Here is a 72,089-nt window from a genome sequence, read left to right as displayed (position 1 = left end):
CCAGGAATTTTACAGACTCCGGCCCTGGGAATCCTGGCAAGGTGGGAGAGCCATTCCTATACTCCCCTAGGAAGGGGGCTGTATCCAGGGAGCCAAGCAGCATCATTTCTGTGGGACCTACTTGCAGAACACCTCACAAGTTAAGACCCACTGGCTTGAATTCCAGCCAGCTGGAGACTGCCTGAGATGGACAAGTTCCCAGGGGAGGTGCAGCCATCATTTCTGCAGTTAGGTCGACCTAGCCATTCTAGCCAGCTGGGGAGTCCAGGTGGTCTGGACGAGGAGGAATCCCCCACAATGCAGCACAGCTGTTATGCCAGATCGCAGCCAGACTGCTTTTTTAAGTGGGACCCCAATCCATCTTTTCTCACTGGGAGGGGCCTACCTGTGGGAATTTCAGCAACTCCAGCCAGGGATATATGGAAAGAACTCTGATCTTTACCTGGGATGAAGCCCCAAAGGGGAGCGGCAGCCTCCATTTCTGCAGTTTAGTCAGCTCAGAAGTTCTAGCCTCCTGGCTCCAGGGAGGCCAGGTGGTCCTGTCAAGGATGAGTTACCCACAGTACAGAACAGCTGTGCCAAATCGTGATCAGAGTGCTTCTTTAAGGGGGATCCCAATCCATCCCTCCTCAGTGGGAGGGCCCTCCCTGTGAGAATTTCAGCAACTCCAGCCAGGGTTATACAGACAGAACTCTGATCTCTTCCTGGGATGGAGCCACTGGAGGAAAAGGCAGCCGATGTCTCTCTGGCCTTTCCAGCGTGCTGGCTCTGGAGAGCTCAGGTGGTCTGGATGGGGAAGGGTTAACTTCAGTGTAGCACATCTGCTCTAGCAAAAAGCAGCCAAACTGCTTCTTTAAGCAGGCTCCTGATCCCGTCCCTTCTGACTGGGTAACACCTCCCAACAGGGGTCTCCAGACACCTACAAGAGTGTCCAGGCTGGCAATAAGTCAATAGCCACCCTGGGATGGAGTTCCCAGAGGAAGAAGCAGGCTGGCATCTTTGCTGTTTCACAGCCTTTATTGGTAATACCTCCAGGTAAGGGAAAAACCAAGGTGTAAGGAACATGGCTGCGCTGCAGTCAGGCAGGATAGGCCGAGGTAAACATCCTGCATGACTCAGGGAGTTTGTAGCACAGGTGCACAATTCTGTGTATATTGTAAACACAGCTATGTAGCCATAACATGGGAAGGCTAGCACTTGGCTCTTCACCACTATTGTCTGTAAAAGGTATAATTGCCCTGCTGACACTTTACGGGTGTGCTTGTGCCCAGGGAAAGAGAGAGAGAGAGAGAGCCAGAGCTGTCTGTCTTTGCAGATGGAAAAGGGACATAGCTTGGCTTGCTTGCATCCAGAGGGAAACAGTTGAGCTGCTGACCCTGAAGGGAGACCCAGAGAGTAATGGTAAAGTGTTCAATTCAACAAGAAAATCTAACTATCCTAAATATATATGCACCCAATATAGAAGCACCCATATTCATAAAGTAAGTTCTTTGAGACCTACAAAGAGACTTAGACTCACATACAATAATAGTTGGAGACTTTAAAACCCCACTGTCATTATTAGACAGATCATTGAGACGGAAAATTAATGAAGATATTCAGGACCTGAATGCAGCTCTGGATCATGCAAAGCTGAGAGATATCTACAGAACTCTCCACCCCAAAACAACAGAATATACATTCTTCTTATCACCACATGGCACTTACTCTAAAACTGATAATCAGAATTAGAACACTCTTCAGCAAATGCAAAGGAGTTGAAATAATAAGAAACCATCTCTCAGACCACAGTCCATTCAAATTAGAACTCAAGACTAAGAAATTCACTCAAAACCACACCACTACATGGAAATTGAGCAACTTGCTCCTGAATGACTCCTGGGTAAATAACAAAATGAAGGCAGAAATCAAGAAGTTCTTTGAAACCAATGAGAAAAGAGACAACATACCAGAATCTCTGGGATACAGCTAAAGCAGTGTTAAGAGGGAAATTTATAGTACTAAATGCCTACATCAGAAAGCTGGAAGGATCTCAAATCGACACCCTAACATCACAATTAAAAGAACTAGAGAAGCAAGAGCAAACAAACCACAAAGCTAGCAGAAGACAAGAAATAACTGAGATCAGAGCAGAACTGAAGCAGATAGAGACACAAACACCCTTCGAAAAAAATCAACAAATCCAGGAGCTGGTTTTTTGAAAAAATTAATAAAATAGATAGACTGCTAGCTAGACTAATAAAGAAAAAAGAGAGAAGAATCAAATACGCACAATCAGAAATGCTAAGAGGGATATCACCACTGATTCCACAGATGTACAAACAACCATCAGAGAATACTAAACACGTCTATGCATGTAAACTGGAACATCTAGAAGAAATGGATGAATTCCTGGACACTTACACCTCCCAAGACTGATCCAGGGAGAAACTGAATCCCCAAATAGACCAATAATGAGTTCTGAAATTGAGGCAGTAATAAATAGCCTACAAATGAAAAAAAAAAAAAAAAAGACCAGGACCGGGCAGATTTATAGCTGAATTCTACCAGAGATACAAAGAATAACTGGTATCATTTCTACTGAAACTATTCCAAAAACAGATGAGTAAATATAGCAGGGCTGATTTCACAAATAAAACACATTTCTGCTTAGGGAGGCAGAGAGCAAAAGAGCATTTTTCCAATTCTTATAATGGAAAACAAAGCCAGACAACTTGCAAATTCATGACTTTTCTTGAATCTGCCAGAGAACTGTCACAGGGTAACTACCTGTCCCAAAATATAAGAAGGGAGAGACCACTTTAGGGAGAGACAAATGATCAATGACTTGCCTGGTGTAGACACGAGTAGACGATGGTAAGAAGAGACACATTGGGGTGATTAGAGAATTGGCAGAGGCTGGATATGCAGTGGTGAAGGCAGTAGGAACCAGAGAAATTGGGTGTATCCACAATCTCTTCAGGCTTTGTCTCCATAAACCCTCCTGAGCACTTGCAGAAGAGGCTGGAGAGAGTCCTAGGAAAGTGCCCTTAAAAGTGAAGTTATGAGAAAAGCAGCTGCTGGAAGAGGGCTACAGAATCCCATCTGGTCCCCTCTCATTAATTTCTCCTCTGAAACAAAAGCATCAATCTGTATGGTAAAGGGCAACAAACAGTTGTTTATTGTAAACTGGAAAAACCCATTATAGTGGGGGGAGGAGAATGGTGGTGGGAGGACTGCATTCCTGGGGCATGATAAGGTATAAGGAATATGCTGGGCTCATAACTACAGCCAAGGAGAAGTATCCCTGAGAAGCTTAGTCTGCTGAGAGTTCCTAGAAGCAATGACATCCAGTAGCAATGAGCCCACCTAGTCCTCAGATCCTGGTTTCTAAATACTAATCTTCAATAAAAGAAACAATGGTTAGTTTCCTAGAGAAGTGGTCCATTCCAGTGCTAGAATAGGAAAAATACAGGATGACCCTGGAGTATCTTGGGGTGATATAAAGCAAAGAAGTAAAAAAAAAAAAAAAAAAAGAACAATGGTTAGGTTTATGTCTAAATGGCACAAGAGCCCAAAGAGTTCCCATTGGCCAAATCTCCAATAATTTGAGCAACAAAATAATGTCAATATTGGATTATAACCCAAAGAATAAAATAAATATCCTTATATTAACAAATAGCTGAATAAATATAACAATGGGGGAGAAGGGACATAATTTCCTTATAGAAGAAATCCAAATAATAAATATTAAAGGAATGAAGGGAGTAGAAAAATTACCATTAGAATGAGTAAAAATCAAATTAAAAATTGCCATAGTTGAGATCCACTAATGGGTGCTAAAAATCAGTAGATGAAAGTTTGAGGGAAATAGAACATTTGTAGGGTCGCAAAGTGTCTTCCTCTGAAGATACAATACTTACAAAGGGAAAAGTAGTGACTTTACAGTGGAGAAATCTGGGGACACCACCTTAACCAAAGAAGCTCCAGTGATATCTATCAACGTCATGTAATCCCCAAAAGGATGCATTGAAGGGGCTCATCTTCTCTATGATGTTCTTCCAAACAGCGCATTGCCTCAATCTAATCATTACACATTTCTTAACATCTCTAACCATATAAAATGTATCTCTAAGCATATGGCAAGCTATTTGAAGATAAGGATGTCACGTGTTTATTTTTCTTCATTTTTAGTCCTTCTAAAAAGAAGATAAGGGGTAAAATCAAGGTCTTGAAAGGGAAGAACAAATGCTAGCCATAGACGCTCACATAGTATGCTACTGAATATCATATGTAGCTTTAAGCTTCCTTGTTCTCAAGACAAAAAGAGAATCATAAGAAATAAATACCAAATGTTATGAGAGGGGACATTTATCATACTTATATATTTTTTGGCACCACTCAAAAAATGTATTTTTAAGAGGAGAAAATTCACCTATAATCTCATTCCTAGTACATTGTTTATATTTCAATGTTCATTCTAGTCTTTTTTGAATATATTTTTTATACATGTGATCACAATGTAGATGTCATTTTGTATCGATTTAAAAATGACACTTGGGGGAGGAGGAGCCAAGATGGCCGAATAGGAACAGCTCCGGTCTACAGCTCCCAGCGTGAGCGACGCAGAAGACGGGTGATTTCTGCATTTCCATCTGAGGTACCGGGTTCATCTCACTAGGGAGTGCCAGACAGTGGGCGCAGGCCAGTGTGTGTGCGCACCGTGCGCGAGCCGAAGCAGGGCGAGGCATTGCCTCACCTGGGAAGCGCAAGGGGTCAGGGAGTTCCCTTTCCGAGTCAAAGAAAGGGGTGACGGACGCACCTGGAAAATCGGGTCACTCCCACCCGAATATTGCGCTTTTCAGACCGGCTTAAGAAACGGCGCACCACGAGACGATATCCCACACCTGGCTCAGAGGGTCCTACGCCCACGGAATCTCGCTGATTGCTAGCACAGCAGTCTGAGATCAAACTGCAAGGCGGCAACGAGGCTGGGGGAGGGGGGCCCGCCATTGCCCAGGCTTGCTTACGTAAACAAAGCAGCCGGGAAGCTCGAACTGGGTGGAGCCCACCACAGCTCAAGGAGGCCTGCCTGCCTCTGTAGGCTCCACCTCTGGGGGCAGGGCACAGACAAACAAAAAGACAGCAGTAACCTCTGCAGACTTAAGTGTCCCTGTCTGACAGCTTTGAAGAGAGCAGTGGTTCTCCCAGCACGCAGCTGGAGATCTGAGAACGGGCAGACTGCCTCCTCAAGTGGGTCCCTGACCCCTGAACCCCGAGCAGCCTAACTGGGAGGCACCCCCCAGCAGGGGCACACTGACACCTCACACGGCAGGGTATTCCAACAGACCTGCAGCTGAGGGTCCTGTCTGTTAGAAGGAAAACTAACAACCAGAAAGGACATCTACACCGAAAACCCATCTGTACATCACCATCATCAAAGACCAAAAGTAGATAAAACCACAAAGATGGGGAAAAAACAGAACAGAAAAACTGGAAACTCTAAAACACAGAGCGCCTCTCCTCCTCCAAAGGAACGCAGTTCCTCGCCAGCAACAGAACAAAGCTGGATGGAGAATGATTTTGATGAGCTGAGAGAAGAAGGCTTCAGACGATCAAATTACTCTGAGCTACGGGAGGACATTAAACCAAAGGCAAAGAAGTTGAAAACTTTGAAAAAAATTTAGAAGAATGTATAACTAGAATAACCAATACAGAGAAGTGCTTAAAGGAGCTGATGGAGCTGAAAACCAAGGCTCGAGAACTACGTGAAGAATGCAGAAGCCTCAGGAGCCGATGCGATCAACTGGAAGAAAGGGTATCAGCAATGGAAGATGAAATGAATGAAATGAAGCGAGAAGGGAAGTTTAGAGAAAAAAGAATAAAAAGAAATGAGCAAAGCCTCCAAGAAATATGGGACTATGTGAAAAGACCAAATCTACGTCTGATTGGTGTACCTGAAAGTGATGTGGAGAATGGAACCAAGTTGGAAAACACTCTGCAGGATATTATCCAGGAGAACTTCCCCAATCTAGCAAGGCAGGCCAACGTTCAGATTCAGGAAATACAGAGAACGCCACAAAGATACTCCTCGAGAAGAGCAACTCCAAGACACATAATTGTCAGATTCACCAAAGTTGAAATGAAGGAAAAAATGTTAAGGGCAGCCAGAGAGAAAGGTCGGCTTACCCACAAAGGGAAGCCCATCAGACTAACAGCGGATCTCTCGGCAGAAACCCTACAAGCCAGAAGAGAGTGGGGGCCAATATTCAACATTCTTAAAGAAAAGAATTTTCAACCCAGAATTTCATATCCAGCCAAACTAAGCTTCATAAGTGAAGGAGAAATAAAATACTTTATAGACAAGCAAATGCTGAGAGATTTTGTCACCACCAGGCCTGCCCTAAAAGAGCTCCTGAAGGAAGCGCTAAACATGGAAAGGAACAACCGGTACCAGCCGCTGCAAAATCATGCCAAAATGTAAAGACCATCGAGACTAGGAAGAAACTGCATCAACTAATGAGCAAAATCACCAGCTAACATCATAATGACAGGATCAAATTCACACATAACAATATTAACTTTAAATATAAATGGACTAAATTCTGCAATTAAAAGACACAGACTGGCAAGTTGGATAAAGAGTCAAGACCCATCAGTGTGCTGTATTCAGGAAACCCATCTCACGTGCAGAGACACACATAGGCTCAAAATAAAAGGATGGAGGAAGATCTACCAAGCAAATGGAAAACAAAAAAAGGCAGCGGTTGCAATCCTAGTCTCTGATAAAACAGACTTTAAACCAACAAAGATCAAAAGAGACAAAGAAGGCCATTACATAATGGTAAAGAGATCAATTCAACAAGAGGAGCTAACTATCCTAAATATTTATGCACCCAATACAGGAGAACCCAGATTCATAAAGCAAGTCCTGAGTGACCTACAAAGAGACTTAGACTCCCACACATTAATAATGGGAGACTTTAACACCCCACTGTCAACATTAGACAGATCAACGAGACAGAAAGTCAACAAGGATACCCAGGAATTGAACTCAGCTCTGCACCAAGCAGACCTAATAGACATCTACAGAACTCTCCACCCCAAATCAACAGAATATACATTTTTTTCAGCACCACACCACACCTATTCCAAAATTGACCACATAGTTGGAAGTAAAGCTCTCCTCAGCAAATGTAAAAGAACAGAAATTATAACAAACTATCTCTCAGACCACAGTGCAATCAAACTAGAACTCAGGATTAAGAATCTCACTCAAAGCCGCTCAACTACATGGAAACTGAACAACCTGCTCCTGAATGACTACTGGGTATATAACGAAATGAAGGCAGAAATAAAGATGTTCTTTGAAACCAACGAGAACAAAGACACCACATACCAGAATCTCTGGGACGCATTCAAAGCAGTGTGTAGAGGGAAATTTATAGCACTAAATGCCTACAAGAGAAAGCAGGAAAGATCCAAAATTGACACCCTAACATCACAATTAAAAGAACTAGAAAAGCAAGAGCAAACACATTCAAAAGCTAGCAGAAGGCAAGAAATAACTAAAATCAGAGCAGAACTGAAGGAAATAGAGACACAAAAAACCCTTCAAAAAATCAATGAATCCAGGAGCTGGTTTTTTGAAAGGATCAACAAAATTGATAGACTGCTAGCAAGACTAATAAAGAAAAAAAGAGAGAAGAATCAAATAGACACAATAAAAAATGATAAAGGGGATATCACCACCGATCCCACAGAAATACAAACTACCATCAGAGAATACTACAAACACCTCTACGCAAATAAACTAGAAAATCTAGAAGAAATGGATACATTCCTCGACACATACACTCTCCCAAGACTAAACCAGGAAGAAGTTGAATCTCTGAATAGACCAATAACAGGCTCTGAAATTGTGGCAATAATCAATAGTTTACCAACCAAAAAGAGTCCAGGACCAGATGGATTCACAGCCGAATTCTACCAGAGGTACAAGGAGGAACTGGTACCATTCCTTCTGAAACTATTCCAATCAATAGAAAAAGAGGGAATCTTCCCTAACTCATTTTATGAGGCCAGCATCATTCTGATACCAAAGCCGGGCAGAGACACAACCAAAAAAGAGAATTTTAGACCAATATCCTTGATGAACATTGATGCAAAAATCCTCAATAAAATACTGGGAAACCGAATCCAGCAGCACATCAAAAAGCTTATCCACCATGATCAAGTGGGCTTCATCCCTGGGATGCAAGGCTGGTTCAATATACGCAAATCAATAAATGTAATCCAGCATATAAACTGAGCCAAAGACAAAAACCACATGATTATCTCAATAGATGCAGAAAAAGCCTTTGACAAAATTCAACAACCCTTCATGCTAAAAACTCTCAATAAATTAGGTATTGATGGGACGTATTTCAAAATAATAAGAGCTATCTATGACAAACCCACAGCCAATATCATACTGAATGGGCAAAAACTGGAAGCATTCCCTTTGAAAACTGGCACAAGACAGGGATGCCCTCTCTCACCGCTCCTATTCAACATAGTGTTGGAAGTTCTGGCCAGGGCAATCAGGCAGGAGAAGGAAATAAAGGGTATTCAATTAGGAAAAGAGGAAGTCAAATTGTCCCTGTTTGCAGACGACATGATTGTTTATCTAGAAAACCCCATCGTCTCAGCCCAAAATCTCCTTAAGCTGATAAGCAACTTCAGCAAAGTCTCAGGATACAAAATCAATGTACAAAAATCAGAAGCATTCTTATACACCAACAACAGACAAACAGAGAGCCAAATCATGAGTGAACTCCCACTCACAATTGCTTCAAAGAGAATAAAATACCTAGGAATCCAACTTACAAGGGATGTGAAGGACCTCTTCAAGGAGAACTACAAACCACTGCTCAAGGAAATAAAAGAGGACACAAACAAATGGAAGAACATTCCATGCTCATGGGTAGGAAGAATCAGTATCGTGAAAATGGCCATACTGCCCAAGGTAATTTACAGATTCAATGCCATCCCCATCAAGCTACCAATGACTTTCTTCACAGAATTGGAAAAAACTACTTTAAAGTTCATATGGAACCAAAAAAGAGCCCGCATCGCCAAGTCAATCCTAAGCCAAAAGAACAAAGCTGGAGGCATCACACTACCTGACTTCAAACTATACTACAAGGCTACAGTAACCAAAACAGCATGGTACTGGTACCAAAACAGAGATATAGATCAATGGAACAGAACAGAGCCCTCAGAAATAATGCCGCATATCTACAACTATCTGATCTTTGACAAACCTGAGAAAAACAAGCAATGGGGAAAGGATTCCCTATTTAACAAATGGTGCTGGGAAAACTGGCTAGCCATATGTAGAAAGCTGAAACTGGATCCCTTCCTTACACCTTATACAAAAATCAATTCAAGATGGATTAAAGATTTAAACGTTAGACCTAAAACCATAAAAACCCTAGAAGAAAACCTAGGCATTACCATTCAGGACATAGGCGTGGGCAAGGACTTCATGTCCAAAACACCAAAAGCAATGGCAACAAAAGCCAAAATTGACAAATGGGATCTCATTAAACTAAAGAGCTTCTGCACAGCAAAAGAAACTACCATCAGAGTGAACAGGCAACCTACAACATGGGAGAAAATTTTCGCAACCTACTCATCTGACAAAGGGCTAATATCCAGAATCTACAATGAACTCAAACAAATTTACAAGAAAAAAACAAACAACCGCATCAAAAAGTGGGCGAAGGACATGAACAGACACTTCTCAAAAGAAGACATTTATGCAGCCAAAAAACACATGAAGAAATGCTCATCATCACTGGCCATCAGAGAAATGCAAATCAAAACCACTATGAGATATCATCTCACACCAGTTAGAATGGCAATCATTAAAAAGTCAGGAAACAACAGGTGCTGGAGAGGATGTGGAGAAATAGGAACACTTTTACACTGTTGGTGGGACTGTAAACTAGTTCAACCATTGTGGAAGTCAGTGTGGCGATTCCTCAGGGATCTAGAACTAGAAATACCATTTGACCCAGCCATCCCATTACTGGGTATATACCCAAAGGACTATAAATCATGCTGCTATAAAGACACATGCACACGTATGTTTATTGCGGCACTATTCACAATAGCAAAGACTTGGAACCAACCCAAATGTCCAACAATGATAGACTGGATTAAGAAAATGTGGCACATATACACCATGGAATACTATGCAGCCATAAAAAATGATGAGTTCATGTCCTTTGTAGGGACATGGATGAAATCGGAAACCATCATTCTCAGTAAACTATCGCAAGAACAAAAAACCAAACACCGCATATTCTCACTCATAGGTGGGAATTGAACAATGAGATCACATGGACACAGGAAGGGGAATATCACACTCTGGGGACTGTGGTGGGGTCGGGGGAGGGGGGAGGGATAGCATTGGGAGATATACCTAATGCTAGATGACACGTTAGTGGGTGCAGCGCACCAGCATGGCACATGTATACATATGTAACTAACCTGCACAATGTGCACATGTTCCCTAAAACTTAGAGTATAATAATAAAAAAAAAAAACATTAAAAAAAAAAGACACTTGTGTTATAAACATTTTCCAGCTTTTAAATAGTCTTCAAAATTATTACTTTAATACCTGTGTAATACTCTGTCATGTGGAAATACCATAACTTACTTATGCATTGTCCTGTTGGTAGACATTTAGGCACTTCATGTGTCTAGGTACTAAGATGTTTTTTATGTGAGGACTACAAAAGGGGACATAGAATGATAAAAAATAAAATGTCACTGACAGCACTTTTATAAAATGCAGAAGAAAATTTCATGTGAACATTTCTCATTAACATTCTCTCTACGAGGTAAGGTGAGTGCAGGGTCTAAAATATAATCCAGAGATGTGAAAGGCTCACCTAGTGTAGAACTGATTTCTAGCTGTTGTCTATCTTTTAATGTCTTTTATTGTTCAGTATCAAACCTTAAACCTACTGACCTACATAGCTGAGCTACGTAACTGAAGCCCAGTAAATACATGTTGATGCAAACATACTTCCATCTCTGTACTTGCCTTTGCTTTGGAGGAAAATCAACCTCAAAACCATGTTATTGCTCAGCTTTGATGTTAGAGGCATGCGATGGTAAGAAACAAAGTACTTACATACAACAAAGGGAATACTGGAATACCTGTGGTGTTAGAAAGAGAGCAAAAACATAAAGAGAGAAAAAACGTAAAGAAAGAAAGTAAGCAACTCTCAGCAGCTACAAACCACAACAAATAAAAATATATTTAGTAGTGGATCAAGTAATATTCTTCAAGAAACCAAGCTTTTTCACTTCTCCCAAAACTAAAAGAAAAATCAGCAAGATTTTCAATGTTTTCAAGTTGATTTGTAGGTAATTTAAAATTATTTTGTTGTTGGGCCATGAGAAACTCACTCAGGACTAACAACAACAAAAATTCTTCATAAAGGAATCAAGCTGTCTAAAGGACTAGGTGTCTACTGATTTATGTAAACCTACATTTTTGAACACACTGAAACTGAGTTCATCAAAGAGTTGTCAGTATTCACTAGATATGTTTCTTTTTTAATATCTTACTTTTTATTCTTAATTATGTTATTCATAATTAGAGTGATGATTTGTAAAGAATAGTGAAAACATTTTCATTTTTTGTAAATATTTTCACTTATAAATTCTTTAGTCATGAAATTATATTTTTCCATTTTTTGAAGTTTTTGTTTTCTAATTCCTAGAATTCAGCTTCGACTTAATTCAAAATTTACGCTTCCTTACTATTGTAAATTCCAAGATGATATGATAACATCTTGGATGTTCTGTATTTCAATGTAGTTTATTATAGTAAACTAAAAAGTTTCTGCACAGTAAGGGAAACAACCAACAGAGTGAACAGACAACCTGTAAAATGGGAGATAATATTTGAAAGCTATTCATTTAACAAGGCACTGATATCCAGAATGTACAGGGAACTTAACAGTAACAATAACAATAAAAATAATAATAACAATAATCCCATTCAAAAGTGGACAAAGGATCTGAATAGACATTTATTAAAATAAGACATACACATGGTTAACAGGTTTATGAAAAAATACTTAACATCACTAATTATTAGGGAAATGCAAATCAAAACCACAATGAGATGCTATTTTACCTCAGTTAAAATGGCTATTATAAAAAAGACAAAAAATGCTGGCAAGGATGTGGGGTAAAATGAACTCTCACACACTGTTGATGGAAATGTAAATTTGTACTACCATTATGGAAAACAGTATAGAAATTTCTCAAAAAACCAAAAGTGGAACTACCATATGATCCAGCAATCCTATTTCTGGGTATTTGTCCAAAGGAAAGGAGATCATTATATCAAAGGGATGCTTGTATCCCCATGTTTACTGAAGCACTATTCAGAATAGCCAAGATATGGAGTCAAACTAAGTGTCAATCAGTGGATGAATGGATAAAGAATTTATGGTACATATATGCAATAGAATACTATTCAGCCTTGAAAAGAATGAAATTCTGTTATTTGCAGCAATGTGGATGGAACTGAAGGTCATTATATTAAGTGAAATAAGCTAGGCACAGAAAGACAAGTATCTCATGTTTCCCACTCATTTGTGGGAGCTAAAAATGTTTATCTTGTAGAGGTAGAAAGTAGAATTATAGCTCCCAGGGGCTGGGAAGGATGTGGGGACTGGAGACATGAAGACAGGTTGGTGAATGGGTACAAACATATAGTTACATAGAAGGAATAATTTCTAGTGTTTGATAGCACAGTAGGGTGACTATGGTTAACAACAATATGTTATGTATTTCAAAATAGCTAGAAGAGAAGATTTGAAACATTCTTAACACAATAAATGTTCGAGGTGATAGATATCCTGAATATCCTGATTTGATGATTACACATTGTACATATGTATCAGAGTATCACATGTATACCATAAATATGTACAAATATTATGTATCAATACAAATTTTTTAAAATGGAAGACATATTCTACTAATCTGCAGTAACCAGGAATTGGAGAAACTAGACATTTTACTAATAGTATGCCCTAAATTGTTTAGAAAGCCCCAAATTCATGAACTAGGAAATGTTTATCCAGGCTCCTGGCTTTCTCCCAAATCACATGTGTATCATAAATCATGCATAACCTGTGCATATTCTTACAGTCTAAGAAAGCTCACTTACCAACTAAGTGACTTGCTCCCGACAGTTCTGCCATACAAGATTCAAATTAATGCCTTAGAAACATGATAAATTATTACTTGTCATAGATCTTTCCAGTGGGTTTTGAACTGTCAAAATCATAAATGTGAAAAAGGTGTGATCATCATAGTAATAATGTGTTTTGTGGAGCACTGTGTTTTTTGAGTTCCAGGGTTCCTCTGAAGTATTTCTAAGGCCATTGTGAGAGTAGAGTTCTCCATCCCTGATTGAATCCAGGTAGATCGGCCTTTATTTGGGGTATGTGTTTAGCTTTTACAAAATATGTCATTTAAATAAAGTACTCTGCTATTAAGAAATAATTTAAAAACCAATAATGTGGAAGCATATAGGCTTTGGTGTGAGAAAAACCTGTCATACCCTGGTTGGAAAACTTGGCTCTTGTGTAACTATAGACTGGTTACTTTACCTCTCTAAATCTTCTTTTCTTAAAATGAGAGAAAGAGATTGTAATAGAACTGTTTTTATAGACTTGTTGTGAGAAACTATGAGATAATTAATAAAAGTTGTTTAACCTAGCATCTGGTACATAGTAAATAAATAATAAATATTAACTAATGTAACGATTATTCATTTAATGTTGAAAGTAACCGAATTGATTTGATGATTAGTTGAATCAGTGTATTTGTAGATTTTATTTTGAGTCAGCAATGAATGTACTTTATCTCATTCAACCTTCACAACAATGTGCTGAAGTCAGTGTATTCTTTTTTTAATTATTATTATTATACTTTAAGTTTTAGCGTACATGTGCACAATGTGCAGGTTTGTTACATATGTATACATGTGCCGTGTTGGTGTGCCACACCCATTAACTCGTCATTTAACATTAGGTATATCTCCTGATGCTATCCCTCCCCCCTCCACAACAGGCCTTGGTGTCTGATGTTCCCCTTCCTGTGTCCATGTGTTCTCATTGTTCAATTCCCACCTATGAGGGAGAACATGCGGTGTTTGGTTTTTGGTCCTTGCAATAGTTTGCTGAGAATGATGGTTTCCAGCTTCATCCATGTCCCTACAAAGGACATGAACTCATCATTGTCTATGGCTGCATAGTATTCCATGGTGTATGTATATGTGCCACATTTTCATAATCCAGTCTATCATTGTTGGACATTTGGGTTGGTTCCAAGTCTTTGCTATTGTGAATAGTGCCGCAATAAACCTACGTGTGCATGTGTCTTTATAGCAGCATGATTTATAATCCTTTCGGTATATACCCAGTAATGGGATGGCTGGGTCAAATGGTATTACTAGTTCTAGATCCCTGAGGAATCGCCACACTGACTTCCACAATGGTTGAACTAGTTTACAGTCCCACCAACAGTGTAAAAGTGTTCCTATTTCTTCACAGCCTCTCCAGTGCCTGTTGTTTCCTGACTTTTTAATGATCGCCATTCTAACTGGTGTGAGATGGTATCTCATTGTGGTTTTGATTTGCATTTCTCTGATGGCCAGTGATGATGAGCATTTTTTCATGTGTCTTTTGGCTGCATAAACGTCTTCTTTTGAGAAGTGTCTGTTCATATCCTTCTCCCACTTGTTGATGGGGTTGTTTTTTTCTTGTAAATTTGTTTGAGTTCATTGTAGATTCTGGATATTAGCCCTTTGTCAGATGAGTAGGTTGCAAAAATTTTCTCCCATTCTGTTGCCTGTTCACTCTGATGGTAGTTTCTTTTGCTGTGCAGAAGCTCTTTAGTTTAATGAGATCCCATTTGTCAATTTTGTCTTTTGTTGCCATTGCTTTTGGTGTTTTAGACATGAAGTCCTTGCACATGCCTATGTCCTGAATGGTATTGCCTAGGTTTTCTTCTAGGGTTTTTATGATTTTAGGTCTAACATGTAAGTCTTTAATCCATCTTGAATTAATTTTTGTATAAGGTGTAAGGAAGGGATCCAGTTTCAGCTTTCTACATATGGCCAGCCAGTTTTCCCAGCACCATTTATTAAATAGGGAATCCTTTCCCCATCGCTTGTTTTTGTCAGGTTTGCAAAGATCAGATAGTTGTAGATATGTGGCATTATTTCTGAGACCTCTGTTCTGTTCCATTGGTCTATATCTCTGTTTTGGTACCAGTACCATGCTGTTTTGGTTACCGTAGCCTTGTAGTATAGTTTGAAGTCAGGTAGCATGATGCTTCCAGCTTTATTCTTTTGGCTTAGGATTGACTTGGCAATGTGGGCTCTTTTTTGGTTCCATATGAACTTTAAAGTAGTTTTTTCCAATTCTGTGAAGAAAGTCATTGGTAGCTTGATGGGGATGGCATTGAATCTATAAATTACCTTGGGCAGTATGGCCATTTTCACGATATTGATTCTTCCTACCCATGAGCATGGAATGTTCTTCCATTTGTTTGTATCCTCTTTTATTTCATTGAGCAGTGGTTTGTAGTTCTCCTTGAAGAGGTCTTTCACATCCCTTGTAAGTTGGATTCCTAGGTATTTTATTCTCTTTGAAGCAATTGTGGATGGGAGTTCACTCATGATTTGGCTCTCTGTTTGTCTGTTATTGGTGTATAAGAATGCTTGTGATTTTTGCACATTGATTTTGTATCCTGAGACTTTGCTGAAGTTGCTTATCAGCCTAAGGAGATTTTGGGCTGAGACGATGGGGTTTTCTAGATATACAATCATGTCATCTGCAAACAGGGACAATTTGACTTCCTCTTTTCCTAATTGAATACCCTTTATTTCCTTCTCCTGCCTGATTGCCCTGGCCAGAACTTCCAACACTATGTTGAATAGGAGTGGTGAGAGAGGGCATCCCTGTCTTGTGCCAGTTTTCAAAGGGAATGCTTCCAGTTTTTGCCCATTCAGTATGATATTGGCTGTGGGTTTGTCATAGATAGCTATTATTATTTTGAGACGGCACGAGAACTATGTGACGGATGCACAATCCTCAGTAGCTGATGTGATCAACTGGAAGAAAGGGTATCAGCGATGGAAGACGAAATGAATGAAATGAAGCAAGAAGAGAAGTTTAGAGAAAAAAGAATAAAAAGAAAGGAACAAAGCCTCCAAGAAATATGGGACTGTGTGAAAAGACCAAATCTACATCTGATTGGTGTACCTGAAAGTGACGGGGAGAATGGAACCAAGTTGGAAAACACACTGTGGGATATTATCCAGGAGAACTTCCCCAATCTAGCAAGGCAGGCCAACATTCAAATTCAGGAAATACAGAGAACACCATTAAGATACTCCTCGAGAAGAGCAACTCCAAGACACATAATTGTCAGATTCACCAAAGTTGAAATGAAGGAAAAAATGTTAAGGGCAGCCAGAGAGAAAGGTCGGCTTACCCACAAAGGGAAGCCCATCAGACTAACAGCTGATCTCTCAGCAGAAACTCTACAAGCCAGAAGAGAGTGGGGGCCAATATTCAACATTCTTAAAGAAAAGAATTTCCAACCCAGAATTTCATATCCAGCCAAACTAAGCTTCATAAGTGAAGGAGAAATAAAATACTTTACAGACAAGCAAATGCTGAGAGATTTTGTCACCACCAGGCCTGCCCTACAAGAGCTCCTGAAGGAACCACTAAGCATGGAAAGGAACAACCGGTACCAGCCACTGCAAAAACCTGCCAAATTGTAAAGACCATCGAGGCTAGGAAGAAACTGCATCAACTAACGAGCAAAATAACCAGCTAACATCATAATGACAGGATCAAATTCACACATAACAATACTAACCTTAAATGTAAATGGGCTAAATGCTCCAATTAAAAGACACAGACTGGCAAATTGGAAAAAGAGTCAAGACCCATCAGTGTGCTGTATTCAGGAAACCCATCTCAAGTGCAGAGAAACACATAGGCTCAAAATAAAAGGATGGAGGAAGATCTACCAAGCAAATGGAAAACAAAAAAAAGCAGGGGTTGCAATCCTAGTCGATTAAACAGACTTTAAACCAACAAAGATCAAAAGAGACAAAGAAGGCCATTACATAATTATAAAGGGATCAATTCAACAAGAAGAACTAACTATCCTAAATATATATGCACCCAATACAGGAGCACCCAGATTCATAAAGCAAGTCCTTGGTGACCTACAAAGAGATTTAGACTCCCACACAATAATAATGGGAGACTTTAACACCCCACTGTCAACATTAGACAGATCAACGAGACAGAAAGTTAACAAGGATATCCAGGAATTGAACTCAGCTCTGCACCAAGCGGACCTAATAGACATCTACAGAACTCTCCACCCCAAATCAACATAATATACATTCTTTTCAGCACCACACCACACCTATTCCAAAATTGACCACATAGTTGGAAGTAAAGCTCTCCTCAGCAAATGTAAAAGAACAGAAATTATAACAAACTGTCTCTCAGACCACAATGCCATCAAACTAGAACCCGGGATTAAGAAACTGACTCAAAACCGCTCAACTACGTGGAAACTGAACAACCTGCTCCTGAATGACTACTGGGTACATAATGAAATGAAGGCAGAAATAAGGAAGTCAGTGTATTCTTATTCCACAGAGGAGGAAGCTGAGACTTGGGCAGGTGGGTAAGCCACAGTGTCTATGTATCTGTATGTGGCAGCGTAGAATTTTGAACTTGGGTGTCATGAGTACAAGTATAATATTCTTTTTATTAAACTATTTTCTCCAGAGCCAACAGGGAGCATGTTGATCATGATTTATATTACTTAGATTTTTAGGTCTATAGATTTTGTAGTTTTGCAGAGAAGTCACCTTATTTAATAATTACACAGTGTCTTCTGAGAGTCAGTATTAATGTGATTAATACAAGGAATCTGAAGACTTTTTGAAGGCCTTTGTTTCAGGTGCTCTCTGATTACTTACTCACTGGACTCCAGAGGACTGTTGCTTGCTACATTACTCAATGTAGCCTTTAGGAGCAAAAGAAAGCTTCTTGTCACCTCACCCTGTGGATACTTTTCCACTACTTTCCTAAAATCATTTCTGTAGGTTAATGACATCAAAAAGCATTCTGTAGTGGATAAAGTTAGCTTCTTCTGATAAATATTCCATTATAGCAATTCATACCAAGTAAGCCTTTTTTTCTATGTTGCCAAAACCCACAAAAGACTTAGGTATTAAATTATTTTATAATTAGCACATCAGACTCTCCCAATCATTGGGAAGGACAACATAGAATCACTTCACTAGGAATTTCCCTCTACTTGCTGAACTGGCATGTATTTGAAACATTATTTATTTGCTTGAATTTCCTTTTTTTTTTTTTTTTTGAGACAAGGGCTTGCTCTTTCCCCCAGGCTGGAATGCAGTGGCACGATCTTGGCTCACTGCAACCTCCACTTGCAACCTCTGCTTCCCGGGTTCAAGGAATTCTCATGCCTCAGCCTCCTGAGTAGCTGGGACCATAGGTGTGTGCCACCACGCCCAGCTAATTTTTGTATTTTTAGTACAGGCAGGGTTTCACCATGTTGGCCAGGCTGGTCTCAAACTCCTGGCCTCAAGTGATCCTCCCATCTCTGCCTTCCAAAGTGATAGGGTTACAGGTGTGAGCCACCACGCCTGGCCTTGAATTTCCATTTTAATATATCTCAGTAAAATATCAATGGAATAGTTGTCCTTATTCTTCTTAGTTTCTATAATATTGTTTGCTGTTTATGAAACATGATTTTGTGTTTGGCACTTTACACAGATTATTTCAGTAAACGTTTATTACAATCCAATAAGACAGGTGTTATTCCATTTTAAAGATGAGGAAACTGAAGCAAAGGGAATTTAAACTGCTCATCTAAAGTTTCACTACCTGCAAATGAAGAAGCTGGAATTGTTTCTCAGCTTTTGTTAACCCTGAAGCTAAAACTCCTTCTTGGCATAAATGCAAGGAAACCCAAATCTCAAACAATTCCAGGAATGATGTCCATGTTCACTGGCATATAGGAAAGCATTAGTTAGAGTGCAGTGGAAATGAATTTGATAAATATGGTTAGAGCTAACATTTACTGAAGGCTTATGAAGGCTTATCATGTGCCAGGCATTGTATAGCACTTAAAAAATATTAGCTAACTTAGTACCCACAAAAACCCTTTAGGTAAGTATGTTTTTATACCCAAATTACAGATGAGGAAACAGAGGTGTATATGATTAAGAAGCTGATTAAGTGAAGGAGCCTGGGTTTGGACCAAAGTCCTCCTCTTCATCCCTAGATAATGCAGTGATTTGGTGTCTGGTCATTGCCTTACTTATTGTTAATAGTATCTTTTCAGGTTCTGATTCTATGCCACATTTTGTATGCTGATAGAAATCGTGTATGGATTTAGTCTAGGTGGATTGATGTCTAATTTCTCATCCAGGTTTGTTATGCTCATATTTGCTGGAAGTAAGGAAGAATGTCTTCCTTACGAATTCTCTGTTAATCAAGTAGATTTGCCACATAGGTTGTAAATAACGCTTATTTTTAGCATAGAAAATACATTTTCCATCATTTAAAACAAATAATCTAGATTTTCTTTTTAGAAATGTATATTATTTTCCAGGTACTTTTCATTTTATGTATACATTATTTAAAAGTTTTAAAAATCTCTCTATGAGAAAAGCTGGTTTTACATTTCAAGACAGTTGTCATAAGTTTCTAAAACCAAAAAAAAAAAAAAGCTAAACTTTTATCTTATAGGCCAATTTTTAACTACTTTCTTTTTTTTAATTTTAATTTTAATTTTAATTTTATTATTATACTTTAAGTTTTAGGGTACATGTGCACAATGTGCAGGTTAGTTACATATGTATACATGCGCCATGCTGGTGTGCTGCATCCATTAACTCATCATTTAACATTAGGTATATCTCCTAATGCTATGTCTCCCCCTTCCCCCCACCCCACAACAGTCCCCAGAGTGTGATGTTCCCCTTCCTGTGTCCATGTGTTCTCATTGTTCAATTCCCACCTATGAGTGAGAATATGCGGTGTTTGGTTTTTTGTTCTTGAGATAGTTTGCTGAGAATGATGATTTCCAATTTCATCCTGTCCCTACAAAGGACATGAACTCATCATTTTTTATGGCTGCATAGTATTCCATGGTGTATATGTGCCACATTTTCTTAATCCAGTCTATCATTGTTGGACATTTGGGTTGGTTCCAAGTCTTTGCTATTGTGAATAGTGCCACAATAAACATACGTGTGCATGTGTCTTTATAGCAGCATGATTTATAGTCCTTTGGGTATATACCCAGTGATGGGATGGCTGGGTCAAATGGTATTTCTAGTTCTAGATCCTTGAGGAATCACCACATTGACTTCCACAATGGTTGAACTAGTTTACAGTCCCACCAACAGTGTAAAAGTGTTCCTATTTCTCCACATCCTCTCCAGCACCTGTTGTTTCCTGACTTTTTAATGATCGCCATTCTAACTCATTGTGGTTTTGATTTGCATTTCTCTGATAGCCAGTCGTGGTGGGCATTTTCTCATGTGTCTTTTGGCTGCATAAATGTCTTCTTTTGAGAAGTGTCTGTTCATGTCCTTCACCCACTTTTTGATGGGGTTGTTTGTTTTTTCTTGTACATTTGTTTGAGTTCATTGTAGATTCTGGATATTAGCCCTTTGTCAGATGAGTAGGTTGCAAAAATTTTCTCCCATACTGTACGTTGCCTGTTCACTCTGATGGTAGTTTCTTTTGCTGTGCAGAAGCTCTTTAGTTTAATGAGATCCCATTTGTCAATTTTGGCTTTTGTTGCCATTGCTTTTGGTGTTTTAGACATGAAGTCCTTGCCCATGCCTATGTCCTGAATGATAATGCCTAGGTTTTCTTCTAGGGTTTTTATGGTTTTAGGTCAAATGTTTAAGTCTTTAATCCATCTTGAATTAATTTTTGTATAAGGTGTGAAGAAGGGATCCAGTTTCAGCTTTCTACAGATGGCTAACCAGTTTTCCCAGCACCATTTATTAAATAGGGAATCCTTTCCTCATTGCTTGTTTTTCTCAGGTTTGTCAAAGATCAGATAGTTGTAGATATGCGGCATTATTTCTGAGGGCTCTGTTCTGTTCCATTGATCTATATCTCTGTTTTGATACCAGTACCATGCTGTTTTGGTTACTGTAGCCTTGTAGTATAGTTTGAAGTCAGGTAGCGTGATGCCTCCAGCTTTGTTCTTTTGGCTTATGATTGAGTTGGCAATGCGGGCTCTTTTTTGGTTCCATATGAACTTTAAAGTAGTTTTTTCCAGGTCTGTGAAGAAAGTCATTGGTAGCTTGATGGGGATGGCATTGAATCTATAAATTACCTTGGGCAGTATGGCCATTTTCATGATATTGATTCTTCCTACCCATGAGCATGGAATGTTCTTCCACTTGTTTGTATCCTCTTTTATTTCATTGAGCAGTGGTTTGTAGTTCTCCTTGAAGAGGTCCTTCACGTCCCTTGTAAGTTGGATTGCTAGGTATTTTATTCTCTTTGAAGCAATTGTGGATGGGAGTTCACTCATGATTTGGCTCTCTGTTTGTTTGTTATTGGTGTATAAGAATGCTTGTGATTTTTGCACGTTGATTTTGTATCCTGAGACTTTGCTGAAGTTGCCTATCAGCTTAAGGAGATTTTGGGCTGAGATGATGGGGTTTTCTAGATATAGAATCATGTCATCTGCAAACAGGGACAATTTGACTTCCTCTTTTCCTAACTGAATACCCTTTATTTCCTTCTCCTGCATAATTGCCCTGGCCAGAACTTCTAAAACTATGTTGAATAGGAGTGGTGAGAGAGGGCATCCCTGTCTTGTGCCAGTTTTCAAAGGGAATGCTTCCAGTTTTTGCCCATTCAGTATGATATTGGCTGTGGGTTTGTCATAGATAGCTCTTATTATTTTGAAATACGTCCCATCAATACCTAATTTATTGAGAGTTTTTAGCATGAAGGGTTGTTGAATTTTGTCAAAGGCCTTTTCTGCATCTATTGAGATAGTCATGTAGTTTTTGTCTTTGGTTCTGTTTATATGCTGGATTACATTTATTGATTTGCGTATGTTGAACCAGCCTTGCATCCCAGGGATGAAGCCCACTTGATCATGGTGGATAAGCTTTTTGATGTGCTGCTGGATTCAGTTTGCCTGTATTTTATTGAGGATTTTTGCATCAATGTTCATCAAGGATATTGGTCTAAAACTCTCTTTTTTGGTTGTGTCTCTGCCAGGCTTTGGTATCAGGATGATGATGGCCTCATAAAATGAGTTAGGGAGGATTCCCTCTTTTTCTATTGATTGGAATAGTTTCAGAAGGAATGGTACCAGTTCCTCCTTGTACCTCTGATAGAAATCGGCTGTGATTCCATCTGGTCCTGGACTCTTTTTGGTTGGTAAGCTATTGATTATTGCCACAACTTCAGAGCCTGTTATTGGTCTATTCAGAGATTCAACTTCTTCCTGGTTTAGTCTTGGGAGGGTGTATGTGTCGAGGAATTTATCCATTTATTCTAGATTTTCTAGTTTATTTGCATAGAGGTGTTTGTAGTATTCTCTGATGGTAGTTTGTATTTCTATGGGAGCAGTGGTGATATCCCCTTTATCATTTTTTATTGCGTCTCTTTGATTCTTCTCTCTTTTCTTCTTTATTAGTCTTGCTAGCAGTCTATCAATTTTGTTGATCCTTTCAAAAAACCAGCTCCTGGATTCATTAATTTTTTGAAGGGTTTTTTGTGTCTCTATTTCCTTCAGTTCTGCTCTGATTTTAGTTATTTCTTGCCTTCTGCTAGCCTTTGAATGTGTTTGCTCTTGCTTTTCTAGTTCTTTTAATTGTGATGTTAGGGTGTCAATTTTGGATCTTTCCTTCTTTCTCTTGTGGGCATTTAGTGCTATAAATTTCCCTCTACACACTGCTTTGAATGTGTCCCAGAGATTCTGGTATGTTGTGTCTTTGTTCTCGTTGGTTTCAAAGAACATCTTTATTTCTGCCTTCATTTCATTATGTACCCAGTAGTCATTCAGGAGCAGGTTGTTCAGTTTATATGTAGTTGAGCATTTTTGAGTGAGTTTCTTAATCCTGAGTTCTAGTTTGATTGCACTGTGGTCTGAGAGACAGTTTGTTATAATGTCTGATCTTTTACGTTTGCTCAGGAGAGCTTTACTTCCAACTCTGTGGTCAATTTTGGAATAGGTGTGGTGTGGTACTGAAAAAAAATGTATATTCTCTTGATTTGGGGTGGAGAGTTCTGTAGATGTCTATTAGGTCCGCTTGGTGCAGAGCTGAGTTCAATTCCTGGGTATCCTTGTTAACTTTCTGTCTCGTTGATCTGTCTAATGTTGACAGTGGGGTGTTAAAGTCTCCCATTATTATTGTGTGGGAGTCTAAATCTCTTTGTAGGTCAGTCAGGAGTTGCTTTATGAATCTGGGTGCTCTTGTATTGGGTGCATATATATTTAGCATAGTTAGCTCTTCTTGTTGAATTGATCCCTTTACCATTATGTAATGGCCTTCTTTGTCTCTTTTGATCTTTGTTGGTTTAAAGTCTCTTTTATCAGAGACTAGGATTGCAACCCCTACCTTTTTTTGTTTTCCATTTGCTTGGTAGATCTTCCTCCATCCTTTTATTTTGAGCCTATGTGCGTCTCTGCACATGAGATGGGTTTCCTGAATACAGCACACTGATGGGTCTTGACTCTTTTTCCAATTTGCCAGTCTGTGTCTTTTAATTGGAGCATTTAGTCCATTTACATTTAAAGTTAATATTGTTATGTGTGAATTTGATCCTGTCATTATGACGTTAGCTTGTTATTTTGCTCGTTAGTTGATGCAGTTTCTTCCTAGCCTTGATGGTCTTTACAATTTGGCATGATTTTGCAGTGGCTGGTACCGGTTGTTCCTTTCCATGTTTAGTGGTTCCTTCAGGAGCTCTTGTAGGGCAGGCCTGGTGGTGACAAAATCTCTCAGCATTTGCTTGTCTGTAAAGTATTTTATTTCTCCTTCACTTATGAAGCTTAGTTTGGCTGGATATGAAATTCTGGGTTGGAAATTCTTTTCTTTAAGAATGTTGAATATTGGCCCCCACTCTCTTCTGGCTTGTAGAGTTTCTGCTGAGAGATCAGCTGTTAGTCTGATGGGCTTCCCTTTGTGGGTAAGCCGACCTTTCTCTCTGGCTGCCCTTAACATTTTTTCCTTCATTTCAACTTTGGTGAATCTGACAATTATGTGTCTTGGAGTTGCTCTTCTCGAGGAGTATCTTAGTGGTGTTCTCTGTATTTCCTGAATTTGAATGTTGGCCTGCCTTGCTAGATTGGGGAAGTTCTCCTGGATAACATCCTGCAGAGTGTTTTCCAACTTGGTTCCATTCTCCCCGTCACTTTCAGGTACACCAATCAGACATAGATTTGGTCTTTTCACACAGTCCCATATTTCTTGGAGGTTTTGTTCATTTCTTTTTATTCTTTTTTCTCTAAACTTCTCTTCTCACTTCATTTCATTCATTTCATCTTCCGTCACTGATACCCTTTCTTCCAGTTGATCACATCAGCTCCTGAGGCTTCTTCATTCTTCATGTAGTTCTCAAGCCTTGGCTTTCAGCTCCATCAGTTCCTTTAAGCACTTCTCTGTATTGGTTATTCTAGTTATACATTCGTCTAAATTTTTTTCACAGTTTTCAACGTTTTTGTCTTTGGTTTGAATTTCCTCTTGTAGCTCAGAGTAGTTTGATCATCTGAAGCCTTCTTCTCTCAATTCGTCAAAGTCATTCTCCATCCAGCTTTGTTCCATTGCTGTTGAGGAGCTGCGTTCCTTTGGAGGAGGAGAGGTGCTCTGCTTTTTAGAGTTTCCAGTTTTTCTGCTCTGTTTTTTCCCCATCTTTGTGGTTTTATCTACTTTTGGTCTTTGATGATGGTGATGTACAGATGGGTTTTTGGTGTGGATGTCCTTTCTGTTTGTTAGTTTTCCTTCTAACAGATAGGACCCTCAGCTGCAGGTCTGTTGGAGTTTGCTGGAGGTCCACTCCAGACCCTGTTTGCCTGGGTAGCAGCAGCGGTGGCTGCAGAACAGTGGATTTTCATGAACCACGAATCCTGCTGTCTGATCGTTCCTCTGGAAGTTTTGTCTCAGGGGAGTACCCGGCCGTGTGAGGTGTCAGTGTGCCCCTACTGGGGGGTGCCTCCCAGTTAGGCTGCTCAGGGGGTCAGTGTTCAGGGACCCACTTGAGGAGGCAGTCTGCCCGTTCTCAGATATCCAGCTGCATGCTGGGAGAACCACTGCTCTCTTCAAAGCTGTCAGACAGGGACTTTTTTTTAACTACTTTCTAAATCTTACTTTTTATTCTCCTTTTTTTTTTGGCCATTTAAACAATGTAAATATGTTTTGTTTATGCATTAAATATTGTGCCAGGTATTTTTAAATAACCTTTTAAGAACATTGTCCATTTTACATTTCCATTGCTCTTATGGCCGTCTTCATTTGGGGATCAATATGGCATCAACAGAGAACAGATTATAGGACAAGCAACTCATAAAGGCACTTCTGTTGCTAAGCTGGCCACTTTCTGTAGTATCCCTCCTCCAGTGACTTAAGTACCATTTAGAACAAATGTGACACTTGGGAGGAGTCATGCACAGCCTGGAGCAATGCGTGATCCCCAGATGTGAGTGGGAAGTCTCAGTGTGTATGTGTTGCTATGGTGAGCCTTAAACAGTCCTGCAAGGGAGGGACCAGGGTTTCTGGCTGCAGGGCTAGAGTGGAGATTATGCACACAACACATGCAGAGGCTCTGGAGTCCCCTTTGTTTAGATTTGACATAACAACTTATCCTCTACTGAGGGTAACTTTGAGATAGACAGCATTGAGACACTATCGATATCACACGGAGGTGCTGTTCAAAATTGTGCCCAGACTGCAGGCTTAGACTGGGCCATCTTGTTTACTATTCTGTCTCCTTCCTAAAACATCTTATCTTTCAAGTCTATTCCTAATGATCAAGGGAGGCAAGGCAAGGCTGTTGTTTAAATAAAAATATCACAATGATAATAATATTAACTTTATTTATATGATGTGTCTGTAAGTTGTGTCAGGCATGATTCTAACTGATTTACACATATTGCCTCATTTAATCTTCAACACAACATATGACAGATGGGGAAACAGAAGTGCAGGAAAGGTAGTAGCTGCTCAGGATACATGGTGAGTAGGGGAGAGGCTGGATTTGAAAGAAGACAGGCTTCCTCTGAACCCTGTCCTCAACAATTACATGATACAGTATCACATATTAATCTGTTGACATGAATGGAATGCATTAAAATCAGTTCATGATGTTTCTAATTGTAAAAGAACAACCTAACATTAATAGGCTCTAGTTTGTTTTTATAGATGCAGTAATTCATTCCTCCATTTAGCAAATTTTTATTGAGCTCTTGCTGTGCATTTGTCACTGTGTGAGGCATAGATGGTGGAAAATAGACAGGATCCTTGACTTCATTCAATTCTTTTGAGAAAAGAGACCTCTAAAGGAGCAATTACTGGGGAGTAAGCATGTTATGTGATATGATGAGGATGCTCCAGTGAACAGATGATCTAACCATGGTTATGTATCAGAGAAGGCTTCATTGAGGAGATGACATTTGCACTGAGACCTAAGGGTGAGTAGAAGTTCATTAGTCAAAGTGCATGAGATAAGGTGTTTCTAGGTTCAGGTAGCAGGAGATAGTGGGAGGTTGGTTATAGGACAGAGAGAACCATTTGGGGCCTGCAGATGTTGGTTGACTATACAGAAAGAGTGTGTCTGAAGACCTAAGCGGACTCAATTACGGACAGCTTTGTTCAAACATTTTCTCTTTAGCTCAAATGCAAAGGAAACCCATATGAAAGACTTAAAAGCTGGGGAGTCACATGATTAGACTTGTATTTCTTTATTTTATTTTATTACTTTATTTTATTTTACTTTAAGTTCTGGGTTACATGTGCAGACTGTGCAGGTGTGTTGCATAGGTATACATTGGCCATGGTGGCTTGCTGCACCTGTCAACCCATCCTCTAGGTTTTAAGCCCTGAATGCATTAGGTATTTGTCCTAATCCTCTCCCTCCTCTTTCCCCGCCACTGGCAGGCCCTGGTGTGTCATGTTCCCCTGCCTGTGTCCATGTGTTCTCATTGTTCAACTCCCACTTATGAGTGAGAACATGCAGTGTTTGGTTTTCTGTTCCTGTGTTAGTTTGCTGAGAATGATGGCTTCCAACCTCATCCATGTTCCTGCAAAGGACATGATCTCATTCTTTTTATGGCTGCATAGTATTCCGTGATATATATGTACCACATTTTCTTTATCCAGTCCATCATTAATGGGCATTCGGGTTGGTTCCTTGTCTTTGCTGCAATAAACATATGTGTACTATGCAATAAACATAGTGCTGCAATAAACATATGTGTACATGTGTCTTTATGGTAGAATGATTTATACTCCTTTGGGTATATAGCCAGTAAATGAATTGCTAGGTCAAATGGTATTTCTGGTTTTGATCCTTGAGGAATTGCCACACTGTCTTCCACAATGGTTGAACTAATTTACAATCCCACCAACAGTATGAAAGTGCACCAATTTCTCCGCAGCCTCGCCAGCGTTTATTGTTTCCTGACTTTTAATAATGGCCATTCTTACTGTCGTGAGATGGAATCTCATAGTGCTTTTGATTTGCATTTCTCTAATGATCAGTGATGATGAGCTTTTCTCATATGTTTCTTGGCCACATGAATGTCTTATTTTAAGAAGTGTCTATTCATACCATTTGCCCACTTTTTGATGAGGTTTTTTTTTTTCCCCTGTAAATTTGTTAAGTACTTTGTACATTCTGGCTGTTAGACCTTTGTCAGATGGGTAGATTGCAAATATTTTCTCCCATTCTGTAGGTTGCCTGTTCACATTGATGCTAGTTTCTTTGGCTTTCCAGAAGCTCTTTAGTTTAATTAGATCCCATTTGTCAATTTTGGCTTTTGTTGCAATTGTTTTTGGTGTTTTAGTCATGAAGTCTTTGCCCATGCCTGTGTCCTGAATGGTGTTGCCTACATTGTCTTCTAGGGTTTTTATGGTTTTGGGTTTTACACCTAAATCTTTAATCCATCTTGAGTTAATTTTTGTATAAGGTGTAAGGAAGGGGTCCAGTTTCAGTTTTCTGCATATGGCTGGCCAGTTTTCCCACACCATTTATTAAACAGGGAATCCTTTCCCCATTGCTTGCTTTTGTCAGGTTTGTTGAAGATCAGATGGTTGTAGGTGTGTGATGTTATTTTTGAGGTCTCTGTTCTCTTCCATTGGTCTATATATCTGTTTTGCTATCAGTACCATGCTGTTTTGGTTACTGTGGCCTTGTAGTATAGTTTGAAGTCAGGTAGCGTGATGCCTTCAGCTTTGTTCTTTTTGCTTAGGATTGTCCTGGCTATACAGGCTCTTTTTTGGTTCCATAAATTTAAATTAAAGTAATTTTTTCTAATTCTGTGAAGAAAGTCAATGATAGTTTAATGGGAATAGCATTGAATCTATAAATTACTTTGGGCAGTATGGCCATTTTCACGATACTGATTCTTCCTATCCATGAGCATGGAATGTTTTTCCATTTGTTTGTGTTCTCCCTTATTTCATTGAGCAGTGGTTTGTAGTTCTCCTTGAAGAGGTCCTTCATGTCTCTTGTAAGCTGTCATCCTAGGTATTTTATTCTCTTTGTGGCAATTGTGAATGGGAGTTCATTCATGATTTGGCTGTTTGCTTGTCTATTGTTGATGTATAGGAATGCTTGGGATTTTTGCACATTGATTTTGTATGCTGAGAATTTGCTGAAGTTGCTTATCAGCTTAAGGAGTTTTTGGACTGAGACGATGGCGTATTCTAAATATACAATCATGTCATCTACAAACAGAGACAATTTGACTTCCTCACTTCCTATTTGAATACGCTTTATTTCTTTCTCTTGCCTGAATGCCCTGGCCAGAACTTCCAATACTATTTTGAATAGGAGTGGTGAGAGAGAGCATCCTTGTCTTGTGCCAGTTTTCAAAGGGAATGCTTCCAGCTTTTGCCCAATCAATATGATATTGGCTATGAGTTTGTCTGAAATAGCTCTTATTACTTTGAGATATGTTCCATCAACACGTAGTTTATTGAGAGTTTTTAACATGAAGGGATGTTGAATGTTATTGAAGGCCTTCTCTGCGTTTGTTGAGATAATCATGTGTTTTTTGTCATTGGTTCTGTTTATGTGATGGTTTATGTTTATTGATTTGTGTATGTTGAACCAGCCTTTCATCCCAGAGATGAAGCCAACTTGATCGCGGTGGATAAGCTTTTTGATGTGCTGCTGGATTTGGTTTGCCGGTATTTTATTGAGGATTTCTGCATTGATGTTCATCAGGGATATTGGCCTGAAGTTTTCTTTTTTTGTTGTGTCTCTGTGAGGTTTTGGAATTGTGTCCAGAGTTGGTGTGTTCTTGGTCTCACTGAGTTCAAGAATGAAGCTGCAGACCCTCGCGGTGAGTGTTACAGTTCTTAAAGGTGACATGTCCAGAGTTGTTTGTTCCTCCTGGTGTTCAGATGTGTTCAGAGTTTCTTCCTTCCAGTGGGTTCATGGTCTCGCTGGCTCAGGAGTGAAGCTGCAGACCTTCACGGTGAGTGTTACAGCTCACAAAGGCAGTGTGGACCCAAAGAGTGAGCAGCAGCAAGATTTATTGCAAAGAGTGAAAGAACAAAGCTTCCACAGTGTGGAAGGGGACCCCAGGGGGTTGCCACTTCTGGCTCAGGCAGCCTGCTTTTATTCCCTTATCTGGCCCCACCCACATCCTGCTGATTGGTCCATTTTACAGAGAGCTGATTGGTCTGTTTTACAGAGAGCTGATTGGTCTGTTTTGACAGGGTGCTGATTGGTGTGTTTACAATCCCTGAGCTAGACACAAAAGTTCTCCAAGTCCCCACCAGATTAGCTAGATACAGAGTGCCGATTGGTGCATTTACAAACCTTGAGCTAGACACAGAGTGCTGATTGGTATATTTACAATCCTTTAGCTAGACATAAAGGTTCTCCAAGTCCCCACCAGATTAGCTAGCTACAGAGTGCTGATTTGTGCGTTTACAAACCTTGAGCTAGACACAGGGTGCTGATTAGTACATATACAATCCTCCAGCTAGACATAAAAGTTCTCCAAGTCCCCACTAGACTCAGGAGCCCAGCTGGCTTCACCTAGTGGATCCCGCACCGGGGCTGCAGGGTGGAGCTGTCTGCCAGTCCTGCGCCATGTGCCCCCACTCCTCAGCCCTTGGGCGGTCGATGGGACTGGGTGCCGTGGAGCAGGGGGCGGCACTCATTGGGGAGGCTCAGGCTGTGCAGGAGCCCATGGTGGTGGGGAGGCTCAGGCATGGTGGGCTGCAGGTCCTGAGCCCTGCCCCACAGGGAGGCAGCTGAGGCCTGGTGAGAATTCAAGCGCAGCCCTGGTGGACCGGCACTGCTGGGGGACCCGGTGCACCCTCCACAGCTGCTGGCCCGGGTGCTAAGCCCATCACTGCCCACAGCCAGCAGTGCCAGCTGGCTGCTCCGAGTGCGGGGCCCACCGAGCCCACTCCCACCTGGAACTCATGCTGGCCCACAAGTGCTGCATGCAGCCCCAGTTCCCGCCTGCGCCTCTCCCTCCACACCTCCCTGCAAGCTGAGGGAGCCGGCTCGGGCCTCAGCCAGCCCAGAGAGGGGCTCCCACAGTGCAGCAGCGGGCTGAAGGGCTCCTCAAGTGCGGCCAGAGTGGGCGCCGAGGCCGAGGAGGCGCTGAGAGTGAGCGAGGGCTGCGAGGGCTGCCAGCATGCTGTCACCTCTCAGAATCAGGATGATGCTGGCCTCATAAAATGAGTTAGGGAGGAGTTCCTCTTTTTCAGTTGTTTAGAATAGTTTCAGAAGAAATGGTATCAGCTCCTCTTTGTACCTCTGGTAGAATTTGGCTGTGAATCCTTCTGGTCCTGGGCTTTTTTTCCTTGGTAGGCTGCTAGTTACTGCCTCAGTTTCAGAACTTGTTATTGGTCTATTTAGGTATTTAACTTCTTCCTGGTTTAGTCTTGTGAGGGGGTATATGTGTCCAGGAATTTATCTGTTTCTTCTAGATTTTCTAGTCTATTTGCATAGAGGTGTTTATAGTATTCTCTGATGGTAGTTTGTATTTCTGTGGGATTAGTGGTGATATCCCCTTTATCATTTTCTATTGTGTCTATTTGATTCTTCTCTCTTTTTTCTTTATTAGTCTAGCTAGTGGTCTATTTTGTTATTATTATTATTATTTAAAAAAAAACAGCTCCTGGATTCATTGATTTTTTGTTGAAGGGTTTTTTGTGTCTCTATCTCCTTCAGTTCTGATCTGACCTTAGTTATTTCTTGTTTTCTGCTAGCTTTTGAATTTGTTTGCTCTTCCTTCTTTAGTTCTTTTAATTATGATGTTCGGGTGTCGATTTGAGATCTTTCCAGCTTTCTGATGTGGGCATTTAGTGCTGTAAATTTCCCTCTTAACACTGCTTTAGCTGTGTCCCAGAGATTCTGATATATTGTTTTTTTGTTCTCATTGGTTTTAAAGAACTTCTTGATTTTTGCCTTAATTTTGTTATTTACCCAGGAGTCATTCAGGAGCACGTTGTTCAATTTCCATGGAGTTGTGTGGTTTTGAGTGAGTTTCTTAATCCTGAGTTCTAATTTGATTGCACTGATTTCAGTTCTTTTGCATTTGATGAGGAGTGTTTTACTTCTAATTATGTTGTTGATATTAGAATAAGTGCTATGTTGCACTGAGGATAATGTATATTCTGTTGATTTGGGGTGGAGAGTTCTGTAGATGTCTATTAGGTCCACGTGATCCAGAGCTGAATTCAAGTTCTGAATATCCTTGTTGATTTTCTGTGTTGTTGATCTGTCTAATATCGACAGTGGAGTGTCCCACTATTATTGTGTGAGAGTCTAAGTCTCTTTGTAGGTCTCTAAGAACTTGTTTTATGAATCTGGGTGCTCCTGGATTGGGTGCATATATATTTAGGATAGTTAGCTCTTCTTGTTGCGTTGATTCCTTTACCATTATGTAATGTCCTTCTTTGTCTTTTTTTGATCTTTGTTGGTTTAAAATCTGTTTTATCAGAGACTAGGATTGCAACCCCTCCTTTTTTTTTTTTTTTTTTTTTTTTTTGCTTTCCATTTGCTTGGTAAATATTCCTCCATCCCTTTATTTTGTGCCTATGTGTGTCTTTGCATGTGAGACAGGTCTCCTGATTATAGCACACCAATTGGTCTTGACTCTTTATCCAATTTGCAAGACTGTGTCTTTTAATCGGGGCGTTTAACTCATTCACATTAAAGGTTGATATTGTTAAGTAACTATGAATTTGATTTTGTCATGATGCTAGCTGGTTATTTTGCACACTAATTGATGCAGTTTCTTCATAGTGTCATTAGTCTTTATATTTTGGTGTGTTTTTGCAGTGGCTTGTACCAGTTTTTCCTTTCCACATTATTGCTTCCTTCAGGATCTCTTGTAAGGCAGGCCTGGTGATGACAAAATCCCTCAGCATTTGCTTGTTTGGAAAGGATTTTATTTCTCCTTCACTTATGAAGCTTAGTTTGGCTGGATATGAAATTCTGGGTTGAAAATTCTTTAAGAATGTTGAATATTGGCCCCCACTCTCTTCTGGCTTGTAGAGTTTCTGCCAAGAGATCAGCTGTTAGTCTGATGGGCTTCCCTTTGTGGGTAAGCCGACCTTTCTCTCTGGCTGCCCTTAAAATGTTTTCCTTCATTTCAACTTTGTTGAATCTGATGATTATGTATCTTGGAGTTGATCTTCTCGTGTAGTATCTTAGTGGTGTTCTCTGTATGTCCTGAATTTGAATGTTGGCCTGTCTTTCTAGGTTGGGGAAGTTCTCCTGGATAACATCTTAAAGTGTGTTTTCCAAGTTGGTTCCATTCTTCCTGTCACTTTCAGGTACACCAGTCAATCGTAGGTTTGGTCTTTTCACATAGTCCCATATTTCTTGGAGGCTTTGTTTGTTCCTTTTCATTCTTTTTTTCTCTAATCTTGTCTGCATGCCTTATTTAAGCAAGGTGGTTCTCAATCTCTGGTATCCTTTCTTCCGCTTGATCAGTTTGGCTATTGATACTTGTGTATGCTTCACGAAGTTCTCCAGCTGTGTTTTTCAGCTCCATCAAGTCAATTACGTTCCTCTCTAAACTGGTTACTCTAGTTAGCAGTTCCTGTAACCTTTTAACAAGGTTCTGAGCTTCCTTGCATTGGGTTAGAACATGCTTCTGTAGCTCAGAGGAGTTTATTACCTACCTTCTGAAGCCTACTTCTGTCAATTCATGAGTCTCATTCTTTGTTCTGTTTTGCGCCCTTGCTGGAGAGGAGTTGCGATCATTTGGAGGAGAAGAGGCTTTCTGGCTTTTGGAATTTTCAGTGTTTTTGTGCTAGTTTTTCCTCATCTTCGTGGATTTATCTACCTTCAATCTTTGAGGCTGATGATCTTTGGATGGGGTATTTGTAGGGGGGTCTGTTTTGTTGATGTCATTGTTTTCATTGCTTTCTGTTTGTTAGTTTTTCTTCTAACAGTCAAGCCCCTCTTCTGCAGGTCTACTACAGTTTGCTAGAGGTCCACTCCAGACCCTGTTTGCCTGGGTATCACCAGTGGAGGTTGCAGAACAAAAAAGATTGCTGCCCGCTCCTTCCATTGGGAGCTTTGTCCCAGAGGGGCATTGGCTTGATGCCAGCTGGAGCTCTCCTGTATGAGGTGTCTGTTGACCCCTTTTGGGAGGTGTCTCCCAGTCAGGAGGCACGGGGGTCAGGGACCCACTTGAGGAATCAGTCTGTCCCTTAGCAGAGCTAGTGCACTGTGCTGGGAGAGTCACCCTTGTCAGGATCTGCAGTTCTCTTCAGAGCCTGCAGGCAGGAAAGATTAAGTCTTCTGAAGCTTCCACAGCAGCTGCCCCTCCCCCAGGTACTCTGTCCCAGGAATATGAGAGTTTTATCTATAAGCCTCTGACTGGGGATGGTGCCTTTCTTTCAGAGATGCCCTGCCCAGTGAGGAGGAATCTAGAGAGGCAGTCTGGCCGGAGCTGCTTTGCTGCACTGTGGTGAATTCTGCCCAGTCCAAACCTCCCAGTCTACTTAGCACTGTCAGGGGAAAACCGCCTACTAAAGCCTCAGTAATGGTGGATGCCCCTCCCCTCACCATCCCAGGTCAACTCCAGACTGCTGTGCTGGCTGTGAGAATTTCAAGCCAGTGGTTCTTAGCTTGCTGGGCTCCATGGGAGTGGGACCCGCTGAGTGAGGCTGGTTGGCTCCCTGGCTTCAGCCCCCTTTCCAGGGAAGTGGACGGTTCTCCTGTATCTCTGGAGTTCCAGGCGCCACTGGAGTACAAAAAACCTCCTGTAGTTAGCTCAGTGCCTGCCCAAACAGCCGCCCAGTTTTGTGCTTGAAACCCAGGGCCCTGGTGGCGCAGGCTCACGAGGGAATCTCCTAATCTGAGGATTGCAAAAATCTGTGGGAAAAGCCTAGTACCTGGGGCTGGTAGCACAGTCCCTCATCACTTTCCTTGGCTAGATTTGTATTTCAAAATGAATATTCTGGTTTAGCGGAGTGGCTCATGCCTGTAATACCAGCACTTTGAAAGCCTGAGGTGGGCGGATCACTTGATGCCGGGAGTTCCAGACCACCCTGGCCAACATGGTGAAACCCTGTCTTTACTAAAAATACAAAAATTAGCTGGGGATGATGGCACATGCCTGTAATCCCAGCTACTCAAGAGGCTGAGGTATGAGAATTGCTTGAACCTGGGAGGTGAAGGTTGCAGTGAACCGAGATCGCGCCGCTGCACTCCAGCCTGGGTGACAGAGTGAGACTATGTCTCTAAAACAAACAGACAAACAAACAAACACCAACAATGAAAAAGAAGGACTATTCTGGCTGCCATGTAGAGATTAGATTGAAAATTTGTGTTCGTAAAGGGAAAGTCTGGAGGCAGGGAGGGGAGTTAGAAGACTGTAGTTTAGAAATAATGGTGGAGACAGAGAGAATTCAACAGACTTAGGAAAATATGTAAAAGATAGGAGAAGTAAGACGTCTTGATTGATTAGATTCAAGGATGAGTGGCTAGGGGTCAGACATTTCTGGCTTCAGCAGGGGGGAAGAGATCATGGCATTTACTGAGATAGAGAATGCTGGAAGTGTGCATAGGTTATGGAGGAGAGGTTAAGACAACACCATTATCTCGTGTGTGTTGAGTTTTAGGTGACTTAAACACATATACATGGAGTTGGTAAGAACCTGGAATAGTGCACACAATGAGTAGCAGGTGATCAGTAAATATTGCTGAGTCGAATAAATGTACGATAGACAGTGGGGTGTATGTTTTTGGAGCTCAAAGTCAGACTTGCAGAGATAGAGATAAAGATTTCTAAAATGTTAGCATAGAGATAAGAATTGGAGCCAAAGCAGTACTGAGATGTGGGAGTGTGAAGAGTGAGAAGAGCAGAAGGCTTGGGACTGAGCCTTTAGTAGTGCCAACATTTGAGAAATGGCCAAAGGAAGAAAAGGTTTTTAAGGAGGCTGAGAAGTAGCCAGAGAGGTAGGAGGATATCGTGAGAGTACTGGGTCATGGAAGCCAAGGGAATAGGCTATTTTCAGAGGCGAACGTGTCAAATGCCTCCAACAGATCAAGCAGCAAGAGGACTGAAAAACGTCTTTTGGATTTAGAAATAAGGAAGTCATCCATGACTTGGTCACATTGGAAAGGGATGAGGGCTAAAGCCAGATGGAAGTGGGCTAAGGAATCAGTAAAGACTGAGAAAATGAAGTCAGCAAATATGGACAAATAACTTGTAAGAGAATATTGGCTGTGAATGGAAGAAAAGATGCCAAAAAATAAGATAAGTAAAATAATACAACAGTTCTTTCTTTTTTCTTTCCTTTTTCCTTCCTGAATAATTCAGTACCAAAGCCATTGGTTGGGCTCAAACAAGAAAAATGTACACATGGAGGTCTGGCCTGGTGTGAGATGTTGGCACACAAGCAGGGTAAGGAGTGCATGTGTCACACATTCAATTAATATTCCTGTGTGTAACTAATCAGCCATCACCACCACCATCCACTCCTCTCTGTGGATGCCCTTCTCACATCCCATACTAGATTTTCCATCACACATGGACACTTTCCTGTTCACCGTGCTCAAACTCGGATACACCACCTGTATACATTGATGCCCTCTTCACCCTGAGGCCCTATGTTCCACGTGTAGCCTTCCCTAGTGTGGATGCTGCTCATCCCGCCTGGGATCTGACATTCCTCACCAAGCCCCTTCTCTGAATGGACAGAGTCCTCACCCAGCCCATGCTGTGACACCCATGCCAGACTACTCCCATGCATGGATGCCCTGTTTGGCTTCCAACATCTCACACGGGGCCTTCCTCTCCTCCACATGGACATACTCCTTACCCTGCTTGGACTCCAACTTCTCACAGTAGCCTGGGCTTCCATGTGGATGTCTCCCTTGCTTTGCCCCACCTAATGCCTTTGGGATGGAATTATTCAGGAAGGGAATTCACAGAGAATGTTCTCTTAAACTTGTCCATATTTGGTGTGTGTGTGTGTGTGTGGAATAATAGGTATGTTTCCTAACTCTCTCCAGTAAGAAGGTCTTGGAACAGCAATCACCACTCCAGCAAGCAATACAGCTAGAGCTGATACGTTGGCTTCAAAACATCATTCTCCACTTAAAGCACTAAAAGGAACAAGGTCTCAATGCAGAAATAACTGACCCATAGCTGGGACAAGGAAAATATAACATAAGCCTGAAACAGATTTTTGGACCATAAAGTAAGGAGTGCAAAAAGAAGAGAAGCATATTAAAATGACATATTTTGGCTTTCGCTGGCCAAATGTTGAGCTATTTAAGCCTCAAAATAAATGAGACATTGAATAAAATAAGAAATCATTAGTTCAGAGTGATATAAATAAATAAATAAATTGCAACTTTGATGAGACAGTAAGTTTCAAAGTACCTCTTCTGCAAAGAACTTTCTCCACAAAATACGTATTGATGGTGGGAGTGGGAAGTAAATTCACAGTGAAAAAGTAAGTTCACCACCTTAATGAAGTGATCAAAGTTAACATCATTGATAAGGGGACAAATAAAAATCATGCACCCCTAAGAGAATGCAATGAGAAAAATGCAACATCACTTCTGTGATATTTCTACCAAAGACCCATATCCACAGTCGAATCATGGAGAACAACAAACTGAAATTGATAGACCTTTAACAAAATAACTGTTCATTAACCTTCAAGCACTTCAATGTCATATAAGTAGACGAAAAGCTGAGGAACTGTTCTGAGTGAAGGAGATTAAAGAATAATGACAACTAAATGTAATGTGTGATTCTGAATTGGATGATTTTGCTATAAAGGACATTATTGGGACATTTGGAAATGCATGAAGCATCTGAGAATTAGATGGTAGTAACATATCAGTGTTAATTTCCTGGTTTTGTTGGTTGTATTGTTATTATGTTGGGCAATGTTCTTGTTTGTAGGAAATATACACTAAGTATTAGGTTGTGATTGGGGCATAAATTTGGCAATATTCTTTCACATGGTTCAAAAAATGTTTCTTATGCTATCCTTGCAATTTTTCTTTAAGTTTAAGGTTGTCTTAAAATTATATATATATTACACACATATACACACACTTTCATACAACAACCACATTACCATGTGAGTGGCTCTTCAGAGTTTTTAACATAGCTTCATATATAATATGTTAATTAATTCTTATACAGTACACTGAAGTATGAAGATAATTATTATTACTCACATATTATAAGTGAGGATCCATTGTCAGATAAGTTAAATGTCAAAGACCATGCAGTCAGTAAGTGGCCAAGCATGGACTGGGTGGAAGGGGAGAAGCAGAGGCAAAGTCCTGGGGCACAGGTCTAAGAAAAACAGGTGTAGATGAGAGTGTCAAAATAAAAGTGGGAGGGGGGGAGTTTGACAGTATCAGGATAGAAGGAAGGTAGATATACTTGAGAGAAGGGTAGATGAAAGAGATATAATTACTAGCACAGAGAGGTTAAATAACTTATTGAAGATCACATAGCTAGAAAGAGGCTGGGCTGGAGCTCAAAGGGGTTTGACTGTACAATTCACAACATTCAGTTTGTCAATCACCAGAGAGGCCTTGGTGATTCTAAAAAAGCATGTTCAGATGAAAGATGATGGAAGCCTGAGGACAAAAGGTTAATGGGAGAGTGATTGATGGAAAGATGGAGAGTGGAAATGTGTGAAAGTGAGAGGTAAGACAGAAACCTGGAGTGGTGAAAGAGTTGACTGAAGAGTCCTGAGCAGATCTGCACATAGAAAGCAAAGACCAGGGAAGGGGGAAAGCCTGGAGATACATGAGAGCAGTAGGTAGGAGTTCCATTAAAAAGAGCTCTGAACACTTTTCTGGGGAGCCTGCTTTTATGTCTGTGAGTGATTGGCAGCCACTTCAAACAAATGAAAGCCAAGAACAGGTAGTGGAGTAGAGTAGTTAAAAGCTTAGCCAGACTGCTTGGATTCCTACTCTGCTTCTACCGTGTTTAGATGTGATATTGGGCAAGTAACTTAATCTCTCTGCCTCACTTTTTAAATATTTAAAATAGGGAATCATAAAAGCACCTATTAATATGTATAAGAAACCTGGAAAGTACCTGAGTCCTGGTAGCACTCAATAAATGTTAACTGCTATTACTTTAGAGGAGCTAATGTGTGAAGACTGAAAGCTTTTTCAATAGTTGAAGTGAGAGCTAATGAGCTGTTGAACTAAGGCTGTGGTAGAAGGGTTTCAAGCAGGGGCTGAATTTGAGACTTATGAGGAGATAAAACATGGCAGGGCTTGGTAACTGATGGAAGGTTTGGAGAAAGGGAGAGGATTTGTGGTACTGGGTGGATGATACTGCCATTCCTTAAAATGGGAATTGGTGAGTTGAAGATAGTGGATTCAGTTTGCGATGCATTTGGATTGAGGTGCCTGTGTATGTCCAGGTGGAGATGCCCCCCAAACAGTTGGTTACATGAGTCTGAATTATTAGAGGAAGTGATTGGCTATAAACTATAGATAAACCATAAAACTGAATGAGGGATTAGGACAGAAAGTAGAGCTGAAGATTTGAGGGATGGGAGGCAGGTTGGCACAGATTTTATGAAAATTTCACTTAGAAATAAACTAAAGAATGACAAGGAGGGAACGCTTGTGGGTTAGGATAAGGTAGAGATCCAACTTAGGTAAGGGGAAAGACACAGTGTTCCAATTGCAGAGGGTAACATGGCCATTGATAGTGAAGGGAAAGGTCATCATTACATGGTGGGAAATTTTAGAAACTTTAGATATAATTTCCATCAAGTTGACCCAGACACTAAGCCTTTGTAATTGATTATGTCCACACATAACAGCCATAATGTTTTCTATTGAAATATTTTGCCCAGGGCTAAACAGAAAGTTGGACTGGGCAGAACTGTTGTTGCAATCAGCATGGTTTATGTCTAATTCCATCTTCGGTTGATTGTTATGCCTCAAAAGTCCTGGTGGAGCACATCTGTGTGGCACTGTGCCTCCGTAGCAGATGGGGATGAACGCAGTTATTCAATGATTTGCTATGTGCATCAATTTTAATGATCAAGGCAGGATTTTCTGTGCAGAGTGTCTAGGCATGAGGGTAAAAGGATAAGATGCCATTACATCTCCAGCATGAATATGGAATAATGCCGAAAACTCAACTATTGCTTATGCAAGTTAAAAATTTGTTAAATTTCACTCTGGATTTGTGTTCATCTGGAAACTTATGATAATGAAGATTTCCTGTACCAATTCAGCTCTCTAGAGCAGAACATATACAAATCCATTTAATAACCTAGACTGACTTCTATCTCTGAACAGATGACTCTGGTGCAAAAGAGGGGAATGTAGATCTTTGCATGTACCTTATACCCCTGTAGGAGACAGCACAATTTTGCAGTTGCTCTAAAGGTAAGGGGAAATACAAAATTAAAGGAAAATATGTCATAAATGTCAGTACATCAAATATGTTGAAGTTTAAAATATATAAACTATTATAAAATCTTGACCACAGAGTCAGAATTCTATGGCTGTATCTACACATTCAAGGTGAAAATGAGAAAACAAGAAAATTTTCAAATAATTCCAGGAAAAAATTTTACTCAATTACCCTGGTTTTTTATTAAAATTCTATTCTTCATAAAGCATTTTTTATTTTGTTTTCAGTATATAGGTTTGTATATATAGATATTTATAATTATGTATGGTAGTGTATTTCAGTCATTTATTACTCCATGACAAATGACTCCAAGGTTTAGGACTTGAAATAACCATTTATTCTGCATATAACTTTGTGCGTTTCTGCTGAACATGGTGCCCGCTGGGATGGGCAGAGTGGGAGGAACCACTTTGTGCGTTTCTGCTGAACATGGTGCCCGCTGGGATGGCCAGAGTGGGAGGAACCACCTCAAAGCCTCTGAGGTGCCATCTTATCTTGTATATGGCATGTTATTACTTGGTAGTCTGTTGTTGGTTCTCTCTCAATCTCTCTCTTTCTCCCTCCGCCCCCACACCCACATGCTATCTCAACCTTAGGGGCCTTTCTCTGTATTCTTGGCTTCTCATGGAATGATGGTGTCAGGGTAGCCTTTTGGCTTAAAGAGATAGGAAGCAAATGATTCCAGACTATGGATAGTTATGCCTGCATCTAGTGCAACATCAGTTCTACTGTCTTCCATTGGTCAAAGCAGAAGGCATTTCCAGTTCAAGAGGGTACAGAAATAAATAAGAAATTGCCTCCAGGTGATATGTGCACTGAAGCTAGTGAAGAGTATTTCTGAGCATGGCTCTGGAGACAGAAAGACCTGGATTCTAACCTGACTTTGACACGAGCTAGCTGTGTGGCTTTGGGAGTGACTTCATTCGCTCAGCCATAGTTTCCTGATCTGTAAATTTGCCTAGTGTAATTCACTGATTTCATTGTGTTGTTTCTGAAAATAAAACATACACCACATGCAAATCCTATAGCATAGTGTCTAGAACATTGTGAGCAACATTAATAATAAAGGTTTAGTGAGTTAGTTGGTTCATTCACAAGACAGGTGATGGCTCTTGAGTGTGCACTGAGGCTTTATCCACATAAATGGCCTGGACTTGAATTGTGGCCACAGTTAAATTCACCAGTGTGCTAATCTGCCATGGATGCATGTACATTTTCTCACTTCAGAAGAGCAATTGTGTACTTTTCTATATGTTTAGAGGGTTGGATTGATTCCTGTATAATAGAGAACTAACTTACTGAACAGTAAACATCACACTAGCTGACAATATGCTGGAAATTGAAAACCAGTTCAGTGAAATGGTGAGTACAATTTGGGTAGTAAGACACTTGGCATTCCATGATTAGGCAAATTTCAAGTGTATGTTGTTTATAGAGACACGACCTCTATGAACTCAAGGTCAGATATTACAGGGCCATGCATTTGGAGGGAGAAAATGGAGGGCTGATCTGGTAATTGGCTAAATTGAACTAAAGGTTCAGTATGACACAGTTTTAAACTTTTTTTGTTATACTAGAATTATCATTAAAAACATTAAGCGTAGAAAATTATGAGTTAATTCTGAGAAACCTGAGTTGTTCTTAAAAAGTTTCATGCTTAACAAAAGCCTCAGAAAAGACTCTTAAGATATCTGTTTCTTTTCTGTATGTCAGCTGCTGTAGATATGAGACTGTAGCATCTGAAAAATGGGCACTGTGTATTTGTGACAATGAAAGAAGAGCAGACTGTTCAAAGATGAAAAGCACCCAAGTTCTGTTTCTCATCTTGCTGTAGTCCCTGAAGAGCTCCCGAAGTGAAGTTCTTCTTTGAAAGTCAACATATGTGAAGTCCTGTACTTAAATGTGCTCTGCACAGCTCAGAACAAAATGAGAAACAGGCCCTGGGAGAGGTCCGTTTAGAAAGATAGACTGAAGTTTTATATACTCTGTGAATTTTCTATGCGTTTTCCCTTAAGAACAAAATAACCTCTCATTTATGCAATCAATTTTCTTCTAAAGCATCAGTGCCTTATGGCTGACACGGACCTATACTTACCTATTTAATAAAGTTCCAAAGCATTCCTAATTACGTAATTTCTATTTCTTTATATATCCTCTTATCTTTTTTCCTTTTCATCTTCCTTTCTAAAATTTTCTCAAATATCTCTTCATATTTGTCTATTTCTCTTTTTTTCTGTCTATTTTGTTTTGACTGCCATCTAGTCAACTTACCCAGCACTTACCCTTGGTAATGATGACAACCAAACAATGATCACAACAATAACAACAAAAACAATTGATATTTGTTGAGTATTTACTGTGTATAGGCTACTATTTCTTTCTTCTTCCCCTTTCACCTGTGCTTTGCCCCCCTGGACAGAATATTTCTGTCTTATAGTTTGAACTGTGGGCATAAGTTTGTGTTTTTTCATGATATGTCACATTCTTATCAGAGCCATGAACATAAACTATGAGTGTACTCTCTCATTTTGTCCTCATGTTCAAAATGCAGGAGGAAGAAACCTTCTTGGAAGCAGAGGACAAATACTCCCAGTGTGTGAACACTTCATCTCAGCATCATATCTAACAGAGTCTGTTAATCCATTGTTTAATCTCATCGTTAATATTTTGTAACCAAGAAAATGAGAAAATTTTCCCTGTGCTTTATTCCTGCATAATCAAGATACCAGAATAATTAACTAGGCAGCATGGAACACCTTTTATAGATTCAGCTGAGGCTAGGATAAGCTCACTCTGTGCCCTTCCTTTTGCAAAAGTGGAAGTCTAAGCAGTGTTGGGTTGAAGGGCCCTTGATGAACACTTGAGGAAAGAGCTTCTAGACTGAATTTCTGCCATCTTCTGGATGCCCTGGATGTTGAGAATTTGTTGCAGGAGGAACTGAGCAGGGGGATACCCCTTCTTTGTGCTACTTGCATGAATGTTGGTGTTTTAATTCTTTAAAACCAGGCAGAACACTTTAGTATCATATAGGAATGAAAACTATGGAAGTGAGAACTTTGTTTTTCTCTTAGAGAGCCCAACCTTGATATTTCTGTCGTCCCTGATATTTTTATAAAATATACTCAGGAAATACATTTAGATCTCTTCTGTGCAAGTACAAATTATGGGACTAACAAGAGGTTTTTTTTTTTAACCAAAAGCTTTAAAAACTGAAACAGAGGAGGTAATAGTTTCAACAGTTTTTTGAAAATAGTACAATTAAGCCAATTCGAGAGGTTGCATTTTCTTTGCTGTTGCCTGGGCACAATCCACTTCTCCATGAAACTTTTATCTTAGCTGTCAGGACCAGACATAAGTGCAACTCAAGCAATTTGTATTCCAGGCAGAAACACAAATTCATCTTTAAGGAGTCAGAAAATGGAAGGAAGCTGCAGTGAAGGCACCCTAAATGAAATGAACAAGAAACCACGTGGGATGCCTCTTAACACACAGACTTGCTTGGGACCAACCACTGCCATAATTGATCCCTTTGGAGGCTGAAAGAGCTTTGCTTGATTTCAAACCAGGGAAAAAAATGGATGAAGGGAGATGGAAATTAACATGAATTCTATGAGGTGTTTTCTACTTGTTACCTTTACTTTAACCAATGAAGCCAATATAGTTATCCAACATTTACAACCAGTGAAGTCATATTGTCGCTAGGTAGTAGAGGTGGAGTTTGAAGCCACATCTGCCTCTGAAGCTTGTGTTTATTCCACTACATCTTGTTGGTTTGCTGAGAAATGAGGTGTTTAGAATTTCTTCCTTAAAAACTGCAGTCACTATAACATAGAAGCAGGTAATTTTCTAGCTCTAGTTGGAGCCTAGAGTAGTTCTCACATTTTAAATGTATGCATGTAACCCAATATATTAGGCTTATTCATTATTAGATAAACATTTAAATTGGACTATATCGTACCTAATTTTGCTAACACATATAAGCTTGAATTTTAACTTTGTTCCTGTATGATTTATTATCCTACAGAAATTTCATGTTTTAAAGGCATTTTTAGGGTGGTAGTGTTTTAGATTCAGTTATTGTTTTAGGTGTGTCATTTATTGCATCAGAAATTCCCACCTAGTGGAAACTTGGCAGCCCCATCCAAGGTCTACAGAAGCTGTTAGCTTGCCTGCGCGGCCCTCTACTCTGAGTGAGCATGGGGTTTCTACTCTTAAAAAATGGTTCATCTTCACTTTGGTCCACTCGGATTTATGATGTAACCACCCAAATAAAGGAGTACGGCTGTTCGCTAGAATCTGTGCCAGCCCCTATCCAAATCATGTGGTTCCTCTATAATGATGACCTGTCACTTAAAATGGGATTTTGAATGAGTGCATCATATAACTGAATTACCGTGTTGCAAACAGCTTATTTTCTCCAGATCTATATTCCAAAAAAAAAAAAAAAAAAAAAAAGTGACACAATAAATAACATGTTAGAAGCCCTAGCACCTTGACTTCATTTTTGGCTTTATCACAGTTTGCATATGATTACAGATGGTAGAAAATTAAAGTGCCCAGCTTTCCATTTTTTTTGACGATTATCATCTTACGTGCGCAGAAAGGGACTTACTAAGACACCAACACTCCTCTCCTCTGCACGTCATGAGAATGAATCAAGGGCATGGGAGTTAATCTTCAAGGCTGAGAAAACCTGGGCAGCTAAACCTGTTTACAGCATCCCTGGACTTTAGACTTCTTGAAGCACCTGAGTTTGGAGCTGTGGATGAGTTAATATTAAAATATGGTGTGATCTGTCAGCCTATGTTGTGATAAACTGCTGTTGGATGAATTGACAAGCAGTCTAAAAGCTTCATTTCAGGAAAAACTCCAGTAACCCTCATCTATTTTAGCAACTCAACATTTGGCATTTGGACTTACTGGATACTTAACCCTCTGCTTTTTATAGCTTCCTCTTTTTATGTATTATATTGTTTCTATTAGGAAATCATTCTTTATGAAATTATTCTGTCTAGAGGAGACTTCTTTTTCACTTTTTGTCATTTCAAACTCACAGATGGGCAGATTAGAGACGGGAACAATTTGCAGTGCTCACTTTCTTTTTTGGCATTAGAATTGAGCTAGCTGTGGTTTGCATCTACTGCTTTTTTTTCTATAGGTGATAATAGACATACAACATTAAAAATTCTAATGTTTGTTTTCAAAAATATTCTTTAAAAGCCAGTTTTCTACCACACACATAGAACAACACTCCCTAGAGTCAAAGAATCATCATGCTGCTTTTCAGAACCATTTATAGTGTGATCTCTACTGTTTATCCCTACCCCTTCTTCCAAATTTCCTACACCTTAAGTCACTGTTTGCCTGATCATCGCCGTAGGTCCCCATACCTCATTTCTCCATCAATACTAGTACATCTTCCTGAGAAACAAATCTGATCAAGCTAGTCCCCTGAAATACCCATGAGGATCCCCTTTGCCTATAGGTTATTTTCAAACTTCATAGCTTGACCTAAAAGTCACTCATCAACTGGCCACAACCTGCCTTTCTCTGATTTTTCTTTTGTTTTTATGTCATTATATTTTGGTGGCTCTTAGAAATGCATACAAACTAATAAGCTAAAAATGAAAGAAGAAATGAATCAAATCAAAGGGATAGATGATATTTTATTTTCCCTTTTACTTTGCCAAGTAGATGAAATTGCCCTGTCAAAGTGGTATGCAAGTCATTGCTATGTTGATGGAGGCAGCCAAAGGAAATTTTACATGAGTGCTCTGTAATTAAATAGATATGAGAATTTACTTGCCCATTTTCCCTTCTCAAATCCTGCTTTCTGTCTTGGAATCCTGTTGATGGTGTAGCATAATTTACATGCAGATGTTTAAGTTTTTATTAGGATAATATCAGCATTATTATGCAGGCATTGCTTTCACAGAAAATGAGGAAATATATTTTAAAACTTGAGAAGTTTAGAAAAAATGTTGGCAGTTTTGATAGGATTCCAGCAGAACCAGAAGTTAGATTAGGCTAGTTGGGTCTGATGTAGATGCAGGTAAAAGCAAGCCATGGTATTTGATGGGTGGACATAATCCATATGGGGCAGGGAATTTTAAGCAGTGGCAGCAGCATAAAAATGCATGAAAACTGAAAAACAGTGTATATGTTTATATTATTGTAAGTAAAAATGGGTAAAAAGAAAATCATCTGGAAATAGAAATCAATATAGCCAGCCATGGTCTTGAGGACAGTGCATATATAGAGAATCGAAAATTTCAGGGTAAGAGGTCTGAAAATCATTGAGTGGGCAACGGGATGCTATCGGAAGAGACTCTAAAAATTTAGTTTGAACTGCTCCTTATACATATGGGTGGGTAGGATGCTGCCTATCTGGATTTATCCTGAACCCAGTGGTTTCTAGGATAAAGTGAAAAATTTTGCAGACTTCATATTCCATCGGTGGGGATCTCCACTCTGAAGAGAAATGGAATCTGCAAAATTCGACTCTTGAATAAACAAGCTTGACAATTAACTGACACAAATGTAAATTCTACCTGAGATGATGCACCTGTGTGACTTTGCCAGTGAGCCCATCATCTGTGTTTTCATTCATAAAATGAGCAAGTAGGAGTAATGCATGTGGGATGTGACTAGATCACAATATTACAATTGAGGGGCACTGCACAGTTTAAAAAGCTGGTGTCAGAAGCTTCCTGGGAGCTTTCTTAGGCAAGCAGAAAACCAAGGTTTTCAAGCATACATTTTCTGAAGGAGGAGGTCATTGGTGGGAGGCTGGGCAACGGCCCATATTTACTACCTTGATAGCTTTTATAATATGTACTGTATTAATTGGTTAAAGTAATGGAAATAATAATTTGTGTTAAAAATTTGGAAACTGCAGGATAAATATTAAAAATAAAACAAAAATTGTATGTAACCCAACCATCCAGCGATAATCACTGGTAACATTTTGGTGTGTACATATACATATACATATACATATACATATACATATACATATACATATACATATACATATACGTATACATATACATACACACATACATATATGAGAGACCTTATGCAGGTCAGCTTACTTCCTGCATAAGCAACTTCCTGCATAAGCATCATAATTTGAGTATTGACTGAAAATTTTACCCTATTATAAAATCAAAGGTTGGAGCATGCCATTACACTGCTATAAATAATGCTGTGATAAATATAAATTCTTTTGTGTATTTCTTTGCTGCTTTAAGGTGAATTCTAAGACGTGGAATTTCTGGTTCAAATAGACAATTTTAAGGATGTTAATGAACATTTGCAAATTTCCCCCCCAGGAGGTTTCTATAATTTACATTCCTCTATTTCCCATGTGCAGGTTCATCTTGAAATTTGAAGGATAATTACTTAATGGATTAATTTATAAGTTCTGTGGATGTGCAATGGCACTGTAAAGTATTAAGCCTCAGGGCTGGGTTGTTTGCTCTGCCTAGATGCAGACGCTCACTTCCTTTCATATTTTGGAAATATTCAAGTTGATGCTTAATAGACGATAAATAGCATGCATCATACCTTTCGATTAAACATAAAGCATTTAGTCTAACTCCTGAAGGTATTGGAAAAATCAGCAAAGCATATGAAAATACTTAATCTAGCTAGTTACACATTTATAATGTAAGAGGTAGTTTTCATGTGTTTATTAAAGTGGAATCAGATTGCAGAATTCTCAATAATTTAAAGGAAATGTTTCCATGGAAGGCACCATATGCTGCCATCTGAATTTTGTATGTTTTACTAATTTAAGGGGAAAAATCTTAAGAGCTACAGGCAAAGCACAGTTGAGTGTAACATTTATGTTGTTGGCTCATTCAAGCAATGTGTCCTTATAGGCACAAAATAAATATTTTTGAATTAAGTTTTGAAATCTAGGAAGAACCCAAAAGGACAAGGCCCTCTTTCTGAATTGGAAAAAGAATGCAAAGGGAATGCAATCTCTTTACAGAAAATGGATTCTGTGGGGGATGTGACTAACTCTTAGGATTTTTTTTCTTTTTTGGTGTGATAGTACCTATAGACTGTACTATTGGTCAGGAATACCTCATGACTAGATTGATGAATTTGTTCAGTCGTATGACAAAATTGCTACTATTCAGGAATCACTGCCATACAGGAAAACCCTAGAGTATCCGAGGGAGCAAATAAATACTTTCCTTCTTTCTGTTGACAACATTTGGCAGCAGAATTCTGGAAATTGTGGTCTAGAGTGAAGAGTCTCTATTGTTTAAATACTGGATTTTAAACATTTATTATGTGCCTAACTATTAGATTAATTAATAGGCTGGATTTTTGTAAGCATGCCTTGCTGGATTTTGAGGGTCTTAAGAATATATGCTTCAGTTGGAAACTGAACTCTTGTTATTTCCAAGGAAAGTGGAGCGATCACATGCACATAACACTTCCAGAGCTGTACTTCTGCATTGCAAACTGTCAATCAATGTTAGTTGTTTTGATTTACAAGTAATAATACTTATTGTTGATGTTGCTTGGTTGTTTCATTATTATTGCTGTTATTATGATTAGGAAAGTAGAGTCAACTCTTCTATCCTTTTGGAGAATTGCTGACTGATAGAATTTAAGAATGTTAATTAATATTTGCAAATTGTCCCCCAGAAGGTTTCTACAGTTTACATTCCTCTATTTCCCATGTGCAGGTCAATCTTGAAATCTAATAATTACTTAATGGATTAATTAATAAGTTCTGTGGATGTGCAATGGCACTGTAATGTATTAATGCAAATATTTACATTAATTAATGTAAATAATTAATGTATTTATCGTCTATTAAACAGGTTAGGGAACTACTTCAAATCAGGGCAGGGGAGAAGTATCTGTGGAGCATTGTTCTAAGAAATTGTATTATGTTAAGATCTACAGCAATAGGCCTCCTGCTGTCTCACTCCTCCAAATAAAAATAGCAACGATAATAACAATAACAACACCACACTGCCTCAAATGTTGCTTCTCCCACTGGCTATTGGAAACATGGAGGATGCTTCTCTGGGATGGTGTAATCAGGGGGTTGCCGCACCATCTCTTCGAGTTTATCTTCCTGAAACTAGGGCCAATACCCAATATTTTCCTGTTCCTATTTTTCCTTCATGACAAGAAGAAGTTAGGCTCCCCAAAACAGGAAAGGTAGGCACATAAACACAAGTATATTATGTAATCTCTGAAAGTAACCCAAATGTCCTCATTCTCTTCCCTCTAAATTTTAAATTATGTAAAATAAGGAAATACCTAGATTCTAACACCACATCTGTTGGGGTTGTCTTCCTCTTTAAAGGGTAAACTAGTCTTTGGTTTTATGTAACATTTAGAATGATTGCTAAAAGGACATCTGTGGAATTATTTCTCTAACAACCCCCTTTTTTGCCTACTCTTTTCTCAATGAAATTTCGGTGTAGCTATTTTAGTGATGTCATTTTCTTACATGACCTTGTTCTTCAGGATAAATTTTCTGATATTTGGAGAAAAATGGTCTGCAGTGGGAGAGAAGGAATCCAATATGAGAAAGACACAAAGAGCACAAAGAAAAGAGAGAAAGAGAAAGGGACGTGGGGGGTGGGGGAAGAGAGAGAGAAATTTATGACATTATGACATTCATGATCCTGGTTCTAGCCCTAGTTGTTCCTGAGGCCCAAATAAATCCCCAATCTTACTAGTTTTTGATTATTCAACCCTACCTTGGATTCCCTGAGTGAACCAACTTCCTTTGGATGTTTAAGCTGGTTTGGGTTTGCCTTGGATTTCTAATAGTGCAACAAAATGAGTTCCGACTTCTCACTGTCACTATACTCTCTGACTCCTCCTTGACATTCACATTCAGGCTCTTGTGAGACTGAGACTAAGAGTTGTCCATCACATGAGCTGTACTTATTCTGTCAAGCATTATACCCAACACTCCCAGCCCAAAAGACTGATTGGGCTCATTACAGTACAACATGAGATGTATATTATTGATCAGTTCAGCCCTTGGTGCTGGCAGAGTTAAGTGCCCTAATTCAAAGAGCACTGCTTATCCAAAAGAGAAGTCACACCCTAACCTAGTCTATATTTCAAAAGCTGAGAGGCTATATATTCCAACAAACGATCATATGTTATATGTGCCTTTTGATTTCTGCCAATTCTCCATTTACTTATTATTCTCTTCCATTGGTCATATGGCAATAGCACTAGCAGTTTTTCCCCCTTTAAGGTAATTATTACTTCCATAATTTAGATGAAAAATTGTATTTCAAATTAAATTTAAAACCCATAGGTCAGGTCAGGTATTGAAATTTGGAAGTATCTTAAATTAAGTCTGCTGGCGATGTGATTACTTTGGGTTTGGAATCCTTTAACGTACTCAAGTTAACTATCCATATTTTCATAGTTCTTAGCTATAGGGGCTTCATCTCTGTTTTGCTAATATAATAAGTATTCAGGAAAAAGTGATGAATTAAGTAACAGCTTCATTTTATGTATGTGTGTTGTTTTTTGCCTAATCATCTAAATAGCTGGCTCCTCGATTCTCTATCTTGACCTGTACAAATAAAGCAGGCACTGCAGTTTGTTAGATGTGTTAAAATGCAGGGCTGGGTCTAATGTGTGGTGAGTAAGACAGCTAAGATGCAAAATTTAAGGAGACAGTCACTGTTAGGATCATATAAGGCATCTCTCTTGCCTCACCCTCATATTGACCCTGTTGAAATGCTATGAGCTGGTTTAGAAGTACACAGGCATCAAATTAGAAAATTAGACAGCATAGTACCAACTCAGGGATTAAAAATAAATCAGAAAAAAAACCCCAAGAACTGATTCTTTAGCAGAGCTGCTAGGTTTACCTCCTTTCCTCCAACAGGAAGTGCATCCACCTACAGTGTCCAGCACAGGTCTGTCCCCAGAAGTATCACATGACATTAGAAAGAGCACCGACACTCAAGCTGATGTCCTCAAGTGAGTTATTTTTGACTCTGCAAAATGAAAATACACAGATGATCTCCAAGGTCCTTTTCAGCCAGGTGGTTCTGAGTCTAAGAAATGTCTTAAAAAAAAAAAGAAGAAATGTCTTCATTGGTGGCTACTCATCATCAGGTTTTTGATTAGTTTTGGGGGCAACACAGAGGAACCTGCTCTGGGTAACTGTGTGAGTGAGGTTTGCTGCCAGCCTATCCTCTTTATTTTGGTTCCCTTCTTCTTGTTAATGCCTCTTTCAGCTCTTTCAAACTTCAGATGCCTTTGTGGGCTCCTTATTCCGTTACTCTTGCAAGGGATCTGAGTCCCGTTTTCATCAGTATAGACATGACAAATGACAATTCGAACTTGTATTTATCTACAAAGAATATACAACTTGGAAGGCAGAAGTAAGTTATTAATCAGTGGATGGAGTGGTGGGCAGATTGGACATGGATTTAGGACAGGTAAGCTCAGGGCATGCTGGCTCAAAGTTTAGCTCAAAATGATAGCAATTTCTTTTTTCTTTTTTTTGACTGGATCTTGGTCTGTCACCCAAGCTGGAGAGTAGTGGTGTAATTATGACTCTCTGCAGCCTCGATCTCCCAGGCTCAAGGGATCTTTCTGCCTCAATCTCCTGAGTAGCTGGGACTACAGATGCATGCCACCATGCCAGCTAATTTTTTGTATTTTTAGTAGAGATGAGGTTTCACTATGTTGCCCAGGCTGATCTTGAACTCCTGGGTTCAAGCAGTCCGCCTACCTCAGCCTCCCAAAGTGCTGGGATTACAGGCATGAGTCACACCTGGCAACTAGCAACTTTCAATGCAAGGACAAAGACTAGATCCCCTCTGACCCAATCCCAAGAAATGGCAATAGAGCTCTGGTAGCCAGAGAGGTAAGGCTCACCTCAAATCTCCACAGGGATTTGTAGTAGCTTACTGGGAGGAGAGCTGCTAAGACCACCATATTGTCTCATGTTTTGACAATATTGTATTCAATTTTAGCTCTACTTTATGCAGTTAAATCTTGTTGGCAGGATTGCATCCTTTTGTGTGGCTGAATTACATTTTATTGTGTATATATACCACGTTTAAATCCATTCATCTGTTGTTAGACATGGGTTGATTCCATATCTTGGATATTGTGAATACTATTACAATAAACATGGGGGTGCAGATGTCTCTTTGATATACTTATTTCCTTTCCTTTGGGTAAATGGCCACTGGTGAGATTGCTGGAGAATATGGTAGTTCTATCGGTAGTTTTTGAGCAACCTCCATACTGTTCTCCCTAGCTGTGCTAGTTTACATTTCTACTACAAACAAGTTCCTTTTTCTGTGCATCTTCGCTATCATTTGTTATTTTCTGTCTTTTTAAAAAATAATAGCCATTCTAACTGAGGTGAGATGATATCTCACTGTGGTTTTGATTTGCGTTTCCCTGATGATGGCGATGTCGAACATTTTTTCATATATTTGTTGTCTATTTGTATGTCTTCTTTTGAGAAATGTCTGTTCAGGTCACTTGCTAATTTTTAAATCAGACTGTTTAGTTTTTTTCTATTCAGATGTTTGAATTCTTTGTATATTCTGGATATTAATTCTCTTTTGAATGAATAGTTTGCAGATATTTTCTCCTCTTCTCTAAGTTCTCTTTTCATTCTGTTGATTGATTCTTTTTCTGTGCAGAAGCTTTTTAGTTTGTTTTAATCACATTTGTTTATTTTTGCTTTTGTTGCCTGTGCTTTTGAGGTCTTACTCACAAAATCTTTTTCCAGACAAATGTTTTGAGGTGTTTTTCCTATGTTTTCTTTTAGTAGTTTTATAGTTTTGGATCTTACATTTAGGTCTGTAATCCATTTTGAGTTTATTTTTTATAGGGTGAGAGGTGGTGGTCTAGTTTCATTCTTCTGCATATGGATATCCAGTTTTCATAATACCATTTATTTACAAGACTATCCTTTCTTTAATGAATGTCCTTGAGGCCTTTGTAAAATTTCAGTTGGCTATAGATGTATGGATTAATTTTGCGGCTTTCTGTGTGGTTGCATTGGTCTATGCATCTGCTTTTATGCCAGTATCATGCTCTTTTAGTTACTATCGCTTTGTAATATATTTTGAAGTTTGGTATTCTTCCAGCTTTGTTCTTTCTGCTCAGGATTACTTCGGCTATTTGGAGTCTTTTGTGGTTGCATACGAATTTTAGGATTTTTTTTCTATTTCTGCGAAGAACGACACTGGTATTTTGATAGTGATTGCATTGAATCTGTAGATTGCTTTGAGTAGTATGATCATCTTAACACTATTAATTCTTCCTATTTGTGAACATGGGAGGTTTTTCCATTTGTTTATATTCTCTTCAATTTATTTCATTAGTATTTTATAGTTTTCCTTATAGAGATCTTTCAACTCTTTGGTTAAATTTATCTCTAGGTATTTTATTTTATTTTAATTTGTGGTAGCTATTGTGAAAGGATTGCTTTCTTGAATTCGTCAACTAAAATAATAAGCAAGATGAGGTCATATGTCTCTTTTCTCACCTGGCACAATGCCAGGCAGGTAGCATGTGGTCAATATTTGTTCACGTTCATTGAATGTCATCATGGTTGATATGGTTTGGCTGTGTTCCCACCCAAATCTCAACTTGAATTGTAGCTCCCATAATTCCCATATGCTGTGGGAGGGACCTGGTGGGAGATAACTGAATCATGGGGGTGGTTCCTCCCATAGAGTTCTCGTGGTAGTGAATAAGTATCATGAGATGTGATGATTTTATAAGGGGAAACCCCTTTCACTTGGCTTTCATTCTCTCTCTTGCTTGCTGCCATGTAAGATGTGCCTTTCACCTTCTGCCATGATTGTGAAGCCTCCACAACCACGTGGAACTTGAGTCCGTTAAACCTCCTTTTCGTTTTAAATCACTGAGTCTTGGATATGTCTTTATCAGCAGCATGAAAACAGATTAATACAATGGTCTATCTGTCTCACATATGTATATGTCTCTTATATAGTATACTATACTATTAATGTCGTTCTTGCTTATAGATATCATATTATTCATTTAACACTTATTTTTCTTTGAAGGAAGGTATGTTTGAATTTATCTCTCCATTAAAAAAAATCAGTATTGAAAGAACTCTACCAGCTCATGAATCCTGTGCCATTCAATTTAATGATCTAGAGATTTTACTCTCCATCCAGAGACAATCTTATGTGTCTTTCCCAACCCACTCTACCTGTATTGGCTGGCATATGATTTTTTAAAATGGAAAATATGGTTTCTTTAGAAGCTATGCTTGGGCCAGATTTCACACATCAATACCAATCGACATTTCAGTTATCAGCAGGGTGATTCTCAACAACTCCAAAAGTCACACCCCTCTTTTGCCAAAAATAAATTTAAAAAAATTGAAATAATGTGAACAAAAGTATTTCCTAACATAGGGCTTCAGTCACCTTTAAAGTACCACATGGAGTTATAACCACATGACCAAATGTTCCTTCCAGTAAATAACTTGCAGCAGAATTGAGTTCTGAGTGTTTGTTTCAACCATGCAGTGCATATGCCATCTGGCACATTTCCCATAAAAATGAAACTGCTTTCATGGCTGAGTAGATGCCAAAATGGAATTGTATAACAGTAATAAGGCCTTTTCTGGTTCATGAATATACCTTAGGTGATGTTTAAAGCATGAAACTATAGGTGATGCTAAAATAGTCATGTTTTCTCTCTTCAGAAGTGAAGCATATCGTGAAGAAAAGGGTGAAGTTGCTCACTTTTATGAGCTTAGATCCTAGATATGATTTTTAATATGGAGAAAAATAATCATAGATAAATTCTTTGTCTATGATTTTTGAAATGTGATTCAAGGCTTTAATTTAAATCTGGGTTTATGCCTCTTCAAAACATCTGGGTGGCGAGGGAAGTAAAAAATTCAGACTAGAGACTGGATTTTTTGACTTCAGAATGCAAAAAAACTTAAATGTCTAGAGGTTTTCTGTTTTGAGAATATATCAAGCACTAGATGATTGACAGAAATCCCCCTTCATTTCCATTACTTTAATGTCATGCTGCCAAATCCCAAGCTAAGATGACTCCTTTTCTACCTTCCCTAAGTGCTCTATACACCTTAAGAAAATGAACCTTCCCGATGCTAACCTCCAGGGTGCTGATGTAGGTTTAAGAAATTTTAGAACGCTGTATCAATTCCAGAGGAACATATCACATTGATTGAGGAATTGCCAGGGATGGGAATAAACCTTCATAGTTAAAGATATTTGTAGAAAATGTTGTGCATTTCTGCCATGTTGTACAATCTAATGGTATATTCTCCTCTGTCTATAATAATTTACATTCTGGCAAATTTGGGATCCAACATTTGTCATGATTGATGTTCAGCTTTATACTAGAGTGTTCTGTTAATACATCTTTATGTATCTCATACATACTTGCATTCTTTCCAGCATACTTTTAGGCCCAGTAGAGTTTAGTAATAAAACTTTCCCTATGTTATCAGCACCAATATCTATAGCATCAAAGCAATTTTCAAATCATTCTAGTCATTTATTCCAAGAGCTTGCTGTAGTACCAACATAAATGCAATCAGAAATGGGCACGCCTTTACCTTTCTGGTCAACCTGCCTCCAATGTATACATACTCGTCCCTTTGCATGCAGTTGCAAAGTCATTAATATCTGAAACAGCACATTCTTATATGACATTGTGGAAGTTTGTGTCATATAGCTGTGAAAGATGCTTGGAAACTTACCCTTGCAAACCAGGTTTCTTATTTGCTTCATAGTCGAACACTGAGAAGCTTGTTGAGAGATTGCCCCACAACACGTATTTGTTTCTTTCAAGAGAGGATATTTCACCCCTATGCCTGCAGGCATTTTCTGGTACCTGTTGCTGGAGAGAGCTGCACATGCTGGTTCTCTCCAGCACTTGTCCACACAGTGTTTGAGACTGTAAACATTATTAAAAATGTCTCTGAGCCGAATACAAATGGACTGAGGCTTTTCTAAACTGGCAATCAAATTTCAAACTGTATGAAGCAACTGGGCTGTGGGTGAGTAAAGAATGGGAATTTAGTAAATGTTCTGTAGGAATTGGCTTAACTCTCAGAGGTCTTTGAAAAACTATCGCTTGAACTTTATTATTATTATTATTTATCATACTTTAAGTTTTAGGGTACATGTGCACAACATGCAGGTTTGTTACATATGCCATGTTGGTGTGCTGCACCCATTAACTCGTCATTTAACATTAGGTATATCTCCTAATGCTATCCCTCCCCCCTCCCCCCACCCCACAACAGGCCCCGGTGTGTGATGTTCCCCTTCCTGTGTCCATGTGTTCTCATTGTTCAATTCCCACCTATGAGTGAGAACATGCGGTGTTTGGTTTTTTGTCCTTGCGATAGTTTGCTGAGAATGATGGTTTCCAGCTTCATCAATGTCCCTACAAAGGACATGAACTCATCCTTTTTTATGGCTGCATAGTATTCCATGGTGTATATGTGCCACATTTTCTTAATCCAGTCTATCATTGTTGGACATTTGGGTTGGTTCCAAGTCTTTGCTATTGTGAATAGTGCCACAATAAACATACGTGTGCATGTGTCTTTATAGGAGCATGTTTTATAATCCTTTGGGTATATACCCAGTGATGGGATGGCTGGGTCAAATGGTAGTTCTAGTTCTAGATCCCTGAGGAATCACCACACTGACTTCCACAATGGTTGAACTAGTTTACAGTCCCACCAACAGTGTAAAAGTGTTCCTGTTTCTTCACAGCCTCTCCAGTGCCTGTTGTTTCCTGACTTTTTAATGATCGCCATTCTAACTGGTGTGAGATGGTATCTCATTGTGGTTTTGATTTGCATTTCTCTGATGGCCAGTGATGACGAGCAATTTTTCATGTGTCTTTTGTCTGCATAAATGTCTTCTTTTGAGAAGTGTCTATTCATATCCTTTGCCCGCTTTTTGATGGAGTTGTTCGTTTTTTCTTGTAAATTTATTTGAGTTCATTGTAGATTCTGGATATTAGCCCTTTGTCAGATGAGTAGATTGCAAAAATTTTCTCCCATTCTGTAGGTTGCCTGTTCACTCTGATAGTAGTTTCTTTTGCTGTGCAGCAGCTCTTTAGTTTAATTAGATCCCATTTGTCAATTTTGGCTTTTGTTGCCATTGCTTTTGGTGTTTTAGACATGAAGTCCTTGCCCATGCCTATGTCCTGAATGGTATTACCAAGGTTTTCTTCTAGGGTTTCTATGGTTTTAGGTCTAACATGTAAGTCTTTAATCCATCTTGAATTAATTTTTGTATAAGGTGTAAGGAAGGGATCCAGTTTCAGCTTTCTACATATGGCTAGCCAGTTTTCCCAGCACCATTTATTAAATAAGGAATAGTTTCCCCATTTCTTGTTTTTGTTGGGTTTGTCAAAGATCAGATAGTTGTAGACATGCGGCATTATTTCTGAGGGCTCTGTTCTGTTCCATTGGTCTATATCTCTGTTTTGGTACCAGTACCATGCTGTTTTGGTTACTGTAGCCTTGTAGTATAGTTTGAAGTCAGGTAGCATGATGCCTCCAGCTTTGTTCTTTTGGCTTAGTATTGACTTGGCAATGCGGGCTCTTTTTTGGTTCCATATGAAATTTTAAGTAGTTTTTTTTCCAATTCTGTGAAGAAAGTCATTGGTAGCTTGACGGGGGTGGCATTGATCTATAAATTACCTTGGGCAGTATGGCCATTTTCACGATATTGATTCTTCCTACCCATGAGCATGGAATGTTCTTCCACTTGTTTGTATCCTCTTTTATTTCATTGAGCAGTGGTTTGTAGTTCTCTTTAAAGAGGTCCTTCACATCCCTTGTAAGTTGGATTCCTAGGTATTTTATTCTCTTTGAAGCAATTGTGAATGGGAGTTCACTCATGATTTGGCTCTCTGTTTGTCTGTTATTGGTGTATAAGAATGCTTGTGATTTTTGTACATTGATTTTGTATCCTGAGACTTTGCTAAAGTTGCCTATCAGCTTAAGGAGATTTTGGGCTGAGATGATGGGGTTTTCTAGATATACAATCATGTCATCTGCAAACAGGGACAATTTGACTTCCTCTTTTCCTAACTGAATACCCTTTATTTCCTTCTCCTGCCTGATTGCCCTGGCCAGAACTTCCAACACTATGTTGAATAGGAGTGGTGAGAGAGGGCATCCGTGTCTTGTGCCAGTTTTCAAAGGGAATGCTTCCAGTTTTTGCCCATTCAGTATGATATTAGCTGTGGGTTTATCATAGATAGCTCTTATTATTTTGAGATACGTCCCATCAATACCTAATTTATTGAGAGTTTTTAGCATGAAGCGTTGTTGAATTTTGTCAAAGGCCTTTTCTGCATCTGTTGAGATAATCATGTGGTTTTTGTCGTTGGTTCTGTTTATATGCTGGATTACGTTTATTGATTTGCATATGTTGAGCCAGCCTTGCATCCCAGGGATGAAGCCCACTTGATCATGGTGGATAAGCTTTTTGATGTGCTGCTGGATTAAGTTTGCCAGTATTTTCTTGAGGATTTTTGCATCGATGTTCATGAGGGATATTGGTCTAAAATTCTTTTTTTGTTGTGTCTCTGCCAGGCTTTGGTATCAGGATGATGCTGGCCTCATAAAATGAGTTAGGGAGGATTCCCTCTTTTTTTATTGATTGGAATAGTTTCAGAAGGAATGGTACCAGTTCCTCCTTGTACCTCTGGTAGAATTCGTCTGTGAATCCATCTGGTCCTGGACTTTTTTTGGTTGGTAAGGTATTAATTATTGCCTCAATTTCAGATCCTGTTATTGGTCTATTCAGAGATTCAACTTCTTCCTGGTTTAGTCTTGGGAGGGTGTATGTGTCGAGGAATTTATCCGTTTCTCCTAGATTTTCCAGTTTATTTGAGTAGGGGTGTTTATAGTATTCTCTGATGGTAGTTTGTATTTCTGTGGGATCGCTGGTGATATCTTCTTTATCATGTTTTATTGTGTCCATTTGATTCTTCTCTCTTTTCTTCTTTATTAGTCTTGCTAGCAGTCTATCAATTTTGTTGATCTTTCAAAAAACCAGCTCCTGGATTCATTGATTTTTTGAAGGGTTTTTTGTGTCTCTATTTCCTTCAGCTCTGCTCTGATCTTAGTTATTTCTTGCCTTCTGCTAGCTTTTGACTGTGTTTGCTCTTGCTTCTCTAGTTCTTTTAATTGTGATGTTAGGGTGTCAATTTTAGATCTTTCCTGCTTTCTCTTGTGGGCATTTAGTGCTATAGATTTCCCTCTACACACTGCTTTGAATGTGTCCCAGAGATTCTGATATGTTGTGTCTTTGTTCTCGTTGGTTTCAAATAACATCTTTATTTCTGCCTTCATTTTGCTATGTACCCAGTAGTCATTCAGGAGCAGGTTGTTCAGTTTCCATGTAGTTGAGTGGTTTTGAGTAAATTTCTTAATCCTGAGTTCTAGTTTGATTGCACTGTGGTCTGAGAGACAGTTTGTTATAATGTCTGATCTTTTACATTTGCTGAGGAGTGCTTTACTTCCAACTGTGTAGAACTATTTTGGAATAGCTGTGGTGTGGTGCTGAAAAGAATGTATATTCTGTTGATTTGGGGTGGAGAGTTCTGTAGATATCTATTAGGTCCACTTGGTGCAGAGCTGAGTTCCGTTCCTGGGTATCCTTTTTAACTTTCTGTCTCATTGATCTGTCTAATGTTGACAGTGGGGTGTTAAAGTCTCCCATTATTATTGTGTGGGAGTCTAAGTCTCTTTGTAGGTCTCTAAGGACTTGCTTTATGAACCTGGGTGCTCCCGTATTAGGTGCATATATATTTAGGATAGTTAGTTAGTTCTTGTTGAATTGATCCCTTTACTATTATGTAATGACCTTCTTTGTCTCTTTCGATTTTTGTTGGTTTAAAGTCTGTTTTATCAGAGGCTAGGATTGCAACCCCTGCCTTTTTTTGTTTTCCATTTGCTTGGTAGATCTTCCTCTATCCCTTTATTTTGAGCCTATATGTGTCTCTGCACGTGGGATGGGTTTCCTGAATACAGCACACTGATAGGTCTTGACTCTTTATCCAATTTGCCAGTCTGTGTCTTTTAATTGGAGCATTTAGCCCATTTACATTTAAGGTTAATATTGTTATGTGTGAATTTGATCCTGTCATCATGATGTTAGCTGGTGATTTTGCTCGTTAGTTGACGCAGTTTCTTCCTAGCCTTGATGGTCTTTACAATTTGGCATGTTTTTGCAGTGGCTGGTACTGGTTGTTCCTTTCCATGTTTAGTGTTTCCTTCAAGAGCTCTTTTAGAGCAGGCCTGGACTTTAGACTAACTGTTCTTTCTTCCATAACATTCTATGCAGGAAGGAGATAGTATTCTTCAGCTTGTAGCGTTTAGAAAAGAGTGAAACATTGTGTAAGGCTTCTTGCCTAGGCATTTATAGCTGGACATGAAAAATGGCAATGCCAACTTTTTAGTAATTTAGTTACAAGCTTGTCATACATATCTGACTTCTGGTTATCACTCTCGAGTTTTTTAGTTCAATTAGGTTTTCAGGGTATAACGATTACAGCTGATTTGCAGAGCCTGGTCATTATGTCGTTTTTCTAGGATTCTATCCATTTTAGAAAATCTATTCCATTCATGTGAACAGAAATGATCCTGCTTAAAAGCAGGAGCACTGAGAGTCCATTATACGTATGCAGAGAGCTACCATTTTGCCTCCTTTGGTAACTTGGGGGTGGCTTTGTAGATGAAATGCCCAGCATAAAGTTGATCCTTTGGGGATGGCATCATATCTGTGAATCTGTAGATCGCCGTGTAGATGAAATGGCTGGGTTTTCAGCTAATTTGTACTGATGGAATCACATCCACCTGAGCACCAGAAAAATCTAATTGTGGACAGAAGAGAGTAGGCATGTAATATACAATGTGGCATGAACTGAAAGTGATTTAGCAGTGAAAACTATTTACTTATTATTTTCCCTGCCACCTCCTCAACTGATATGCTGCATTAAAGATAAGCTTGGGCTAATCTGCTAGGATTGATAAAGAGTTTTCCAATTCTGAAGACTGCATCAGAGCCTCATTCACTAGCATTTACAAATTTTAGATTCAGTATCTCAAAATGTGCAGGGAGTGTGGGAGATGAAACAGATTGCGGAGGTGGAGTATTGCTTGAATTTTGTCAGCACAACAACTAAATAAGGGCATAAGAAGAGAGAACCACTGTCAAACCATTCAGTGATATACAGAAACTCAAATCTCTATATGTCAATCTCTTGGCATTTGGCACAAAAATTATTTTCTAGTGGGCTGAATCTTTCATTTTTTTAAACCAGATGTTTTAGAGATGTGTATTCCCAGAATTAGACTAAAGTTTCCAAATATCATTGTAGGCTTTCTACCAACTATTATTAAATATGTCATTATTCATTTATTCACTCATTCGGTTAACAAATGTGTATTGAGCACTTAACCAACAACTATTTCCAATGCTGGAGATCTGCTGGTGAATAAGTCACACTGGTCCCTTCTGTCTTGGAGCTCACACTCTGAATAAAAGGAGCCTCCAGGGGGGAATTTTTGTTCTGAGAGGATGCTTGATAAGCTAACCTCTAGAAATACTCTCTTCTCTAACATTCTATTTGGTAGTAATCTGGGATAGCCAGCTTTGCATGCATAATTCTATTAATCCCTAATTTTGTTGAGTACTTTATATTTACTCTAAAAAGTAGTTTTATATGTGTTTTCCCATTTGTGCCTAATCTGCTCTTTAATCCATTTGTTGATTTTGTAATTTCAGTTTTTAAAATATTTGTTTGATTTTTTTCTAGAAGCTTTATTTAATTCTTTCCCAAGTATGTTTCATTATTTTCAGTCTACTGTTTCTATTATACTTGAGACAGATACTTTAGTTTTTATAACTGCATTAAGGATAATTATTTAGGCTACCCATTTGATAATCCTAATATTGGCAGTCTTTCTGAGTCTGTTGTTTTTGTTTTCTGTGAACACATGTTTTATGGAACATAACCTGTAGGAGTTTTTTTGAGGACCAGTTTTAAGTTGCTTTCCTCTAAAGTTAATTTTCTTTTGTTTATGAAAAGTAAACACTAAGTTCAAACTAACTTCTAAGCTTTATATCCTCCCCACTATACTAGTAGTGTATATTCTGGCTATAACCCAAGTGAGTTCCAGTTTGTAAACATAAATTTTCAGGGAAACTTTTCTACCTCCCAATTTCTTTCACCCAGAGTTGAGATGAGAGCAAGTGTCCTCCTTGTCTTCTTTAACAGACTCCCCGCCTTGGTTTATCTCCTCTCACTGAGGTTCTTGTGTTCTGCAGGAGCTGGCTTGATGTGAGATTGTCCTCTAAAGCTGTAACATCCTTCCCTCAGGTCTTTACTGGTTTTTGTATCATCATGCTTCAATTCGGGTGTTACCTCTTTAAAAAGTTCTGCCCTGACTGTGGGAAGTACACTTCCTGGTCATGTGATCCTATCTTATTGTCTTTATGCCCTTATTCGTTCCTGACACTAGCTAGTTATCTAACTGATTAATTTTTCTATATTTTTGTCAACTCTCCCCATCAAGACTATCAACCCCAGGAGTGTGGGGCTATCCTTTTTTGTTCGTTGTTGCTTCCCCAGTGCCAGAGATGGTGCTTGGCCCTGGAGGAATTTATACTGAATGATTAAAGGGCCATAAGCTTTGGCTGGTTCTTAGTTCTCTCCAAAGTTTAAAGTCCTGTCTGGTTCTTAGCTCTCTCCAAAGTTCATGAAAGAAGTATGAAGAAAGAAAGAAAATATGAAGACTCAATGAGTTACATATGAGATGTCCCATGATATACTAGGGTGTTGCCTCCTCTTCCTTTCCTCCTTTTCTGGTCTTAGAGCTAAGTTTCTGTTCCTCTTTCTATCTCTTGGTGGGCTGATCTCAGTTTGTAACTTTGACCTATAGCAATAAACCTGCAGCTGTGCTTACTTGCTTACTTGCTTTCTTATCTCTTTATGGCAGCTTCCATATCTGATCCTAGGTCCCCAACTTGAATCTTCCTGTTTTTGACCCTTGCTATGCTTTGCCTTGATCCTCCCTCATTAGAAAAAAAAAAAAAAAGTAAAAAATAAATTTAAGAGGAAAAACAAAAACAAAATCGGCCTTTTTGTCAAATACTTTAAAATACAAGCATATTCATTATTAAAGCAGCATAATCTCATTTAAGCAAATGCTGAAAATAAATAGAAATATAGATAAAAAAATCACTACAGTCCAGCTACCTAGTCACAGTTACCGTATATTTCTTTTTACACATGCTTAGTTTTATTTTTATACAAGCTTAATTTTATTTTTCCCACTATATATATACAATTATAGCATATATACAATTTTGAATACTGATTTTTAAAAATTGTTATTTTATCTTTAAAAATGTGTTTAAATATAATCTGTGATGGCTGTATAATATTCCAGCTAATGAATATATAGTTTGCTAAGCCTTTGATCTATACTGAATGTTTGCACTGTTTCATAAGTCACATTTTAATAAAAAATTTGTAGACCTATTACATGAGTCAGATCATGTATCATGTTGAATCACACCCCTGGGAAGTGAAACAATCTAGCAAAATCTGTTACTAGTTGAGGCCAGAGTTGCCTGTGGGACACTTTTAGGGAACTACCTGGGAGGCAGGCTGAGGACTGAGATGGTCACATATGCTGAGCTGACTGTGTGAGACATAGGCATATGCAGAGAGTCTTCCTCTATAAAGATTCATTTGCGAGATGCAATCACAGAGTACAGTAGAAATTCATTCTTCGGGGCAAGGGAAACATATCTATACTTTCCTGAGCAAAATTTTGTAGTCTAGACAAATTCCAAAATTCCAATCTATTGTAATGTTCAAATGCAAATAAAACTAAAACTAAAAGTAACTGCAAATTCCTTTTTTTGTCACTAGTAAGATCCACAAGTGTTATGTTCATACTTGCAAACTTGTCAAGGAATGCAACATTTTAAAGTAACATTACTTCTGTAACAGGGACATCATTGTTGCTTGAATGTTCATTTAAAAAGTAAAGATTTATGATTCTTAAAAGTGTGAGATTAGGTTTGGCACTGATTCTCCTTTGTGTGGTACATCTATTTCAGTGACTAAACTTCATGGGAAGCACATTGTGAGAGTAAGATTAGATTTGTTTATATTTATCTTGGGAATGTTCTTAAGGGTGCCATAAGTAAACATGAGTTCTTAAAAATGAAATCATTTTAGTATTTCTCTGAAGCTCTGCTAAAAAGTAGAAAAATTAATTCTAGAGAAAGCAATAATTTGGTCCTGATGGACAAAAAGGAATACAATTATGTATTATGAAATATCTTTGCTATACCGACACGGAAGTGACATCATATTCCTTTTAAAATACCCTTCCGGAGTAGTATAAATGAAAACATATTTCCTTCTGACTTCTTTCCTTTTCACTGCACTTTACCCTGGCTTTGGTCTTTCTGCTCTTATCTGCCATTTCTTTTGTCCCTTCTTCTCCCCTCAACCCTGTCACTTTGATCTGCATTTCCTCACAATCTCCACTCCATTCTTCTTTAATTTGAAACTTCCTGCTTTATTTCTCTAGCAGCTTTATTCTACTGCACTTGAATCCTCTCTTTGAGTCAAATAGTCACATTGACTGTTAAAAAGGAAAACAATGTCAGATGTTGCCCTCTGCCCATAAAGAACAAAAACCACAGATTGAAGTATTAAAAACTTTTTTCATCTTAAGAAGAGTTTTGCTAGATGTCTTTGACTGGTGTTTTTTTTTTTTCCATAGACTATCTGATTTTGAAGAATAAAAAAAGATGGTAAAACATAGTACTGTTTACACTTATTGATATTTTTATTTAAACAGCTTCTCATTGAGTGAGTAAACTTACAGATCTGACTTCTCTATTATATTAAGGGAGCAGACTGATTAGGTTCGATCAATCATGAAGGAATGAGATGACACCTGAGATAGTCCTTTGAAAGTTAAATAATAAATAATACCTGATATCAGGGATGGCACTTATGTGTCACTCATATTCCCACTCCTGAGCTTGGCCATGGCCCACATTCCTTCTAAGCTTTACAGGTAGTTATTGTAATTTAACTAGATGTGTTCCTTGAGTTGAAATTAATTTGTCCTCTTTGCTTTAGACTGTATACCTCATGACCTCCAATTTCACAGCTGGTATGGCACATACAACCTATGAGTTAGGTCTTATTTTAAGAATTTTACGGGAACTAGTTTTGAGACTCAGAAGGATTTAAGTAACTCACCAAGGTCACATAGCTGGTAATAGAAATAATTCAGGTCTTCTGACGGCAAGATCAGAATCCTGTTTTCTATATCCCAGTTGCTGAAAAAGCTAAGCGACTGAGCTAAGTGTGCCTCAGATATCTCCTAAAGAAATAGCTAGCAAATGGTGAAAGAATAATCCAATTGTGTTAGGGAAAAGTCTTGTCCCAGAGTCACAGCAAGGTTAAGTAAAATGGGCCACCATCTACTTGGGGTGCATAGGAAATACCAAAAAAGAAACCTAATATTTCCCTGAAACTCCATCCCCCATCAATGCATACTCTTTGCATATATACCTCACCTTCGTAATTTCTGGAATCACACACACACACACACAGACACACACACACACACACACACATATATAGAGAGAGAGATTTTGGAGACTGACTTCCTTCCTTCCTTCCTTCCTTCTTCCTTCCTTCCTTCTTCCTTCCTTCCTTCCTTTCCTCCCTCCCTCCCTCTCTCCCTCTCTCCCTCCCTCCTCTCTTCTTTCTTTCTTTGTTTCTATGTTTCTTTCTTTCTTTCCTTTCTTTCTTTTTCTTTGTTTCTATGATTCTTTCTTTCTTCCTTTCTCTTTCTCTCTTTCTTCTTTCTTTCTTTTCTTTCTCTCTCTCTCTTTCTTCTTTCTTTCTTTTCTTTCTTTCTTTCTGTCTCTTTCTTTCTTTCTTTCTTCTTTCCCTTCCTCCCTCCCTTCTTCCTTTCTTTAGTCTCTTCCCTCCCTTCTTTCTTTACCTTCTTCCCTCCCTTCTTTCTTTACTTCCTTATTTCCTTTTATCTTTCTCTTTGTTTACCTCCCTCCTTCTTCCTTCCTGCCTTCATAAAAAATCTAGCCACCATTCATGAACCAAGAACCAAATTCATAGTACTTGATGGAAATGGGTATATCAGATTGTTTACTGTTACATTAGAAATCCACAACAGCAACTTAAGGGAGGGAAAGAATCAGAAAAGGGACATTATTTTAAAACTGGGTTGGGGGGTGGTTACTGAAAGAGCCGGTGTATATCTGAGTGACTTAACCCAAACGCCCATCAATGATAGACTGGATAAAGTAAATGTGGCACATATACACCATGGAATACTATGCAGCCATAAAAAAGGATGAGTTCATTTCCTTTGCAGGGACATGGATGAAGCTGGAAACCATCATTCTCTGTAAAGTAACAGAGAACCAAATACCACATGTTCTCACTCATGAGTGGGAGTTGAACAATGAGAATACATGGAAACAGGGAGGGGAACATCACACACCAGGGCCTGTCGGCGTGTGGGGTGCTACAGGAGGGAGAGCATTAGGAGAAATACCTAATGTAGATGACAGGTTGATGGGTGCAGCAAACCACCATGGCATGTATATACCTATGTAACAAACCTGCATGTTCTGCACATGTATCCCAGAACTTAAAGTATAATAAAAAATAAATAAATAAATAAATAAATAAATAAATAAATAAATAAAAAGGCCACTGTAATGCATGTAAGAGTCATGGAGTTTTCGAGTTTAAAAGAGACTGGCCCTACAGCAATCCAGTGAAGATTCTCCACTCCTGATCCTTTTTTCCTCTTCTATGTCCCCATTTCCTTCTGCTCTTCTCACACAGTAAATAGCAAAAAAACACTACTTTTTCCAAACTATCTGGGCAGAGATTTTCCCCTCTAGCATTTAGAGTAAATGTTTATTGGATTAAGAAGTTATTTGACTCTGCAATGGTGTTGATAATTTATTTAAAAAAATTGACAGGAATAATGACTACCTAAGGCTGCAAAATATCCTATACATTATATTTTATGCTAATGAGTCAGTACTATTTTCATGTAATTTAATGAATCTTTTATCAAACATTATTTGTATAAATGGGTTGTTTAAAATCAATTATGTGAAAATTAAGGTCCTTTCTGCATCTCATTCTCCTTGAAATCAACAAATTTGGAAATCAATATCTATATTATTCATCATCTTCTCTTAAAGAGATGGAAACTAAAATCTAATTTTAGAAGATGAGATTCGCTAATTGATCCCTTGAGTAAACTATTGAGGAAATCAGAATACAAATAGTCTTAAAAATGACATGTAATATTCATTTATGAAAATAAGTATTATCCATAACTCTATTATGTATTTTAAGAACTCATATTATTCATTCCTATAGCTTTGAAACTCTTTCAAAGTAAATATCATATTTGTATATATTAATGGGAAATCAGAATTAAATATTCTTTTGGAAATAAATAATTGTTAGGCTTTCCCAGATTTACAGATACTAACACAAGAAGACAAAATCCAAGGCTTTGCATGCTCATGAGTGCATCTAAGTCTTTTATTTCTGGGAGACTGAACAATATCGAGTGACAGGTCGTAAGGGAGCAAATGTTTATTGTGTTTGTTCAAGGTCCTTAGCTGGCGAGTTGGCACATATTCCTCAGAATGAGAAATGTCTTCATCTCTCCCAGAGGAGATTCCTGTTCTTAAAGAGCAGAGGCAAGAGAAGTAAATATGCAATATGCACAGGTAATTGGAGAGCCGCAAAACTAATGCTTTAGACAGCAGATAGGTCAGTAGATGTTTCTTTTGTTGACGAACAGCCTGGATTTTCTCTTTATTTTCTATATCCCTTGGGAAAAACAAAAACAAAGACAAAAGCATACCCAAGCTACAGCTGCTGAAGTGTCTTCTTGATCAAATTGAGAGTTTGTGTTCTTATTTTCAAGACTCTCTAGCTTTCTATGGAGAGGGTCTGTAAAGCAGATGTTCTGGTATAAATCCATGTGCCTGGAATTATTTTACTCCCTCTGGTAAGTCATCCTTCTCCAATCCCTTTCCAGGATGTACTCCTTTTCAGAAATGTGAACACATTTGAACACTATATATTGGGGAAAGCAGAAGGCACCAGCAGTAGAGCATTTCCATGCAGTCTCCAATGCCCATATCCTTAATCTTTAAAATGAACAAGTCTTCAAACTGAGCTAATAAAAAAATGAGTTCACAGAAAATTATCTCACAGTGAAAGAAAGGAAAAGTAAGGAAAGTCCTTGAGTTGCAAAGTAACATATAAGGTACTTTAGGACAACATCTAGAACTGGTCTGTTTTCAAGGAGCTGCTGTGACCTCCCTGATACTCTCTGTGCCTTCCAGGCACTTTCAGCAGAAGGGGCATGAGATGACAGCTGCCATCATTTGCTCCTCTCTGGCGGATTGATGAGAAAAGTATGTCCTGCCTATCCCTGGTTTTGCCATACCAGCAGCCTTGCCATTCCTCGGCTCACACTACCATTCCAGTCTCATATAATCCAATTTTTAAAAGAATTTTTCTTTAGGGAATATAATGAAGAGTGTCTCCTGAAAAAGTTAGAACTCGTGGGAACAAAAGTACTCTCTTAATTGGCCAGATGCACTTCTCACTTGCTAGACAACGATCTGATTCTTAATTTCACTTGCACAGCATGGCTGTTGCCACTGTCTGCCGGGTGCCCTGGAAAACCTAATTAGGCACACAGGGGTGAACATTTTACTTTCAGTCAAGGGAATATTCCTTCTGGATAAATCACTGTGGGGCCCTGAAAAATAATTGTGTTTGGCTTGATTTTAAAAGAACTGAATGAGCCCTCAGGTTGTTGGATTTCATGTGATACTTTAACACAGAATACAATCTACTAGATATATTATGGGAAATCTCTTTTGTGAGGGCAATTTTAAAAAAAGTGTTATAAACAACAAGGTTCTGTTTGACTAAAATTAGAGGGTAGCTATGTATCCTCTCTCACTTTTCTGTAGTTCCCTTTATATGATGAAAGAAATCGATCTTCCCCCTTCTCTTCTTGTAAGACTGAATGTTTTGCAAATGGTACCATCTGTTCAGCAGGAGATACTCAGGACACATATTTTTTGAAAACCTAGCTGGTATCTTTATTTGCCCAAATCTTACTGTATATTCATTTCATGTGAGTTTCTTCCATAGGAGTGGGTACTTAGGGAGAGCTATAGTTATGCCTGGCCGCAGAAACTTTCTAATCTAATTCACTTTGTCTGCTTAGGACTCATCCTTCTCTTGTGCGGCTACAGGCCCTGTTTGCTAGCCCCTGACTTCTCTAGCCTTGCTCAGCTGTGGTTAGAGAAAGCCTCTTTCCCTAGGCTTGGCCCTACCAAGCATCTGATCGGTGCTGAGCAGACTAAAGAACACGTGGGGTTTCCAGCTAACTCTGGGCCTCCAGCAATAGGCAGAGTCCAGGGTTAGCTATGTTTATGTAGTCTGATATTTACTGTGACTGAAGTAAACTCACAGCTGCATCTTCACAGAGCCTGGCCTTCACTAATCCTGGTCTGGTCTCAGGTTCTGGTTTAGTATTTCAGTTCTCCTGCAGGAACTGGAAGGCTGATTCAACTCTAGTGTGCTTAGATAGTGCTCTCAACTTCTCTGGTCCTGCTGATCATCTCCCTGAGAAACATGGACTTTGTCCTCACCATACTCTAGCCCAGATCTCAGTTAGTTGGTTTCCACGTCCTGTTTTTCTGCACTGAATGACAATGTTTTCATACTACTTGCCTTCATGTATTGCCTGGAACCCATGTTTATGCCTTTAAGCTTGTGTATTAAACAGAATTGACTTTAGATTTTGATGACAAACTTTCTCAAACCCAAGTTTACCTACCCTCAGACAACTGTGCTGGGCAGGTGGATAATCTTACTCAGCTTTTCAGGCTGGTTTCAAGTCATTTGCTCTTGTTTCTCATGTCAAATTCTGTCATCCCAGTGTGCCTGGAAGCCATACTCTTCTAGCTTTACTAATTCTTAATTTTTTTTTGTTTTCACTCCTGATATTGCCTCAATGTCTGTATGAGATTGATGGTGGAATGGCTGGTGATGAGGGAGGAAAGAGGACAGATGCATTTAATGATTTTATCCAAAGAGCATCACAAAGAATAAGAGAAAATGGCTGACTAGACACAGCCAGAAGGACCTCCCAGCTGGGACACTGGGAAGACTGCTACCCACACTCCAAGCAGATATTCAGAAGGAAGGCATCAAGAATGGATGGAGGGAGGACACAGATGCTAGGCTGAAGTGGGAGGAAATGAGGAACCCAAAAGGGGCTACCAAGCACCAGGATTTGTTTCTGACCCCTAATGAACACCGAGGAAGGGAGAATCAAAGAAGATAAAAGCAAAAAAATCCCATCCAAAGGATAGCAACTTCAAAGACTGAAGGAATTTCATCCCACGCAGATAATAAAGATCCAGTACAAGAACTCTGGCAACTCAAAAAGCCAGAGTGTCTTCTTAGTGCCAAACAACTGCACTAGTTCCCCAGCATTGGTTTTACTAGGCCAAAATGGCTGAAATGACAGAAATAGAATTCAGAATATGGATAGGAATGAAGATCATTGAGATTCAAGAGGAAGCTGAAACCTAGTCCAAGAAATCTAAGGAACACAATACAATGACATAGGAGCTGAAAGACAAATTTTAGACTTTAAGAAATAACAAAGCTGTTAGAACTGAAAAACTCACTTCAAGAATTTCAGAATTCGGTCACAGGTATTAACAGCAGAATGGACCAAGGTGGGAAAAGAATCTCAGAACTTGAAGAATGGTTCTCCAAAATAGCTCAGTCATACAGAAATAAAGAAAACACAATAAAAGAATGAACAAAATTTATGAGAAATATGGAATTACATAAAGAGACCAAATATATAATTCACTGACATCCCTGAAAGAGAGGGAGAGAAAGAAAACAACTGAAAACATGTTTTAGAATATCATCCATGGAAATTTCTCCAACCTCACTAGAGAGGCCAACATTCAAATTCAGGAAATGCAGAGAATCTCTGTGAGATTCTATACAAGATGACCATCCCCAAGACACATAGTCGTCATATTCTTTAAGGTCGAAATGAAAGAAAAAAATGTTAAAGGTAACTAGAGAGAAGGGGCAGGTTACCTACAAAGGGAAATCCATCAGCAGACCTTTCAGCAGAAATTCTATAAACTGGAAGAGATTGAGGACCTATCCTGAGAATTCTTAAAGAAAAGTAATTCCAACCAAAAAATTTCATATCCAGCCAAACTAAGCTTCCTAGGTGAAGGAGAAATAAGATCATTCTGCAGACAAGCAAATTCTAAAAGAATTCATAACCACCAGACCTGCCTTACAAGAGGTTCCTAAGGGAGTGCTAAACATGGAAAGGAAAGACCATTACCAGCATAAATAAAGGGAGATATTTATGGGCATAAATAAAGCCACACATCTACAACCATCTGATCTTCAACAAAGTCGACAAAAACAAGTAATGTAGAAAGGACTCCTTGTTCAATAAACGGTGCTGGGATAACCGGCTAGCCATATGCAGAAGACTGAAAATGGACTCTTTCCTTATACCACATACAAAGCTCGACCCAAGATGGATTAAATACTTAAATGTAAAACCTAAAACTATAAAAACTCTGCAAGATAACCTAGGAAATATCATTCTGTACATTGGCT

The 72,089-nt window shown here is 39.0% G+C and overlaps 1 annotated feature.

The window, feature by feature from the left end:
- Window positions 63,254-63,303: an enhancer, noted in NCBI's record as "active region_15574". NCBI's record gives its function as "activates an Ori minimal core promoter by ATAC-STARR-seq in GM12878 lymphoblastoid cells {active_cell/tissue: GM12878}" and the evidence as "EXISTENCE:reporter gene assay evidence [ECO:0000049][PMID:35858748]".

This window comes from Homo sapiens, chromosome 2 (assembly GCF_000001405.40).
Source record: "Homo sapiens chromosome 2, GRCh38.p14 Primary Assembly".
NCBI classification, from domain to species: Eukaryota; Metazoa; Chordata; class Mammalia; order Primates; family Hominidae; genus Homo; species Homo sapiens.
This window is presented reverse-complemented; position numbering and strand designations above follow the sequence as displayed.